The sequence below is a fragment of the Aegilops tauschii genome, chromosome 3 (assembly GCF_002575655.3).
Source record: "Aegilops tauschii subsp. strangulata cultivar AL8/78 chromosome 3, Aet v6.0, whole genome shotgun sequence".
Classification (NCBI taxonomy): domain Eukaryota; kingdom Viridiplantae; phylum Streptophyta; class Magnoliopsida; order Poales; family Poaceae; genus Aegilops; species Aegilops tauschii.
The window spans coordinates 139,503,878-139,575,966 of record NC_053037.3 but is presented as its reverse complement, the minus strand read 5'-3'; the positions used below and the strand labels follow the sequence as shown (position 1 = coordinate 139,575,966).

The window sequence follows — 72,089 nt, the reverse complement described above, 5'->3', positions numbered from 1 at the left end:
TGTCTGAACGTCATAATCGTACTTTATTAGAGATATGGTGCAATCTATGATGTCTCTTACCGAATTACCACTATTGTTTCAGGGTTATGCATTAGAGACAGCTACATTCACGTTAAATAGGGCACCATCTAACTCCGTTGAGATGACACCATATGAACTGTGGTTTGGCAAGAAACCTAAGATGTCATTTCTTAAAGTTTGGGGTGGTGATGCTTATGTGAAAAAGTTTCAACCTGATAAGCTCGAACCCAAATCGGAGAAGTGCGTCTTCATAGGATACCCAAAAAGAAACTGTTGGGTACACCTTCTATCACAGATCCGAAGGCAAGATCTTTATTGCTAAGAGTGGATCCTTTCTAGAGAAGGAGTTTCTCTCGAAAGAAGTGAGTGGGAGGAAAGTAGAACTTGATGAGGTAATTGTACCTTCTCTCGAATTGGAAAGTAGCTCATCACTGAAATCAGTTCCAGTGATGCCTACACCAATTAGTGAGGAAGTTAATGATGATGATCATGAAACTTCAGATCAAGTTACTACCGAACCTCGTAGGTCAACCAGAGTACGAACCGCACCAGAGTGGTACAGTAATCCTGTTCTGTAAGTCATGTTAATAGACCATGATGAACCTATGAACTATGAGTAAGCGATGATGAGCCTAGATTCCGCAAAATGGCTTCAGGCCATGAAATCTGAGATGGGATCCATGTATGAGAACAAAGTGTGGACTTTGATTGACTTGCCCTTTGGGTATTAGTCACATGGCGATGTGAACTAATCACATGGTGATGTGAACTATTGGTGTTAAATCACATGGCGATGTGAACTACATTATTGACTCTAGTGCAAGTGGGAGACTGGAGGAAATATGCCCTAGAGGCAATAATAAAGTTGTTATTTATATTTCCTTATATCATGATAAATGTTTATTATTCATGCTAGAATTGTATTAACCGGAAACTTGATACATGTGTGAATACATAGACAAAACAAAGTGTCCCTAGTATGCCTCTACTAGACTAGCTCGTTAATCAAAGATGGTTAAGTTTCCTGACCATAGACATGTGTTGTCATTTGATGAACGGGATCACATCATTAGGAGAATGATGTGATGGACAAGGCCCATCCGTTAGCTTGGCATAATGATCGTTTAGTTTATTGCTATTGCTTTCTTCATGACTTATACATGTTCCTCCAACTATGAGATTATGCAACTCTCGAATACTGGAGGAACACTTAGTGTGCTATCAAACGTCACAACGTAACTGGGTGATGATAAAGATGCTCTACAGGTGTCTCCGATGGTGTTTGTTGAGTTGGCATAGATCAAGATTAGGATCTGTCACTCCGATTGTCGGAGAGGTATCTCTGGGCCCTCTTGGTAATGCACATCACTATAAGCCTTGCAAGCAATGTGACTAATGAGTTAGTTACGGGATGATGCATTACAAAACGAGTAAAGGGACTTGCCGGTAACGAGATTGAAGTAGGTATGATGATACCGACGATGGAATCTCGGGCAAGTAACATACCGATGACAAAGGGAATAATGTATGTTGTTATGCGGTTTGGCCGATAAAGATCTTCGTAGAAAATGTAGGAGCCAATATGAGCATCCAGGTTCCGCTATTGGTTATTGACCGGAGATGAGTCTCGGTCATGTCTACATAGTTTTCGAACCCGTAGGGTCCGCACGCTTAATGTTTGATGACAATTTTGTATTATATGAGTTATGTGATTTGGTGACCGAATGTAGTTCAGAGTCCCGGATGAGATCACGGACATGACGAGGAGTCTCGAAATGGTCGAGAGGCAAAGATTCATATATAGTACGATAGTATTCGGACACCGGAAGTGTTCCGCGGGTACCGGGTACGTGTCGGGTCACCGGAAGGGGTTCCGGGCACCCCCGGCAAAGATATGGGCCTTATTGGGCCTAGGGCAGGACAGACCAGCCCCTTGTGGGCTGGTGCGCCCCCATATGGGCTGATCTAAGTGGAGAAAGGAAAAGGGGAGGAGGAAAGGAAATAGAGGGGATAGGATTCCCCCTTCCTTTCCCCTCTCCCCTCTTTCCTTCCCCCCTCCGAATAGGAATAGGAAAGGGGGGAGGCCGACTTGGGAGGCGCCCAAGTAGGATTCCTCCTACTTGGGGCGCCCCCTTGGCTGCCTCTGCTCCCCTCCAACCTATATATATGAAGGGGGCACCGCTAGAACACACAACAAACATTGTTAGCCGTGTGCGGCGCCCCCCCCCCCCCCTCCACAGTTTACGCCTCTGGTCATATTCACGTAGTGCTTAGGTGAAGCCCTGCGCGGATCACTTCACCATCACCGTCACCACACCGTCGTGCTGATGAAACTCTCCCTCGTCCTCAACTGGATCAAGAGTTCGAGGGACGTCACCGAGCTGAACGTGTGCAGATCGCGGAGGTGTCGTGCGTTCGGTACTTGGATCGGTTGGATCGTGAAGACGTTCGACTACATCAACCGCGTTACTAAACGCTTCTGCTTTCAGTCTATGAGGGTACATGGACACACTCTCCCATCTCGTTGCTATGCTTCTCCTAGATAGATCTTGCGTGATCATAGGTAATTTTTTTTAATACTACGTTCCCCAACAGGAACATGCTCTGTTCGACCTACGAGGTCCAGTAGTAACTTGATCTGAAGTTTCATGATCATCATCATTAGCTTCCTCTCTGGTTGGTGTAGGCATCACGGGAACGGATTTCTCTGATGTGCTACTTTCCAAATTGAGAGAGGGTACAATTACCTCATCAAGTTCTACTTTCCTCCCACTCACTTCTTTCGAGAGAAACTCCTTCTCTAGAAATGTTCCATTCTTGGCAACAAAGATCTTGCCTTTGGATCTGTGGTAGAAGGTGTACCCAATTATTTCCTTAGGGTATCCTATTGAAGACACACTTATCCGATTTGGGTTCGAGCTTATCAGGGTGAAGCCTTTTGACATAAGTGTCGCAACCCCAAACTTTAAGAAACGACAGCTTAGGTTTCTTGCCAACCCACAGTTCATACGGTGTCGTCTCAACGGATATAGACGGTGCCCTATTTAACGTGAATGCAGCTATCTCTAATGCATAACCCCAAAATTAGTGGTAAATCGGTAAGAGACATCATAGAATGCACCATATCTAATAAAGTACGGTTATGACGTTCGGACACACCATTATGCTGTGGTGTTCCAGTGGCGTGAGCTGTGAAACTATTCCACGTTGTTTTATGGAAGGCCAAACTCGTAACTCAAATATTCGCCTCCATGATCACATCGTAGAAACTTTATTTTCTTATTACGATGATTCTCCACTTCACTCTGAAATTCTTTGAACTTTTCAAATGTTTCAGACTTGTGTTTCATTAAGTAGATATACCCATATCTGCTCAAATCATCTGTGAAGGTCAGAAAATAACGATACCCGCCGCGTGCCTCAACACTCATTGGACCGCATACATCGGTATGTATTATTTCCAATAAGTCATTGGCTTGCTCCATTGTTATGGAGAACGGAGTTTTAGTCATCTTGCCCATGAGGCATGGTTCGCAAGTATGAAATAACTCATAATCAAGTGATTCCAAAAGTCCATCTGCATGGAGTTTCTTCATGCCCTTTACACCAATATGACTTAAACGGCAGTGCCACAAATATGTTGCACTATCATTATCAACTTTGCATCTTTTGGCATCAATATTATGAATATGTGTATCACTACGATCGAGATTCAATAAACCATTCACATTGGGTGTATGACCATAGAAGGTTTTATTCATGTAAACAGAACAACAATTTTTCTCTGACTTAAGTGAATAAATGTATTGCAATAAACATGATCTAATCATATTCATGCTCAACGCAAACACCAAATAACATTTATTTAGGTTCAACACTACTCCCGAAGGTATAGGGAGTGTGCGAACACACATTTCCAACACACATCGTCACCTCACTTTTAACTAGTCTGTGCAACTCCTGTTTCGAGTTACTAATCTTAGCAACTGAACCGGTATCAAATACCTAGGGGTTACTACTAACACTAGTAAAATACACATCAATAACATGTATATCAAATATACCTTTGTTCACTTTGCCATCCTTCTTATCCGCCAAGTATTTGGGGCAGTTCCACTTCCAGTGACCATTTCCTTCACAGTAGAAGCACTTAGTTTCAGGCTTGGTCCAGCTTTAGGCTTCCTAACGGGAGTGGCAACTTGCTTGCCATTCTTCTTGAAGTTCCCTTTCTTTCCCTCGCCCTTTTTCTTGAAACTAGTGGTCTTGTTAACCATCAACACTTGATGCTCTTTCTTGATTTCTACCTTCGACGATTTCAGCATTGCGAAGAGCTTGGGAATTATTTTTGTCATCCCTTGCATATTATAGTTCATCACAAAGTTCTAGTAGCTTGGTGATAGTGACTAGAGAACTCTGACAATCACTATCTTATCTGGAAGATTAACTCCCACTTGATTTAAGCGATTGTAGCGCCCAGACATTCTAGGTATATGCTCACTGGCTGAGCTATTCTCCTCCATCTTGTAGGCAAAGTACTTGTCAGAGGTCTCATACCTCTTGACACGAGCATGAGCCTGAAATACCAATTCCAGCTGTTGTAACATCTCATATGCTCTGTGGCGTTCAAAACATTTTTGAAGTCCCGGTTCTAAGCCGTAAAGCATGGCGTACTAAACTATTAAGTAGTCATCATATCGAGCTTGTCAAATGTTCATAACGTCTGCATCTGCTCATGCAATAGGTTTGTCACCTAGCGGTGCATTAAGGACATAATTCTTCTGTGCAGCAATGAGGATAATCCTCAGATCACGGACCCAGTCTGCATCATTCCTACTATCATCTTTCAACTTAGTTTTCTCTAGGAACATATCAAAAATAAAAGGGAGCTAAATCACGAGCTATTGATCTACAACATAGATAGGCAAAAACAATTAGGACTAAGTTCATGATAAATTAAGTTCAGTTAATCAAATTACTTAAGAAATCCCACTTAAGTAGACATCCCTCAATTCATCTAAGTGATACGTGATCCAAATCAACTAAACCATGTCCCATCATCACGTGAGATGGAGTAGTCATCAATGGTGAACATCTCTGTGTTGATCATATCTACTATATGATTCACGTTCGACCTTTCGGTCTCCAATGTTCAGAGGCCATGTCTATACATGCTAGGCTTGTCAAGTTTAACCCGAGTATTCCGCATGTGCACAACTATCTTGCACCCGTTGTATGTGAACATAGAGTCCATCACTCCCGATCATCACGTGGTGTCTCAACACATGAATTGTCGCAACGGTGCATACTCAGGGAGAACACTTATACCTTGAAATTTAGTTAAGGGATCATCTTATAATGCTATTGCCGTACTAAGCAAAATAAGATGCATATAAAAGATAAAAATCACATGCAATCAAAAATACGTGACATGATATGGCCATCATCATCTTGTGCTTTTGATCTCCATCTCCAAAGCATTGTCATGATATCCATTGTCACCGGCTCGACACCTTGATCTCCAACGCTGCATCGTGGTCATCTCGCCAACTATTGCTTCTACAATTATCGCTAACGCATAGTGATAAAGTAAAGCAATTACATGGCATTTGCATTTTATACAATAAAGAGACAACCATAAGGCTCCTGCCGGTTGCCGATGACTTTTACAAAACATGATCATCTCATACACTAATGTATATCACATCATGTCTTGACCATATCACATCACAACATGCCCTGCAAAAACAGGTTAGACGTCCTCTACTTTGTTGTTGCAAGTTTTACGTGGCTGCTACGGGCTTCTAGCAAGAACCGTTCTTACCTACGCATCAAAACCACAACGGTGATTTATCAAGTTTGCTATTTTAACCTTCAACAAGGACTGGCCGCAGTCAAATTCGATTCAACTAAAGTAGGAGAAACAGACACCCGCTAGCCACCTTTATGTAAAAGTTGCATGTAAGTTGGTGGAACCGGTCTCATGAACGTGGTCATGTAAGGTTGGTCCGGGCCGCTTCATCCAACAATACCACCGAATCAAAATAAGACATTGGTGATAAGCAGTATAATGATCACCGCCCACAACTCTTTGTGTTCTACTCGTGCATATCATCTACGCATAGACCTGGCTCGGATGCCACTGTTGGGAAACGTAGCATGCAATTTCAAAAAAATCCTATGCTCACGCAAGATCTATCTAGGAGATGCATAGCAACGGGGGGGTGTCTACGTACCCTCGTAGAATGAAAGCGGAAGCGTTTCACAATGCGGTTGATGTAGTCGAACTTTTTTTTCGAGCTCCACCGATCGAGTACCGAACGTACGGCACCTCCGACTTCTGCACACGTTCAGCGCGATGACGCCGTCTTCTTGATCCGGCAAGGTGTCGAGGTAGTAGATGAGTTCCGTCAGCACGACGGTGTGGTGAAAGTGATGGTGTAGTGATCCTCGCAGGGCTTCACCTAAGCACTTCAAAACTATGACCGGGGTGTAAAATGTGGAGGGGTGCGCCGCACACGGCTAACAGTTTATGTTATGTCTGCTAGGCGCCCCCTCCTCATATATATAGGTGGGAGGGAGAGGGGAGAGGCCAAGGGGCGCCCCAAGTGGGGCCGAATCCCACTTGGGCTCCTGCCCTGGTTCACCCCCTCCCCTTCCTTGTATAGGCACCAGGGGAAGGAAGGGGGAGGTGGCGCCCCCCTTTCCTTTCTCCCTTGAGGTGGGGAAGGAATGAGGGACTTGCCCTCCCCCATTTCCTTTCCCTAGGGCTGGCCGGCCTGGTGGAGGGGTGTGCCAGCCCCTTGTGGGCTGGTGTGTCCCTCCCTTGGCCCATTAAGCCCATATCTTTGCCAGGGGTGCCCGGAACCCCTTCCGGTGACCCTGCATGTACCCGGTACCCTCCGGAACACTTCCGATGTCTGAATACCATGTCCTATATATCAATCTTTACCTTTCGACCATTTCGAGACACCTCGTCATGTCCTTGATCTCATCCGGGACTCCGAACAATATTCGGACACCAAATCACATAACTCATATAATACTTTATCGTCATTGAACGTTAAGTGTGCAGACCCTACGGGTTCGAGAACTATGTAGACATGACCAAGACATCTCTCCGGTCAATAACCAATAGCGGAACCTGGATGCTCATATTGGCTCCTACATATTCTACGAAGATCTTTATCGGTCGAACCGTTATGACAACATACGTAATTCCCTTTGTCCATCTGAAAGTGCTGGTTATCGACTAGAGGGGGGTGAATAGGCGATTTTTATGAAAGTCTTCAAAACATGAGAGTTTCGAAGACAAACAATAGAAATGAACCTATTGATATTGTCGGAGTAAATGGCCACGGGTAGCCTAACCGACTCCCCTGGCTCTCTGAAAAATTATCAGGCCGATTGGGCCTTCAAGTATCCAAAACACAGGGCCGCCTTCCCCTGGTAGGCTATCTCACAGGCCGACTACCGGAAGGCGACCCGACCTCCAAAGAACCTTCGCGAAGATAACCATAAGATGGCCGACTCCTAGAAGCCGGCCATAAGTAGACCAACTCCCAGAAGCCGGCCATAAGTAGACCAACTCCCAGAAGCCGGCCACAAGAAGACCGACTCCCAGAAGCCGGCCACAAGAAGACCGACTCCCAGAAGCCGGCCACAAGAAGACCGACTCCCGGAAGCCGGCCAAGACTGCACCCACCAGGGCTGCGCCCACATAGCGGTGATGAGACGGGGCGTGGCCACAGTACAGCCTGCCACCCCCGAATCTCGGAGCATGCATGGCCACAGTGTGCCGTACGGGTCAGCCATCCCCCGTCCGGTGCAGCACTGTTGCCATGTTGACCGTGACGTCACGCACGACAGGCGCCAGTACGGCCCGCGGGTGGTGGGGCCCTTCAGCCAGAGAGACGCTCGAAGGCGGCCCGGCCTCCCCTAGTTGGCCTGAGGCGTAGCTGGCTCCCAATAGCCGGCTACCTCCCTCCCTCGAAGTATGTGCATTATTAAGGAGACAAGACGAGGTGAGGCTACAGTGAGAGCCCGTCAGGCGGCGGCACTGTAGCCATGCTTACCTCGACAAAGCCCTCGTCATCAGGGGAGAGGCAACAGTAACCAGCCGCCGACAAAGCCCTGGGCGGTGGGGCCGGCCTATCAACCAAGAGGCCGGCAGCCAGCGGGACCCACCAGTCGGCGGGCCCCAGCGGCCGGCGGAGAAGCCGGCGAGCACAGACACTGACGGCTGGGACCCGCATCCAGCCGTATTACCATTATATCCCTTGGGGTAGGCCTATATAAACCCCCCAAGACACCCATGCAAAGGGTTGATCTCTAAGATAGTTTTAGCCACCACGTAGAGGGAAGAGGAGAGCTAGCCTTGCCTTTCTTCCTCCTCTAGCCAAACAGCTCAAGGAGCACTTGTAGCTACTTGTGTTGATCTAGTGATCATGCGGAGACCCCGCAGAGCAGGACTAGGGGTGTTATCTCCACGGAGAGCCCCGAACCTGGGTAAGATTCGCCGGCGTGCATGTCTTCGCCTTATCCCGTTTCCAGGCACCGGCGATGTCTTACTGGCTCCCACAATGATAAGCCACCCGTTGGCATATGTCGCACCTACCACCCAACATTTGGCGCCCACCGTGGGGCCAGGTGCACCGTCGTCCGGAGACCTGTTCTGGACGGGAACCCTTTTCCTCCCCCGCGAGCGTAGCCAACCCGCTACACCCGATGGCGCTTGCCCTGACGCACTGCAAGGCGTCGACGACGCCTGCGCGGCGAGCTGCCTCGCCGATCTTCTTGGCGAGGCTCGCATCTCCGACGAGCCTGCGTCCGACGCGGGCACAAACTGCCCCGAGAGCCGCCTCGTCAGCCTCCTCGACCAGCTTCACATCTCTAGCGAGCTTGCTGTGGACTTGGAGTCGGTCGGCTCCACCGACCCGATGCTTGTCGACTCCGACACAGCATCGCTTGACGCCTTCCCCACCAACGCGGTGATCATCGACGACCCTCTCCCTCGAGCCGACAGTGGCAGCAGCGCTGTCACTGAGGTGCTGGTCATCAGCCACGGCGCCGTCTCGGGCGAGAACGCACACGACGCCCTACAAGCGGTGCTGCATGACTTGTCCGTCCCCATCCCGGCCGACACCGACGCCGAGACTCTGGAGGCACGCCGCCTCGCCCTCATCGCGGAGGGCCAGAAGATAGCATCCATGAGACGCCTCACTGAGGCTCACCAGCGCGAAGTCGACCGCGCCGCCTTTGGTACGCCGCCTCCTGGCGGGCCGAGCCGAGCCGGCCTCGTCAAGAAGCGCGGCGCGGCCATCGCCAGCATGCTGGGAGCAGACCGCCCAGTCTACGCCACGCCACTCGAGAACATGCGTGCCGCTCAGGCGGCCGTAGATGAGCTGAACGGGCTGGGGGCTGATGAGCTCCCCTACATGACTAGACGCATCCAGCAGCTGATCGACGCGGCCGCAGAACGGCATGAAGCCGGCGCCCGGGCTGAAAGTCCTCCCCCACGCCGAGAGCACGCCGCGACATCCCAGATGCCGACTGCAAGCGGCGCCCGCGCAAGAAAAGACAAGGAGCCGGCTGCTGGCCGCAGTCGGACTCGGGTCACCATTGAGCGCGACGCAGAAGGCCGCCCCCGAGCGGTGGAACGACAAGGCAATCTGCCTCGCCCCTGCCCCCACCTCATGGGGAGAGATATCCCACCCCGCCGCCTGTCACGCATCCGACTCTCGGCGGCCGACTAGGCCGCCGCGAAGGAGTCGGCGAGAATGATGCCCGCCACCGGATCGACCGCCTAGCGTGATCCCTGGCGCTAGAAGAAGATGATGATGTCGGCCCGCCTTGCTTTGGCCCCCGCATCCGCGACGAGCCCTTCCCCAAAGGGTTCTCACTCCCAAGAGACACGCCAAAATACAACGGCTCCGTAAAGCCGGAAGATTGGTTGATCGACTATTCTACCGCGGTCAGCATAGCAAACGGCAACAGGCACGTTGCCGTGAAGTATGTCCCTCTCATGCTTCAAGGCACGGCATGCACCTGGCTGAACAGCCTCAAGCCCTACAACGTCAACAGCTGGCTAGACTTCACGGAAGTCTTCGTCCGCAACTTCACCAGCACATACAAGCGGCCTCCCAAGCCCCGCCAGCTCTCCTTATGCGTCCAAGGGCCCAGCGAATCAACTCGCGACTACCTCACGCGTTGGCCCGAGCTCCGCAACACCTGCAAGGGGATGCACGAGGTTCAAGCCATAGAGTACTTCACCGCCGGGTGCCGAGAGGGCACCCTCCTCAAGCACCGAATCCTCTGCGACGAGCCGACTACCCTCGACGAGCTGCTGATCATAGCAGACAAGTACACCACGGCCAACTCCTCAATGAAGACCGAGCTCCGAGTGGACGCCTCTGGAAAGGTGCTCGCTCCGGCTCCCAAGACGCCGGCTGGTGACTCCAACCGACGCCCCTACCAGAACGACCACAAGTGCAAGGCCCCTATGCCGCCTTCCACCAGTCGGCAAGTAGCCACCGTCGAAGATGAACAGCCCGAAGAGCGGCCCGCGCCCAAGAAGAAGGGCGGCAGGCCGGCTTGGCAGCCGGCCTTCTCCTACGGGCAAACTCTTGATGCCCCCTGCAAGTTCCACAGCGGCGCGAAGTCATCCAACCACACGACCCGGAAGTGTCATTGGCTCACGCGGATCTCCAAGGGCGAGGGGCTGCTGCCGCCTCCACCTCCTGGCTCGCCGCCTCCAGCCCCTCAGCGGCCGGCTGTTCAACCAGCAGTCGGAGCCATTCAAGATGAGTTCCCAGATGAGCATGCCGCCTATGTCGTCTTCACGAGCCAAATTGAAGACAAGCGCAGTCGGCGCCGACAGCACCAAGAAGTCAACGCGGTCGCCTCCAGCAACCCCGAGTTCATGCATTGGTCTGAGAAGCCTATCAGCTGGAGCCGGGCCGATCACCCAGAGGTGATGCCATCTCCCGGCTCTTATGCATTGGGGTTGGGCGCCACCCTCGCGACAGAAAGGCGAGCTGCCCGTTTCTCCCATGTGCTGATTGATGGTGGAAGCAGCATCAACATACTGTATCGCGACACCATGGAGAAGTTGAACATCAACGTGAAGCAACTCATGCCAAGCCGGACTGTGTTCCATGGCATCGTACCCGGCTTGTCCTGTTCCCCAATCGGCAAGATCAAGATGGATGTTCTCTTTGGAGACAAGGATCACTTTCACCGAGAAGCGATCTGGTTTGAAGTAGTGGATCTAGAGAGCCCTTACCACGCCTTGCTTGGCCGACCTGCCCTGGCCAAGTTCATGGCTGTGCCCCACTACGCCTACCTCAAGATGAAGATGCCGAGTTCAAAGGGGATCATCACCATAGCCGGAGACTACAAGAAGTCCACCGAGTGCGCTGCGGCCAGCAGCCGACTGGCCGAGTCCCTCGTGATTGCTGAAGAGAAGAAGATGCTGGACCGAGTCGTGGCCATGGCCGGCAAGCAGCTGGCCCTGTCCCCCAACCCCAAGGAATATGATGCTCAGGGCTCCTTCCAGCCGGCCAAGGAAACAAAGAAGATACCTCTGGATCCAGAGAACCCAGAGAGGTTTGCTGTCATTGGTGCAAACCTGGACAGCAAATAGGAAGGCGAGCTCGTCGACTTCCTCCGTGAGAATCGGGACATCTTTGCATGGTCCCCAAAGGACATGCCGGGTGTTCCGAAGGATTTCGCCGAGCACAAGCTACACGTCCGAGCGGACGCAAAACCAGTCAAGCAGCCTCTCCGCCGACTGTCGGAGGAGAAGAGAAGGATCGTAGGAGAAGAGATAGCCCGGCTCCTGGCAGCCGGCTTCATTATGGAGGTGTTTTTTCCAGAGTGGCTTGCCAACCCGGTCTTGGTGTTGAAGAAGAACAATAAATTGCGTATGTGTATAGATTACACCAGCCTCAACAAAGCCTGCCCCAAAGATCCGTTTGCCCTACCACGGATCGATCAAGTGATAGACTCCACAGCCGGATGCGAGCTGTTGAGTTTCTTGGATGCTTACTCAGGCTACCACCAGATCAAGTTGGACCCAACCGACCGCCTGAAGACCGCCTTCATCACACCATTCGGAGCTTTCTGCTACCTGACTATGACATTCGGCTTGAGAAATGCCGGTGCCACTTTTCAGCGTTGCATGCAGAAATGCCTCCTCAAGCAACTCGGCAGAAATGCCCACGTCTATGTAGACGATATTGTGGTGAAGACGGAGAAGCGCGGCACCCTGCTGGAAGACCTCAGAGAAACATTTGCCAACTTCCGTCGATTTCAGATCAAGCTCAACCCTGAGAAATGCGTGTTCGAAGTACCAGCCGGCCAGCTTCTAGGCTTTTTGGTCTCCGAACGCGGCATTGAGTGCAACCCGGTGAGATCAAGGCCATAGAGAGAATGGAGATTCCTACCAAGCTGCAAGACGTTCAGAAGTTTACCGGGTGCCTGGCCTCCCTGGACCGCTTTATCAGCCGGCTAGGGGAGAAGGCTCTCCCCCTGTACCGACTCATGAAGAAATCCACCCACTTCGAGTGGAACGACCAAGCAGACCAAGCTTTCCACGAGTTGAAGAAGATGCTGACCACACCGCCTGTCCTGGCAGCGCCGACTGAGAAAGAGCCCATGCTCCTTTACATTGTTGCGACTAGCCGAGTGGTCAGTACAGTCATCGTGGTCCAACGCCCAGAAGAAGGCCGAGCTCAGATAGTCCAGAGGCCGGTATATTATTTGAGCGAAGTATTGTCCACCTCGAAGCAAAACTACCCGCATTACCAGAAGATGTGCTATGGAGTGTACTTCGCCGCTAAGAAGCTAAAGCCCTACTTTCAAGAGCATCCCATCACGGTCGTATGCACTGCCCCGCTTGCCGAGATCATAGGCAGCCGGGATGCATCCGGCCGGGTGGCTAAGTGGGCCATTGCGCGGCTCCTTACACGATCTTCTACCAGCCCCGCACCGCCATCAAGTCCCAAGCATTGGCCGACTTCCTTGTCGACTGGGCCGAGACCCAGTACCTACCGCCGGCTCCCGACTCCACTCATTGGTGGATGCACTTCGACGGATCCAAGATGCGCACCAGCTTGGGAGCCGGCATCGTCCTCACCTCTCCCAAGGGCGACAAGCTCAGATACACATTGCAAATTCATTTTGCCGCCTCCAACAATGTGGCCGAGTACGAGGCGCTCATACACGGGCTCCGGCTACCCAAAGAACTCGGCATACGCCGGATCCTGTGTTATGACGACTCGGATTTGGTGGTCCAGCAGTCATCTGGCGACTGGGACTCCAAGGACGCAAACATGGCGAGCTATCGATTCCTCGTCCAGCAAATCAGCGGATACTTTGAAGGGTGCGAGTTCCTCCACGTGCCACAGGCCGACAACGAGCAAGCAGATGCCCTGGCACGGATCGGCTCCACCCGACAAGCTATACCAGCCGGCGTCTCTCTCCAACGCCTCCTCAAACCGTCTGTCAAGCCGTCTCCAGAATCGGACTCCATCTTCGTACCGCATGCCCCTAATGCAGTCGGATCCGACTTGGGGAACCCAGCAGGCGGCTCGGGGACTTCGACAAGCGGCTCGGGGACTGCCGTAGTCGCTCTCGGCTCGGGGACTTCAGAACCGGGCCCGGGGACTGCAGCAGTCGGCCCGGGGACTGCAACGACACAATAGACGGTGGCCGACTCCACTATGAATGACAAGTGTCATACCCATGAATGTAGTATTACATTTGATTTTCTATCTGGCACCGGGTTCGACTAGTCGGCCCAGGGACTGGCCGCCTTGAGTTATATTAAAAGTTCTACCTGAAGTCAGACAAGTAGTGTGCCGGCACCCGAGCCCTCTCTTACTGAAAGTCGCAGCTCGAAGAACCGACTGTCCGACTGGCAAGAGCCAAAGGCAGGAAAGGATGCCCACACGAAAAACGGCTAAGGACTAACGAACCTATATAACACAAGCCGGCCTCCCACCACACCTACCAGCTGACAGAACAGCCGGCTAGCCGGCTTCCCAGTCACTTTGCTACAATCCAAGAAAGCTAGAGTACTTACCCTCCCAACCGGCCAAGCACTTCTCCAGCCACAGACTACAGAGCAGCTATCCGGCTGGGAAGGCGGCAACCAAGGGAGGGCGGCAAAGGAAACAGCCAAAGGATGAAAAGCAATGGGAAGCCAAACACATGCATGATTATATTTACACGTAAGGCCTTCAACAGGCCGGCAGTCAACATAATTTGAATACACCCCCAGTGGGTGGAACTGCGCAAACTTAACAAAATATTGTTCGAAGAGCAATAAACAGGAAAGCAAAGATGGCGGATCAGACTAAGGGCGCAATAGGCGAGCCGGGCTGGTCGGTGGAAACGGCAGTGCCGGCTAGAGGAGTGGCCGGCTGGCGAGTCTCGGCTTGATCATCGCCGGCTCCAGGCGGCGCGTTCGCACGTGCCTCGTTGCTGGAGGCACGATAAAGTTGAGGCTGGCCGGTTGCTCCACCATCTAGCACGGCGTCTTCACCATCCTCTCCCTCCTCCTCTTCGCCCTCATCGCTGGAGTCGATCTCCTCCGCCGAGTCCTCACCATCCGCCGGGTTCAGCCCGAACCACTCCTCCGGCTGAGCAATGCCATTATCATCCACCTCAGGAGCAAAGGCGCTGGTGTCGGTGTAGTCGGCGATTGCCGAAGCGCGCTGGATGATAGCCGGCCGCACCGCCTCCAACTCCTTGTCAGCCTCCTGCCGCCAGGTGGCCAGCTGGTCCAAGCTCAACTCGGGATACCAGGCTTTGATGAACTCCAGCGCCCGCCTGGCGCCTGACCGAGCTGCAGAAGCCTTCCAGGCCTCGAAGCGGCCAGCCGCTACCTCCAGCCAGTCGACAGTCCGACTGGGGGTACGGGGAACCGCCTCGCCAGGCCAGAGGGCGGCCAGCACTTGCGCCCCAACGTGCTGAAGACGGCGGAGCATGCGGTGAGCCGGCTGGAGGCGGGCTTGGATCGCCAGAAGATGCTCCTCAAGCGACCGACGAGCATTCGGCGTGATCTCCACACCGGCTTGCCTTCGTGCCTCGCAGTGGGCCTCGACAACCTGGTTGGCGGCGGTAGAGTAACCAGGGAAGTACTCTGCACAAGAAAGAAAGAGAAAAAACACAAAGTCAGAGAATGGACTAAATGGCAAGCAGCAAGCAAGAAACGAAGAAGAGGGCGGCCTACCATCGACCAAGTCTTCGATCTGGCCGTAGCCGATGATCAGCGACTGCCTTGCCTCAGCCCAGCTCGCCGCCTCGGTCTCGTACTCGACTTGAAGGGCGGCCTCGCTATCCTGCACCGCCTTCAGGGCCGCCTTGTGGCTCTCCTCCTGGTTGGCCAGCCTCTTGACTAGGCGGTCACGCTCCTGAACCAAGGCATCAAACTCGGCTTCCTTGGCGCGAAGGGCGGTCTGGGTCCCACCCAACTGCTCCCTCAAACTGGCATTGGCCTCTGCAGATATGGCAAAGAAGGAAAAAGCAATAAGAAAGAAGTCGTCAGGAAAGATCCGACCCGACTGCTCAGCAGTCGCCCCGAATCTCGGGGACTACACCCAGTGGGTGCGCTGACGCGCCCCCACGTGAGATAAAAGATGAAGCACTTACTCCGGCTCTCAGTTAGATCAGCAGTCTTCTGGGTCAGCTCCCGAGCCTGGGAGTTGAAGGCAGCCGCACGGAGGTTGTGGTAGTCCTGCAAGTCGGACAGAGAAGCGAACAAGAGCAAGATAAGCAATCAAAGTCTACTAAGAAGTTCCAAGCCGCCTGCTCAACAGTCGACTCGGAACTTGGGGACTACACCCAGTGGGTGCGCTGACGTGCCCCCACGGAAGAGAGCAAGATCAAGAAACAGAAAAGCGGGAAGGCTCACCCGAATGGCCGCCCGTGTCGCGAGGAACTCATCATTGTACTGCCTCAGCATGGCGGCCTGGGACTGAAGCCGGTTCCGGACTTCTTGCGCCGCCACGTTCACCACGGCCGTCCCGCCACCCGGCGTCCACCCCGAGCTGGCGCTGGCTATCTCCGGATCCAGGGTCGACGAGCTAGAGCCCGGCGCCGAAGTCGCCTTCCCCGCGCGCTGGCGTGATGACGATCTGACCACCAGGTCCGTCTTCGCAGCCGGCTCACCTCCAGCCGGCCGCACGGGCGGCGCGTCAAGTCGGCCGCCTCGGTCCGCCCCAGTCGGCGATGGCGGTGCCGCCTCCCTCTCCCAGACGACAACGTCGTCCTCCTCCCTCTCCATCCCCGGCAGGTCGCCGCCGGCTTCCTCCGGCGGGGGCTCCGGGATCTCGGGTGCCGCGACATGCAGGGGGTGACAAGCAGGGCCCCCTGCGCTGCCGCTGCGGTTGCAGCCTCCGCCTGGGCCTTGGCCGTCGCGTCGGCTTGTGCCTTCGCCGACTCCTCCGCCATCTCCTGCGCCGCCTTGGCAATGGCCGCCCTCAGCTCCTCCGCCTCCCGCTCCTCCCGCGCCTCCCGCGCATTTCGCTCCGTTGCCGCCTGAAGCTCGGCACGAGGGTCCACGCGGCGGGTATTTGCAGATCCTCCAGACGATCCAACCACGGAGGCAGCAGCGATCCGCTCAAGAGAGAGCGGAGCCCTGTTTGATGGGACAAGACAAGGATTCAGAAATCGACAAGAAAAGAAGAAGGAATATGCAAGAGAATCTACACTTATGCCAAAACCGTTTGCGGCTGCTTCACCAACTTGCGGAAGCGGGCCGCCTTCGCGGCTGCCTCATCCCGCCTGGTCCCCGCCGCCCCGCTCTTGGGCTTCTTCGGCCGACTGTCGAACAAGCCCGACGCGGCCCGGCGCTTCTGCGCGCCGCCTCAAGCAGGCGGCGCGGCGGAGGAACCCGCGCCATGGTCGGACGCCGGCTGGCGGCACAGGACGATTTTCGCCTCGTCGTCCTCTGGCCAGTCGTCGAAGCTGGCTCCAAGCCCGGAGCCGCCTGCTTTGCCGCCTCCTGCCTCGGTGTTATCGTCCATGGCGGCCGCCCCCAAGTCGGGGTCCTCCAAGTCATGCTCCGCCCGGTCGGGGAGAAATTGGCGATCCGCCCCCGCTGTCCCGGCCGCAGGTCGAAGGAGAGGGCTCTGCCAAGACGTGCCGACTGGTCAGAGTCGGCCAAGAAAAACTTGGTGACAAAACTAAAAGAAGAGAAGGTAAAGAAAGCATACCATAGGCGGGGGATTGGCACGGGAGTACGGCCCCTTGCCAAACTGCCACTCTGCGGAGAGCTTGCAGTTCGCGAGATAGTTCACCATATGAGCCACCTCGTCATGAGGCATCTCCTTGGTGCACATCCGACTCGGATCGAGTTGGCCGCTCATTTGACTGATCAAATGAGGGTAGCCTTGAAGTGGGAGCACCCGGCGCACCACGAAGGCGGCCAGCAGGTCGGACCCAGTCAGGCCCTCCGACTGGATCATTACCCGGAGTCGGGCAACGGCGGCGGCTCCAGTCGGCGACAGCGTCCTGGCCCGATAGGACCACTGGGGCCGCCTCCCAGCCGGCAGGCCGGCTACGTAAGCCGGCAAATTCACGTAGTTGCCTTGCCGGGCGACGTTCTTCACGTAGAAGTACGATTTCTGCCAGAGCTTCACCGACTGGATCAGCGTGATGGCAGGGAAGGGGTTGTCGGCTGCCGGCCTCCGCACCGCGATGAAGGCGCCGCTCTGAGCCGGCACGCCCTGCATTTGGGTGCCAAGCTTGGATTGGAAGAATTGCCCCCAGAGCTCGAGGGTGGCAAGGACGCCGAGGAAGCCCTCGCACAGAGTGACGAAGGCGGACAGCAGCACCACCGTGTTTGGAGTGAGGTGGTGCAGCTGGAGCTGATAAAATTCGAGGAAGGAGCGGAAGAAGGCGCTCGCGGGCAGGCCGAGGCCGCGCAGGAAGTGCGAGCGAAAGATTACCCGCTCGCCTTCCTCCGGCGCCGGCGTGATCTCCTTCTTCGGCGCAAGACGGACCCGCACTTGGTCCTCGCCGGGCATCCTCCGCGTCTTGCGGAGGAAGTCGATGTGGTCCAAGTGGACGTTCGAGCCATCCCAGTCTCCGCCGTGCTGCATGACGGCAAGAAGCTGGCGAGAAAGGGCGCGGTGAGGCGAAATCACGGCCCTGCGGCGGCGAAGCTGCGGGGTAGTGCGAAGACTAGAGGGACGGCGCGGCGGCAAAGGGCTGCTGCGGCGGAGAAGGAAAGGAAGAAAATGGCGGAGCGAGGGGAGCGTGCGAGCGCCTGCCGTTCCCCCTCCTCCCCCTACTTATAGCCTCGTGTGGCGAAGCCGAGGAGGCGAGGCGTGGGGGGGAACGTTGGATTAACTGCGTCCACTCCCCCACGTTCCGCGATTACTGCGCCCTAACGACGTGCAGAAACTGCCGCCGGAAGGCGTGCGGCCCGCTTTGGGCCACAGAGAATCCGCGCCTGGGCCTAGGCGTGGGAGTGATGGGCCCCCGGCCCGCGGCGACGTCCCGACGCGCGCGTGGGTTGGCAGGCTTTTTTCAGCCGGAGGGTGCCACGTGGTACGCGGGCGGCGAGCGGCCGGCCCGCAACCCGGCGTGCGCACCAACCGACTCCCGCCTTCAGACTTCAAAATCTCGCCAAGACGGCATACCCAACCGAAGCCGGCTCCTAGCTGCTGGCTCTTCAAGATAGGAAGCTGATCGAGCTTCTCGTCCTCTTCTCAGCCTCGAAGCCCAACCAGCTTCGAGGACTACTGTCGGAGTATAGCCACGGGTAGCCTAACCGACTCCCCTGGCTCTTTGAAAAATTATTAGGCCGATTGGGCCTTCAAGTATCCAAAACACAGGGCCGCCTTCCCCTGGTCGGCTATCTCACAGGCCGACTACCGGAAGGCGACCCGACCTCCAAAGAACCTTCCCGAAGATAACCATAAGATGGCCGACTCCCAGAAGCCGGCCATAAGTAGACCGACTCCCAGAAGCCGGCCACAAGAAGACCAACTCAAAGAAGCCGGCCACAAGAAGACCGACTCCCGGAAGCCGGCCAAGACTGCACCCACCAGGGCTGCGCCCACATAACGGTGATGAGACGGGGCGTGGCCACAGTACAGCCTGCCACCCCCGAATCCCGGAGCATGCACGGCCACAGTGCGCCGTACGGGTCAGCCATCCCTCATCCGGCGCGGCACTGTTGCCATGTTGACCGTGACGTCACCCACGACAGGCGCCAGTACGGCCTGCGGGCGGCGGGCCCCTTCAGCCAAAGAGACGCTCGAAGGCGGCCCGGCCTCCCCTAGTTGGCCTGAGGCGTAGCTGGCTCCCAATAGCCGGCTACCTCCCTCCCTCGAAGTATGTGCATTATTAAGGAGACAAGACGAGGTGAGGCTACAGTGAGAGCCCGTCAGGCGGCGGCACTGTAGCCATGCTTACCTCGACAAAGCCCTCGTCATCAGGGGAGAGGCAACAGTAACCAGCCGCCGACAAAGCCCTGGGCGGTGGGGCCGGCCTATCAACCAAGAGGCCGGCAGCCGGCGGGACCCACCAGTCGGCGGGCCCCAGCGGCCGGCGGAGAAGCCGGCGAGCACAGACACTGACGGCTGGGACCCGCATCCAGCCGTATTACCATTGTATCCCTTGGGGTAGGCCTATATAAACCCCCCAGGACACCCATGCAAAGGGTTGATCTCTAAGATAGTTTTAGCCACCGCGTAGAGGGAAGAGGAGAGCTAGCCTTGCCTTTCTTCCTCCTCTAGCCAAACAGCTCAAGGAGCACTTGTAGCTACTTGTGTTGATCTAGTGATCATGCGGAGACCCCGCAGAGCGGGACTAGGGGTGTTATCTCCACGGAGAGCCCCGAACCTAGGTAAGATTCGCCGGCGTGCATGTCTTCGCCTTATCCCGTTTCCAGGCACCGGCGATGTCTTACTGGCTCCCACAATGATAAGCCACCCATTGGCATATGTCGCACCTACCACCTGACAGATATGCAGCGGAAGGTAGACTACACTAGGCAAGCCATAGTCAGGTATTCAATGAAGTGAAAGTGTGAAGACTAATAGCAGCTAGGTAGTACGGATCAGGATGGAAGATGGTATGAAGCCAAACAACGATAGAAGTCACACAGTGAAGACAAATAGGTAAAGCAAACAAGCAATGACTTCACGAAGACAAACTGTAAGTAAAGAGAGGGAGAGGATAGAACCAGTCACTTGTTGAGGACACAGGATTTGTTGGACCAGTTCCAGTTGCTGTGACAACTGTACGTCTGGTTAGGGAGGCTGAGATTTAACTCAGAAGACCGCGTCTTCACCTTATTCCTCTTGAGCTAAGGACACCCAGTCCTCGCCCAATTACTCTGGTAAGTCTTCAAGGTAGACTTCCAAACCTTCACTGACTTCATTCACCGGCGATCCACAATGACCCTTGGATGCTCAGAACGCGACGCCTAACCGGCTGGAGGATTCAGAGTCCTCAAGTGTAATAAGTCTTCAGGTTACGCGGACAAAAAGACTTCAGTGATGCCTAACACTCTTTGGCTCTGGGTGTTTGGGCTTTGTCCTCGCAAGGATTTCTCTCTCTCAAAAACTTCGGAGGTGGGTTGCTCTCAAACGACAAAAGCCGTGCACTAACTCTGAGCAGCCACCAATTTATGGTGTACGGGGTGGGCTATTTATAGCCACTAGGCAACCCGACGTGATTTGTCCGAAATGACCCTGGGTCACTAAGGAACTGACACGTGTTCCAACGGTCAGATTTCAAACACACGCGGCAACTTTACTTGGACTACAAGTAAAGCTGACTCATCCAGCTCTGGATAAGATTTTCTCTCATTGTCTTCGCTCGAAGACATAGGATTTTGGTTGAGCATCACTTCAGTCACTCTGACTTTGTTCACTGGGACCCCACTTAACAGTACGGTGGTTCCTACGACTCAACAAAGAAGAAAAGGAAACAACGAAACAACTAGGTCTTCGCGCTCCATAGTCTTCACGCAATGCCTTCTCTTGTCATAGTCTTCAATGTGAATATCTTCACATACCACCATCGTCTTCAATGTCTTCATACATTTTTAGGGGTCATCTCCGGTAGGTAAACCGAATCAATGAGGGACTACTACCTGTGTTATCCTGCAATTCTCACAAACACATTAGTCCCTCAACCAAGTTTGTCGTCAATACTCCAAAACCAACTAGGGGTGGCACTAGATGCACTTACAATCTCCCCCTTTTTGGTGATTGATGAAAAACAGGTTGAAGTTTTCAACGGGGATAAAAGTATGTGAAATTGTAAAGGATAGAGGTATTGTCTTCATAAGTATCAAAAGGCTCCCCCTGAAGATGTGCATATAAGTAATTTGCTTTTGGAATGCAAATGCACATGGCAGGTTGTACTTGTGGAGATCCTCTTCAACTTATGAAGACAATTCATCATGCATGATTTGATATAACAAGGATAATGACATGCATAATGAGAAATGGGCGTCTGCAAAATGACTAAGTGCGGAATTTATCATCGCATCACAGAATAGCAAACAAGTAGCAGACGACCATCAAGTTTAAGTGTTACAACTCAAAGAACCAACTGTATCAAAAGCGAGAGTTGTAAACACTAGGCAAAATATAAAGCAACTGCCCATATGGACCCGCTTGAAGACTATCAACTCATATGCTTCTCCCCCTTTTGTCAGTAAGGACCAAAAAGGTTTGAAGACATAGAGCCTCTACTCGTTCCCAGAAGGAGTAGGAGAGGATGCAGGGTCGGCGTCGGGGTTTGGCGGTGCAGACGAACTTGGTGCAGTGTCGATACGCACTGAAGTTGGAGGAGGTGAAGTAGCATCATCTTGATCATCGATTACTCTGGCATTCACCGTTGCAGTGGAGGAGGAATAATCAGAGTCTTCAAGAGACGGAGTGCGACGCAAGACAACATTCCTTGGAGGAGTGGAGTCAAACTTGAATCTTTCAGTGAAGCCATCGTCTTGAAGATCTGCTTCAGCACTGAGCAATGTCAAACTCTTCCATGACCTCCGACAGGTTTCATGTGTAACAAAGGCATTCTTGGTGGCAAGATTGCGAGTGTGATTGACGTCCACCAAGAGGCTATGCATCTGCCGCTTCAGCCAGAAGTGATGCTTATCCTGTTTCTGATGCAGGGCAACGAGAAGTTCTCGGTCATTGAGAACACGAGATCGCTTCCGAGGCCTTTGAGCAATAGTGCTTTCAGTGGCTTCAGTTTGAGCACGGTGAGGTAAGAATGTATTGCCAGCCAAAGGATAAACACGAGTGACTGCCTGGACTCCTTCAATGGGTTGCGTGAAGCTTTGGTGATCAGCATTGTGAAGACAAACAGGCTCCTTGGCGGGCTCTGGGTATATGGCTTCAACTGACATATCAACCTCTAGCAGAAAGATCAGATGGTTGCGAGCAGAGGGCTGATAGTTGACAGCTGAGTGTAGCTTGATGAGGCGCATGACCCACGGAGCGTAGAACTTCAGTCCAAAGAGATCAGAGCCTGATGCAGCCAAATGCCTGATAAAGAAGTCTTGAGCATTGAAGCTGATGCCGTTGAAGATATAAAAGACCAAAGTCTTCATTGCTCCTTCAAGTTTTGCTGCTGAAGAATGTCCTTTGACAGGCCATAGAGTTCGCCTGATGATGTGATAAATAGTGCGTGGCAGATACTCTAGATCTTTGACAAAGAACTCCTTTGGGTAATCAGCATCCTGTGGTAGAGGCTTCATCATGCTCAGCATTTGGCTCATGTTGGGCTCTGGCTTGTGGAAGATACTCTCCAGAGCATTGCGGTGAAGCTGACAACCAGGTTCATATAATTCTCCTAGAGTGGGCAGGCCGGTTAGCTCAATGATGTCAAAAGCTTTGCCTTCATGATGGACATTGCCTGTCATCCACTCAAGGACCCAAGTCTTCGGATCCCTGTTGTATCCGCGAATGTGGAGGGTAACATAAAATTGAAGTAGAAGTTCTTCATTCCAATGCTCCTTATCAGTCACAAAGTTTAGCAAGCCAGCATCATGGAAGCAGTCAAGCGCTTCTTCAAGGCATGGCAATCCAGCAATGGCTTTGCAGTCAAGACGCATATGAGGAAAGATGCGCCCCTGATCATAAAGAACGCATGAATAATAACTGCGCTGCTGATAGCTCCAGAACCGATCTGATGAAATCCTTGGCTTGGAATAGGGGTTCTTGGCGCTATCAAAGGAAGTGTTGTGTGCAATGAAGCCATTTGCATTGAAGGACCTTGGTGAAGTGGCAGTACCTGGAAACCTGGGCAGTCTTGGCTTTGGCTTCTGGACCTATGGCCTGTGCGCGACATGATAGTCAAATTGCGGACCAGCAGCAGGAGGAGGAACCAGAATAGGCCATCTGACAATGACCAGCTGACCATAGTTTTATCTTGCTCAATAGTATGTGGCCTGGGAGGCGGTACAGGAGCAGTGGCAGTGGCAGTGACTTCAGGCTGCAGATTGGCATCAGGTGCAGCATTGACTTCAGGTGCTATCACTTCAGGCACCACATTGACTTAAGGCGCCACATTAGCTTCAGCCATGACAACATCATTGGCTTCAGTGTTGGTGTTGGTGGCCACCTCAATGTTGTTAACCTCCACTTGAGTAGCTGGAGGGTCAGACACGTTCTCCTTGAGAACAACTTGGTTGGTAGGGGGTGTAGCAACACGTGCTTCTTCTTCTCTTGGTTCTTCTTGGTCATCGACTGATGCAGCCGGAATATCTTCAGCCATATTGGCTTCAGTCTCGGGGTTGTTCACAGTTGGAGAGGCTTCAGGAAAGACTTGGCGTGAAACAGATTGGCGCTCTTCTCCTTCTGGAACACTTGACAGAGTGACCTATGGCCTTGGTCCTTTGCGAAGCCTGCGAAATGCTGGCGACGCTTGTGGAGATGGAGTTGGTTGGGCCACAAAGTCTTCATCTTCAATCACCGGAGTGGTGACTTGAGTTGTGGGAGTAACAGGTGTTTCTTCTTGACGGCGGGAGTCTTGTGGGTGATTAGCCCATGAGTCATCCTGAGCAGTTGGCGTCAATGGACGACCAATGCTGATGAGTTCGCTGTTCGTAAGAACAGACGATGATACCACGTTGTGCTCGATCTGAGGAAGGACTTCATCATCTCCAACATTGTCGTGATGACCAATGTCTTCAGCTGCGGTGGGGTCAACAGCTAGAATGTCTTCAGCTTCAGGAGCCTCTGTGGAAGCAGGCTCATGAACTATCATTCGACGTTCTTGTTGTGCAGATTTAGGATGAGCAACAGAAATCGGCTCGACTACAAGGGGCTCTGTGGGAGCAGCCCGATCTCTCTTCTTGGTCTTGCACTTCTTGGTGGGTGGAGCATCATCAGTGGTGTTCTTGGTCTTGCGCTTTCTGGCCTTGGCTTCAGCTGCCCTTGTCTTCTGAAGCTCTGAAGCCACTGTGGGGACCTTAGGCTTCACGCCTTTCATACTGGCTGGGAAGACAATGCGAGGTTCTTCCCGCCTGGATGGTTCGGCTTGGTCCACATATGGCTTCTTCTTCTGCTTGGCAGCCATCTTAGGGTCGATGCCAGGACGCCCAAGTGCCTTGCGCTTCTCAGCTTCATTGTAAGCTTGAACACACTTGGCAGCGAGAATCTTCATGCGCTCACGAGAACCTTTGGCTTCATCACGTTTCTTGTGAAACGCTTCCTTGAGCTCATGCAGCATGACCTTGAAGTTCTGGACGTCTGCCACGCTGAGCTTGGCCATGTGCTTCTTGAACTGGGCCTTTCCATAATCGATCTTGTGCTTCAGCTCAACAATTTTCTTAGCAAGAGCCAGCTCAGGAGCAATGGCGCCATGGAAGGAGACGCTCAGGCCAATGGGAAGTTGCAGATCGTCAAAGCTGAGATTGGGGGGTGTCAAACCACTCATCAATGAAGTTGTTCAATACTTCCACGAGAGGCAAATCATTAAAGATTTCCGCCTCTTTCTTGCTCTTTATCAGCTGCTCAGAGCGTCATCAGCAAGATCGTCGTCACTTGACAGATCAATGGCGTCATTCTCGTTCCTCAGAACAGCAGCAGGGGTCAGAGCTGGACCAGTGGAGTGCATAGGCTTCTTTTTCTTCTTCTCAGACTTGGAGATGCGTGAGAGATCTTCAGACTGCACACTTGGTGCAGGAGGAGCAGTGGCCAGAGGCTTCACTCGTGAAGCTGTTGGTGCAGGGGAGGGCTTCGAAGCTTTAGGTTTCTTCAGCTTCTTTGGCTTTAGTGGTGCAGGCGCTTCGTTAGAATCAGCGTCATCTGCAGGCTCATCCACGGTTGTCCCTTGAACCATAATATGAGTGATGAGACCTTCTAGGTTGTAGAAGGGCCCAACAAGATTGGGTTCAGCTTCACGTGTGCCATCGGCACGAGGAGCAGAGGGGCCTGGATTGAAGTCTAACCCCTGCGACTTCTTGTTTTCTTTGGCAAAGTTCTTGGCAAACTGGAAGTTGTGCTTGAACAAATTGTCGTCACGACACCATAGCAATGAAGATGGGTCGGCATCTGCAGGCTGTGGTCCACAGACCATGCAAGGGTAGAAGCCTTGTTCAATGGCTTCAGCTCTGGACCTGGGTGGAATATTTTTGTACAAAATGTCTCCCCATGGTCGCTTGATGGCATTCTTCTTAGCATATTCCTGGGTCACGAACCTGTACTTGTACCATTGTTCTGCCCAATATCTTCGAATCCATTGGATTTGGGTTTTTCGCTGATTGTAGTCCTCCTCTGGATCTGTCTTGTACAGCTCATAGAGGTCAGGAGGCAAATCTATTGAGGTGTTCCCACGGCGCTGTCTGCCGTCCTTCCTTGCAGACTTCTCTGTTGCCATGAAGTTCAGACTGAATGGCTTCAACACTGTCAAAGGCTTCCGTCTGCTGGTTAGACAGGAACTGGCTTCGGGAGAGTTGATGTGATGCTGTAAGAATTCTGCAAATGAATGCAGACTATGAGAACCAAGGGATTCTCCCATGGACATGTACCTGTGACAGCATTAGAGATGCGAGGGAAGGGGAAGAGGTCATATGCATTCTCAGAAGATTTTGAAGATAAATCAGTTTAGAAGACATTGACCTCATAGCGCGAAGACATTCACTTATATGTTGAGAGTTGGTTCCAGATTTGTACGAATCCAAGAATAAGTACAAGTGAGGAATCTAACTATGTGTGAAGCAAGTGAATATACTAGGCATTATATGAGATGCAGACAGGATAGATCCAAATTTGTGGAGGCAGAAACCACTTTTGGTAGAAAGGATGAATCTATAGGATCAAAAGGACGGTAAAAAGAGGGTTTTAATTTACCACACAATGAACTGCTAGACGGAGTAGAAGATGAGGCCGAGCAGTTCGATCTTCCGTGCCCTAACTTGGCGACGGAGGACACCTACGGCGGCGGCGGAGAAGACGATGTCCGCGGCCGGCGTGAAGACGGCGTCGGAGAGGTCGCGACAGCTAAGCGCTTCGTCGCCGGTGTCGTCGAGAGCTAGCGGTGGCGCTAGGGTTTGTCGAGGTGGAGAGGTGGAAGAAGGATTTTGACCGCGATTGGACGGGTATTTATAGGGAAAGGGACGGCACATCGCAATTACGCAGGTGCCCCTGGCGGTTCACATCTGAGGGACACGTGGCGAACATGCAACACATTGGGAGATGTCCCACGTTCCCACGCCCGCCTGGTCTGTCGGACGGTCGTTCCGGCTTCTCCGGGTTTCAGGTAATAAGAATTGAACATTTAAAACAGATTTAATGTTTGTCTCTGTATCTTCTGCTGACAAGGACGCAGAGAAGACATTCGACAGATTCAACATAATGCATATGATTTGGATAGATAGAGTTTGAGGTAGGAAGCATAGAGAGATTAGGGTCCGATCACATTCACTTAGTTCAAAAGATTCAAACGAGAAGACATAGCTATAAGTGAATGTTGTAGAGGACAGAACACTAATATGTGTATATATCAGAATAAGACCAAATCAACATTGTGAAGATAAACATGAAGACATGTTGAAATTGAAGACAAACCAAATGCAAAGACATAGCAAATGTAACGCCAAGAGAAAACCATTCCAAACAAAGTTTGGTGGTGGCGTTACCCACCGTATAGGAAGTATTAGACCCAGACACGGCGCACAATTATCGTGGCGCTCCGAAGTCAAATTCCGCGTTAATGTATTCACACTTAGAATGGAAGTCTTCATTGATTGAAGATATACTTTACTTCGTGTGTTGCACATCTAAGTCATCAACATGCATAAGTGTTAGGATGTGTGCCTGATCACTGGACATTTGAGGATTCCAAGATATTTAGCTCACACCGCAACTTGCAAAACCTTTTCTCATCCAAGGGCTTTGTGAAGATATCTGCCAATTGCTCTTCAGTGTTGACGTAAATGATGTCAATATCTTCCTTCATAACATGATCTCTGAGAAAGTGATGACGAATTTCAATGTGCTTTGTCTTCGAGTGCTGAACTGGATTGTTGGCAATCTTGATGGCACTTTCGTTGTCGCAGTAGATTAGAACTTGTTTCAGATGGATGTCATAGTCCTTGAGAGTTTGCTTCATCCATAGAAGTTGAGCGCAGCAAGATCCAGCAGCAATGTATTCAGATTCAGCAGTGGAGAGTGATACACAGTTCTACTTCTTTGAAGACCAACAGACAAGTGATCATCCCAGAAAGTGACATGTGCCTGATGTAGACTTGCGATCCACCTTGTCACCAGCATAATCAGCATCCGAGAATCCAACTAGATCTAACTCTGAGCCCTTTGGATACCATAATCCTAATGTTGGGTGTAAGCCAAATATTGAAGAATTCGCTTCACAGCTAAGTGATGCGATTCCTTTGGTGCCGCTTGGAATCGAGCACACATGCAAACACTAAGCATAATATTTGGCCTAGATGCACATAAATAAAGTAAAGAACCAATCATGGAGCGATATACCTTTTGATCAAACTCTTTACCATTGGCGTCAGGACCCAGATGACTCTTGGTTAGCATTGGCGTCGTGTAACCTTTGCAGTCTTGCATTCCAAACTTCTTCAGGCAATCTTTGAGATATTTCTCTTGAGATATGAAGATGCCATTTCTTTGTTGACGGATTTGAAGACCAAGGAAGAACTTCAGCTCACCCATCATTGACATTTGATATTGCTCTTGCTCATGTGTCCAAATTCATCACTGTATTTCTGGTTGGTGCAGCCGAAGATAATGTCATCCACGTATATTTGGCACACGAACAGTTCACCATCATATGTCTTCGTGAAGAGTGTGGGATCCAGGGAACCAGGTTTGAAGCCTTTGCTCTTTAGGAAGTATTTGAGTGTGTCATACCAAGCACGAGGGGCTTGTTTGAGGCCATACAGTTCCTTGTTTAGCTTGAACACCATTTCAGGTTGTTTTGGATCTTCAAAGCCAGGAGGTTGTGCAACATACACTTCTTCTTTAATCTTGCCGTTGAGAAATGCACTCTTCACATCCATTTGATACAGCAGGATGTTGTGCTGATTTGCATAGGCTAGTAATATGCGAATAGCTTCAAGCCTAGCCATGGGAGCAAACATTTCATCGAAGTCAATCCCCTCAACTTGAGTGTATCCTTGAGCAACGAGGCGAGCCTTGTTTCTGACAACTTGACCATGCTCATCTTGCTTGTTGCGATATATCCATTTTGTGCCTATTATGTTGTGCTTACGAGGGTCAGGACGCTTGACAAGTTCCCAGACATTGTTCAGCTTGAACTGTTGAAGCTCTTCTTGCATAGCTTGAATCCATTCAGGTTCCATGAAGACTTCAGCAACTTTCTTGGGTTCAGATATTGAGACAAATGCAAAGTGCCCACAGAAATTTGCTAGCTGTGTTGCTCTTGAACGAGTGAGTGGACCAGGCGCATTCATGCTATCAATTATCTTCTCAATCTGTACTTCATTTGCAACTCAAGGATGAACCGGACGAAGATTTTGCTCTTGCTGATCATTGTCATCGTTAGGAGGATTGTCTTCGGGCTGAGCACTGTCTTCAGGTTGATTGGGTGCAGAAATGATAAGTTCCTCTTCAGGTTGTGCTTCATTTGGTATGATTTCTCCTGTTCCCATTAGCTTGATGGATTCACTAGGTGGAACTTCATCTAGCACATTTGGCAGGTGCTCTCTTTGTGAGCCGTTAGTCTCATCGAACCGCACATCCACAATTTCAACCATAGTGAAAGAGGTTGAAGACTCTGTAGGAGTGCGAATCCTTTCCGTAACCAAGCATAAAACCTTCATGTGCTTTTGGTGCAAATTTTGAAGTGTGATGTGGATCCTTGATCCAGCACCTAGCACCAAATACTCTGAAGTAACTGACATTTGGCTTCTTACCAGTGAGGAGTTCATAAGATGTTTTCTTCAGAAGCTTGTGAAGATAAACACGATTGATGACATGGCATGCAGTATCAATAGCTTCAGGCCAGAACTTTCTTGGTGTCTTGTATTCAACAAGCATTGTTCGTGCCATCTCAATGAGCGTTCTGTTCTTACGCTCCACGACGCCATTCTGCTGAGGTGTGTATGGAGCTGAGAACTCATGAGTGATGCCCAATCTATCCAGGTAAAGATCGAGGCCGGTGTTCTTGAACTCTGTGCCGTTGTCACTTATGATATGCTTGATCTTGACGCCATAGTTGTTCATCGCACGGTTGGCGAAGCGTCTGAAGACATCCTGCACTTCAGTCTTGTAGAGAATTATGTGCACCCACGTATATCTTGAATAATCATCAACAATGACGAAGCCATAGAGACAAGCAGTAGTAGTGAGAGTAGAGTAGTGAGTAGGGCCAAATAAGTCCAGTGTAGCAGCTCGAAGGGTTGAGATGTTGTCATGATTGTCTTCGAGGGATGCTTGGCCCTAGTCATCTTTCCAGCTTCGCAGGCACCGCACAAGTGATCCTTCTTGAACTTGACGCCCTCGATGCCTATGGCATGCTTCTTCTTTGCGAGAGTGTGTAAGTTCCTCATGCCAGCATGCCCTAGCCTCCGATGCCAGAGCCAGCACTCTGACGCTTTTGCTAGAAGACATACTGCAAGTTGTGGTCTTGCTGAGAAATCTACCATGTACAGATCATCTTTCCGGTACCCTTCAAAGACTAGAGACTTTTCAGATTCCGTTAGTACAAGGCAACGATATTTTCCAAATATCACAATCATGTTCAAGTCACAAAGCATTAAGACAGACATTAAGTTGAAACCAAGGGATTCAACAAGCATCACTTTATCCATGTGCTGATCCTTTGAGATTGCAACTCTACCTAGACCCAATACCTTGCTTTTACCAGTGTCAACAAATGTGATGTGACTCTTGTCAGATGGACGTAAGGTTGAGTCCATGAGAAGACTTCGATCACCAGTCATATGATTAGTGCATCCGCTGTCCAGAATCCATTCTGAAGCATGAGGTGTCATACCCTACAGTACAGTTAGGGGGTAGGCTTCACCAAGAGTATTGTGAAGCATAAACATTTGACGCACAAGAGGATTATCAAAGCTCAGATCAAGATTAGGACTGATAGGATGATTGGCAAGCGATTCAGGAACAAAATACATAGTAAGACCATTTGGGCATTCGATCTTGTGCCCTACAAGATGTTTTAGGTCCCCAGCAATAGCATCAGACGCCTTTGATTTCCGGCTGGAGACCTTTCCCTGCAAAAGAAAGTTAATTCTTCTTAACCACCCACATCTTTAGGGGTGGCTTAGAAGCAATGAGTCTAAGTGCAGCATCTGAGAACTTCGGCTTTGGAGCCCTAGCAAATAGCCTTGCAGGAGATGAATGATACTCATATGAATAAGCAGAAAAGTTCTTAGTCTTATGAACATAGCGGTTTGAAGAAACACGCTCATATTCATAAGTCTGAGTATGGTTTCCCTGCAAAACATTGGCGTTAGGGTGACTCGGGTGAGTCCTCTGTCTGTATGAAGCCTTTGGGCCATATGAAGCCTTTGGTCTGGGATTTGTCTTCTTCCCAGGTGGTGTCATGATGGCATTCACAGGAAGATTCTCAAGACAACTTTTGGGAACCCAGATCTTCTTCATAGGTGGTCCATTCCTGCAGTTAGTACCAATATACCTGGCAAACACTTCACCATTCTGATTCTTAAACAGTTCATAGTTTGCATCAAAGGATTCATCAATAATAATAGGGTTAGCATAGGTGAAGCCAGATAAGGTGGATGGATCCACTGAAGGTCCCTTTGCAGCAACCCATGTGGTTTTGGGGTACTGCTCAGGCTTCCAGTAGGAGCCATCAACATTCATTTTCCTCTCGAACCCAACACCCTCTTTCTTAGGGTTTCGGTTCAGAATCTGCTTTTTGAGGATATCGCACAATGTCTGATGCCCTTTGAGACTTTTGTACATCCCTGTTTCAAGTAGTGTCTTCAACCTAGCATTTTCATCAGCAATAGTAGTGGTATCCTCAGCAGAGGGGTTAGTTACCACATCAGCAATTGAAGATATTGCAACAGTAGCAGCAGTAGAACATTCAGCAACAGAAGTAGCGTTATCACGCTCAAGACATTTTAGACATGGTGGTTCAAATCCTTCCTGAGCGGAACTGATCTGTCGAGCGTGAAGTGACTCATTCTCTTTTTGAAGATCTTCATGAGTCGCTCTCAATTTCTCAAGCTCTTGCTTCCTTTGAAGATAATCATAGGAGAGCTTTTCATGAGTTGTTGAGAGCGTTTCATGACGACTTTCAAGTTCCTGGTACTTAACATGAAGATTTTTTATGTCTTCAATGAAGGACTGAGAATGGGTCATTTCAGCGTCCAACAGGTCATCGCTTTTATCTAACAGTTTTTGAGTATGTTCCATAGCTTTCTGTTGTTCAGTTGCAATTTTAGCAAGTGTTTTGTAGCTGGGTTTGGATTCACAATCAGAGTCATCTTCACTAGATGTTTGAAAGTAAGCATCACGTGATTTTACCTTGGCACCACGTGCCATGAAGCAGTAGGTGGGAGCAGAGTCGTCCTTGTCATTAGCTTCAGCGTTGGTGACGGAGCCATTGTCTTCAGTGTTGAAGATGCACTTGGCAACGTAGGCTATAGCTAGAGCCAGACTTGCAACGCCAGGGTCGGACTCCTCCTCAGACTCCACCTCCGCCTCCTCAGAAGCAGACTCCTCCTCTGAATCCATCTCCTTGCCGACAAAAGCACGAGCCTTGCCAGATGAGCTCTTCTTATGAGATGAAGACTTGGATGAGGACTTGGAAGAAGACTTTGAGGATTTCTTCTTCTTCTTGTCATCAGAATCATATTCCTTGCTCTTCTTCTTCTTGTTGTTCTCATTGTCCCACTGTGGACACTCAGAGATGTAGTGTCCAGGTTTCTTGCACTTGTGACATGTTCTCTTCTTGTAGTCATGAGTGGAAGCTTCATCATTTCTTGAGCTGGATCGTGAAGACTTTCTGAAGCCCTTCTTCTTAGTGAACTTCTGGAACTTCTTCACAAGCATAGCAAGTTCCTTTCCAATGTCTTCAGGATCATCAGAACTGCAGTCAGATTCTTCTTCAGATGAGGAAACAGCTTTTGCCTTCAAAGCACGAGTTCGGCCGTAGTTCGGACAATAGATATCTCTTTTCTCAGATAGCTGGAACTCATGTGTGTTGAGCCTCTCAAGTATATCAGACTGTTCGAGTGTCTTGAAGTCAGGGCGTTCTTGTATTATGAGGGCAAGGGTGTCGAACAAGCTGTCAAGTGATCTTAGTAGTGTCTTGACGATTTCATGCTTGGTAATCTCAGTGGCGCCGAGAGCACGAAGCTCATTTGTGATGTCAGTGAGGCGATCAAACGTGAGCTGGACATTCTCATTGTCGTTTCTCTTGAAGTGGTTGAAGAGGTTGCGAAGAACACTGATCCTTTGATCTCTCTAGGTAGAGATGCCTTCGTTGACCTTGGAGAGCCAGTCCCAGACTAGCTTCGACGTTTCCAGAGCACTCACACGGCCATACTGTCCTTTGGTCAGATGACCACAGATGATGTTCTTGGCAGTAGAATCTAGTTGAATGAACTTCTTGACATCAGCAGGGGTGACACCTTCACCAGTCTTGGGAACGCCATTCTTGACGACATACCAGAGGTCGACATCAATGGCTTCAAGATGCATGCGCATCTTATTCTTCCAGTAGGGATATTCAGTTCCATCGAAGACGGGGCAAGCAGCGGAGACTTTGATTATCCCTGCAGTCGACATAGCTAAAACTCCAGGTGGTTAAACCGAATCACACAGAACAAGGGAGTACCTTGCTCTGATACCAATTGAAAGTGCTGGTTATCGACTAGAGGGGGGTGAATAGGCGATTTTTATGAAAGTCTTCAAAACATGAGAGTTTCGAAGACAAACAATAGAAATGAACCTATTGATATGCAGAGGAAGGTAGACTACACTAGGCAAGCCATAGTCAGGTATTCAATGAAGTGAAAGTGCGAAGACTAATAGCAGCTAGGTAGTACGGATCAGGATGGAAGATGGTATGAAGCCAAACAACGATAGAAGTCACACAATGAAGACAAATAGGTAAAGCAAACAAGCAATGACTTCACAAAGACAAACTGTAAGTAAAGAGAGGGAGAGGATAGAACCAGTCACTTGTTGAGGACACAGGATTTGTTGGACCAGTTCCAGTTGCTGTGACAACTGTACGTCTGGTTAGGGAGGCTGAGATTTAACTCAGAAGACCGCGTCTTCACCTTATTCCCCTTGAGCTAAGGACACCCAGTCCTCGCCCAATTACTCTGGTAAGTCTTCAAGGTAGACTTCCAAACCTTCACAGACTTCGTTCACCGGCGATCCACAATGACTCTTGGATGCTCAGAACGCGACGCCTAACCGGCTGGAGAATTCACAGTCCTCAAGTGTAACAAGTCTTCAGGTCACGCGGATAGAAAGACTTCAGTGATGCCTAACACTCTTTGGCTCTGGGTGTTTGGGTTTTGTCCTCGCAAGGATTTCTCTCTCAAAAGCTTCGGAGGTGGGTTGCTCTAAAATGACAAAAGCCGTGCACTAACTCTGAGAAGCCACCAATTTATGGTGTAGGGGGTGGGCTATTTATAGCCACTAGGCAACCCGACCTGATTTGTTCGAAATGACCCATGGTCACTAAGGAACTGACACGTGTTCCAACGGTCAGATTTCAAACACACGCGGCAAATTTACTTGGGCTACAAGTAAAGCTGACTCATCCAGCTCTGGATAAGATTTGCTCTCATTGTCTTTGCTCGAAGACATAGGATTTTGGTTGAGCATCACTTCAGTCACTGTGACTTTGTTCACTGAGACCCCACTTAACAGTACGGTGGTTCCTACGACTCAACAGAGAAGAAAAGGAAACAACGAAACAACTAGGTCTTCGCGCTCCATAGTCTTCACGCAATGCCTTCTCTTGTCATAGTCTTCAATGTGAATATCTTCACATACCACCATCGTCTTCAATGTCTTCATACATTTTTAGGGGTCATCTCCGGTAGGTAAACCGAATCAATGAGGGACTACTACCTGTGTTATCCTGAAATTCTCACAAACACATTAGTCCCTCAACTAGGTTTGTCGTCAATACTCCAAAACCAACTAGGGGTGGCACTAGATGCACTTACACCATCGGTATGTTACTTGCCCGAGATTCGATCGTCAGTATCTTCATACCTAGTTCAATCTCGTTACTGGCAAGTCTCTTTACTCATTCCGTAATACATCATCCCGTAACTAACTCATTTGTCACTTTGCTTGCAAGGCTTCTTATGATGTGTATTACCGAGAGGGCCCAGAGATACCTCTCCGAAACTCGGAGTGACAAATCCTAATCTCGATCAATGCCAACCCAACAAACACCTTCGGAGATACCTGTAGAGCATCTTTATAATCACCCAGTTACGTTGTGACATTTGATAGCACATAAGGCATTCCTCCAGTATCCGGGAGTTGCATAATCTCATAGTCAAAGGAATATGTATTTGACATGAAGAAAGCAATAGCAATAAAACTGAATGATCAAAATGCTAAGCTAACGGATGGGTCTTTTCCATCACATCATTCTTCTAATGATGTGATCCCGTTATCAAATGACAACTCATGTCCATGGTTAGGAAACCTTAACCATCTTTGATCAACGAGCTAGTCAAGTAGAGGCTCATTAGGGACACAATGTTTGTCTATGTATTCACACATGTATTTAGGTTTCTGATCAATACAATTCGAGCATGAATAATAAACATTTATCATGAATAAGGAAATATAAAATAACAACTTCATTATTGCCTCTAGGGCATATTTCCTTCAGTATCAGGTATGAACCATGGAAAAGTTGGAATATAGTAGATTTTACACCAATATAAATAAAGAATGAGTTCACAACAGTACCAAGAGTGGGGATTTATTTTCTTATACTAACGGAGCTTATGAGATTTTCTGTTGAGTTTTGTGTTGTGAAGTTCTCAAGTTTTGCGTAAAGATTTGATGGACTATGGAATAAGGAGTGGCAACAGCCTAAGCTTGGGGTGCCCAAGGCACCCCAAGGTAATATTCAAGGACAACCAAGAGCCTAAGCTTGGGGATGACCCGGAAGGCATCCCCTCGTTCGCCTTCGTCTATCGGTAACTTTACTTTAGGCTATATTTTTATTCACCACATGATATGTGTTTTGCTTGGAGCGTCTTGCATGATTTGAGTCTTTGATTTTTAGTTTGCCACAATCATCCTTTTTGTACACACCTTTTGAGAGAGACACGCTTGAATCATGATTTATTAGAATACTCTATATGATTCACTTATATCTTTTGAGCTAGGCAATTTTGCTCTAGTGATTCACTTATATCTTTTTAGAGCACGGCGGTGGTTTTATTTTATAGAAATTGATAAACTCTCATGCTTCACTTATACTATTTTGAGAGTCTTTAAACAACATGGTAATTTGGTTTGGTTATAAATTTAGTCCTAATATGATAGGCATCCAAGAGAGATATAATAAAAACTTTCATATAAAGTGCATTGAATACTATGAGAAGTTTGATTCCTTATGATTGTTTTGAGATATGAAGATGGTGATATTATAGTCGTGCTAGTGAGTAATTGTGAATTTGAGAAATACTTGTGTTAAGGTTTGTGAGTCCCGTAGCATGCACGTATGGTGAACCGTTGTGCAATGAAGTTGGAGCATGAGATATTTTTTTATTGTCTTCCTTATGAGTGGTTGTCGGGGACGAGAGATGGTCTTTTCCTACCAATCTATCCCCCTAGGAGCATGCGCGTAGTACTTTGTTTCGATGACTAATATATTTTTGCAATAAGTATGTGAGTTCTTTATGACTAATGTTGAGTCCATGGATTATACGCACTCTCACCCTTCCATCATTGCTAGCCTCTCTAGTGCCGCACAACTTTCACCGGTACCATAAACCCACCATATACCTTCCTCAAAACAACCACCATACCAACCTATTATGGCATTTCCATAGCCATTTTGAGATATATTGCCATGCAACTTTCCACCGCTCCGTTTATTATGACACACATCATCATTGTGATATTGCTTTGCATGCTCATGTAGTTGACATTGTATTTGTGGCAAAGCCACCATTCATCATTTTTTATACATGTCGCTCTTGAGTCATTGCACATCCCCGTACACCGCCGGAGGCATCCATATAGAGTCATATTTTGTTCTAGTATCGAGTTGTAACTTTTTAGTTGTAAGTAAATAAAAGTGTGATGATCTTCATTATTAGAGCATTGTCCCATGTGAGGAAATAAAAAAAGAGAGAAAAGGCCAAAAAAAGAAGGCCCAAAAAAGAGAGAAAGAGAGAGAAGGGGCAATGTTACTATCCTTTTACCACACTTGTGCTTCAAAGTAGCACCATGATCTTCATGATAGAGTCTCCTATATTGTCACTTTCATATACTAGTGGGAAATTTTCATTATAGATCTTGGCTTGTATATTCCAACGATGGGCTTCCTCAAATTGCCCTAGGTCTTCATGAGCAAGTGAAAGAACATGCAGTGCCCCCATGTTTGGTTTTGGTAATTGATGACAATCTCTATGGACTAATGGTTGCCTTGAGTTATATTTGAAGGATTTGTCCATAGGCATTTCTTGAAGTCCATGTGTTGGTTTCAAGGAGTTTATGTGGTGACCAAGGTGTTATTAAGGAATTATCCAAAGATTGGTCATGTGAGAGTTGAGCTTATTGCAAGCATGTCTTGGAGAAGAAGATTGTGTGATCATTCATGTATATCTTCAAGACATCATCCAAATGAAGAGAGTTGAAAAGATTCATGGTTGATCAAGACTAAGTCAAGAGTGAATCAACTTGATCAACTCACAAAGCGTAGAAGATGTACCGAGAGGGATCAAGCGATCCCATGGTGTGGTAAGCATTGTCAATTACGCTTTGTGTACTAACCCATGATCTTCGTGAGAGTTCTTTGTGGGGTTAGGTTGCGGTGTGCAAGTTCAAGTGAAGCATCATGAAGAGATCAAATGCTTGAAGCTTGCCGTCCATTGTGGTGACAATGGGCTTGTGAAGATGTTGCGGTGTGCAAGTTCAAGTGAAGCATCATGAAGAGATCAAATGCTTGAAGCTTGTCGTCCATTGTGGTGACAATGGACTTGTGAAGATGTTGCGGTGTGCAAGTTCAAGTGAAGCATCATGAAGAGATCAAATGCTTGAAGCTTGCCGTCCATTGTGGTGACAATGGACTTGTGAAGATGTGCGGAAGAGTGGCTCACCCATAGTGGAGTATGGGGGAGCAATCAACTAGTCTTCATCGAGCCAACGCAACCAAGAAAGGTGGTCCAACTTGAGGGAGTCAAGATCGTCATCATCTAGCTCAAGTGGACCATGTGCAAGGCAAAGGTTTTCCCTTGATAGGTTTTCTATTTTACCGGCCTCATGATGGTAGTTGGGAGACCGGGTTATAGGATCGATTGTCGTACTATCAAGGGGGGCTCTCGATGAGTAGCTTGATCGTATCATTCGTAGAGAGCTCAAACCATTGCATCCTTGCATCATCTTTATTGGTTCTTGTTTGGTTCTTCTCTTTGTGAGTTTTGGAGCTTATGTTCATCTTGATGACAAGCTCGAGTTCATCGAAAACGGAGTTCACTCACATCTTCTATGATGTTTTCGATGTTGGAGGTTATGCCGGTTCTTCTCGGTTGGAGGTTTCACTCCTCTATTTGTTGGCATACCTCCCCTGCCTCTTCTTACTATAACCAGTCGCTGTTTTGATGCTACTCGTCTTCCTCTATCCAACAAGCTTGAGTTTGCTCAATTCGGAGCTCATATGAAGAAGTTTTGGCAGTTCTATTTTTCTCCCTGCGGTAGTACCGCAGTGGCAGCGGTAGTACCGCTTGTAGCGTCAAGCGGTAGTACCGCGGTGGCAGCGGTAGTACCGCTTGTAGCGTCAAGCGGTAGTACCGCGGTGGCAGCGGTAGTACCGCTTGTAGCGTCAAGCGGTAGTACCGCTCTACTACCGCCTCGATTTTGGGTCTGCTCTTTTCATGTCGGGTTCAGCGGTAGTCGCGCGGCAGTAAGGCACGGTAGTTCCGCCTATAAGTGGTAGTACCGCTCCGGCCGAGTGGTAGTACCGTTGTGGTGAGCGGTAGTACCGCTGTGGTGAGCGGTAGTACCCCAAGGTTCATGTTTTGTTGATCCGTTTCCCTGCTTCTTCCGCCCGAGCGGTAGTACCGCTCGTGGAGCGGTAGTACCGCTCGTGTGCGGGCTGAGCACATAACGGTTGGATTTTCCCCCTCCTATAAAAGGGGGTCTTCTTCCCCAATGAACCTTATCCGTTGAGCTCGTGTTCTTCCCCCATTGTTGACCTTCTTCGAGCTTGCTAACTCTCAATCCCTCCATGGATTCTTGCTAGTTTTTGAGGGAAAAGAGAGAGGAGATCTAGATCCACATTTCCACCAATCATTTTCTCCTCTTTGTGAGGGGAACCCCTTGGACCTAGATCTTGGAGTTCTTGGTGTTCTCCTTCTTGTTCTTCCTCTCTTTTTCCTCCCTAGCATTAGTTGCTTCGGTGGGATTTGAGAGAGAAGGACTTGGGCACTCCGTGTGCCCTTACCATTGCATTTGGTGCATCGGTTTGAGTTCTCCACGGTGATACGTGGAAGTTACAAGTTGAGAAGCTTATTACTCTTGGGTGCTTGGTGTCCTTGAGCTTGTTCCTCTTGGGTGCTTGGGCGCCCTAGATGGTTGGTGGTGTTCGGAGCTCAATCATTGTGGTGTAAAGCTTCGGGCAAGCGTCGGCGTCTACAATTAGGTTGTGGAGATCGCCCCCAGCAATTTGACGGGTACCGGTGACCGCCCCCAAGGGTTGCCAAAGTGTACGGGTTCGGTGACCGCCCCCAAGGGTTGCCATTTGTACGGGTTCGGTGACCGCCCTCAAGGGTCCCTTAGTGGAATCACGGCATCTTGCATTGTGCGAGGGCGTGAGGAGATTACGGTGGCCCTAGTGGCTTCTTGGGGAGCATTGTGCCCTTCAAACGGAGATTAGCATCCGCAAGGGTGTGAACTTCGGGATACATCGTCGTCTCCACGTGCCTCGATTATCTCTTACCCGAACCCTTTACTTATGCACTTTACTTTGTGATAGCCATATTGTTTCTTGTCATATATCTTGCTATCACTTAGTTGTTTATCTTGCTTAGCATAAGTTGTTGGTGCACATAGGTGAGCCTAGTTGTTGTAGGTTTTGTGCTTGTCAAATTAACCGCTAGGTTTATTCCGCATTTGTTCAAGCCTAAACCGTAATTATTTTAAAGCACCTATTCACCCCCCCCCCTCTAGGCGACATCCATGATCTTTCAACAAGCAAGTTGGATGCACACCCACTTAGTTTTCTTTTGATCTTTCATAAACTTATAGCTCTAGTGCATCCGTTGCATGGCAATCCCTACTCACTCACATTGATATCTATTGATGGGCATCTCCATAGCCCGTTGATACGCCTAGTTGATGTGAGACTATCTCCTTATTTTTGTCTTCTCCACAACCACCATATTCTATTCCACCTATAGTGCTATGTCCATGGATCACGCTCATGTATTGCGTGAAAGTTGAAAAAGTTTGAGAACATCAAAAGTATGAAACAATTACTTGGCTTGTCAACGGGGTTGTGCATGATTTGAATATTTTGTGTGATGAAGATGGAGCATAGCCAGACTATATGATTTTGTAGGGATAAGCTTTCTTTCACCATGTTATTTTGAGAAGACATAATTTCCATGTTAGTATGCTTGAACTATTATTGTTTTTATGTCAATATTAAACTTTCGTTTTGAATCTTACGGATCTGAACATTCATGCCACAATAAATAAATTACATGGATAAATATGTTAGGTAGCATTCCACATCAAAAATTCTGTTTTTATCATTTACCTACTCGAGGACGAGCAGGAATTAAGCTTGGTGATGCTTTATACATCTCCAACGTATCTATAATTTTTTATTGTTCCATGCTATTATATTATCTATTTTGGATGTTTTATATGCATTAATATGTTATTTTATATTATTTTTGGGACTAACCTAGAGCCTAGTGACAGTTCCTGTTTTTCCCTGTTTTTGAGTTTCGCAGAAAAGGAATACTAAATGGAGTCCAAACGGAATAAAACCTTCACGATAATTTTTCTTGGACCAGAAGACAACCAGGAGACTTGGAGATGAAGTCGGAGGAGCCACGAGGCGGCCACAAGGACGGAGGGCGCCCCCCCCCCACCCTTGTGGGCCCCTCGTGCATCTCCTGACCTAATTCTTTCACCTATATATTCCCATATATCCCCAAACCACCAGAGGCATCCACGAAAACACTTTTCCACCGCCGCAACCTTCTCTACCCGTGAGATTCCATCTAGGGACCTTTTCCGGCACCCTGCCGGAGGTGGATTCGATCACGGAGGGCTATTTCCCTTCCGATGAAGCGTGACTAGAATACCACAGACCTACGGGTCCATGGCTAGTAGCTAGATGGCTTCTTATCTCTCTTTGATTCTCAATACCACGTTCTCCTCGATGTTCTTGGAGATCTATTCGATGTAATACTTTTTTGCGGTGTGTTTGCCGAGATCTGATGAATTGTGGATTTATGATCAACTTATCTATGAATATTATTTGAATCTTCTCTGAATTCTTATATGCATGATTTGATATCTTTGTAATTCTCTTCGAACTATCGGTTTGGTTTTGCCAACTAGATTGGTTTTTCTTGCAATTGGAGAAGTGCTTAGCTTTGGGTTCAATCTTGTGGAGTCCTTTCCCAGTGACAGTAGGGGCATCAAGGCACGTATTGTATTGTTGCCATCCAGGATAAAAAGATGGGGTTTTCATCATATTGATTGAGTTAATTCCTCTACATCATGTCATCTTGCTTAATGCATTACTCTGTTCTTTACGAACTTAATACTCTAGATGCATGCTGGATAGCGGTCGATGTGTGGAGTAATAGTAGTAGATGCAGAATCATTTCGGTCTACTTGACACGGACGTGATGCCTATATTCATGATCATTGCCTTAGATGTCGTCCTAACTTTGCGCTTTTCTATCAATTGCTCGACAGTAATTTGTTCACCCACCATATTATTTGCTATCTTGAGAGAAGCCTCTAGTGAAACCTATGCCCCCTGAGTCTATTTTCCATCATATAAGTTTCTATTTTCCATCATATTAGTTTCCGATCTACTATTTTGCAATATTTTACTTTCTGATCTATAAACCAAAAATACCAAAAATATTTACCTTGTCGTTTATCTATCTCTATCAGATCTCACTTTTGCAAGTAAACGTGAAGGGATTGACAACCCCTTTATCGCGTTGGGTACAAGTTGTTTGATTGTTTGTGCATGTATTCGGTGATTTGTGCATTGTCTCCTACTGGATTGATACCTTGGTTCTCAAACTGAGGAAAATACTTATCTCTACTTTGCTGCATCACCCTTTCCTCTTCAAGGGAAAAACAACGCAAGCTCAAGAATTAGCAACCATCTCATCGAAAGACGGGACACCTCCGCCTCTATCAATTTGTTTACATGTGGGGCAGGGCCGATCAGTTGACATGATCAATGCCATCTACATCCAACACGGTGAGGAGGAAAAGGAAATAAAATACTCAGATACAATCAGTTCAAAATTTGTGCATATGAAAAGAAAAACAGTACATGGGTTGATCGGGGGAGGTGGCTTACGGTTTAAAAAAAATCGATGGTGGGGATGATGCTTCTATCGATGGGAGACCGGGTACTGATGAAACGAAGTGCGGACTCCCTCTTTAGGAGTACAGATGTTGAGTACAGAACAATAAGTTGGTCATAAAAAATGAAACAGAAAAAAGGAAACCAAAAAATGAAATATAGAAATAAAGAAAAATGTGCACACGTGTTAAATGGGCCAGCCAACTTTGATTATTGTTGATGCTTTGGTAAGACCTGATTTGATTTGGGTATACGTAGTAGAAAGCAAAGAAAGTTTGGATTTAGTTGGGCCTTGGATTTTCTTAAGATTTAATTTAAATGAGTTAATGCATGATTGTTTTGAGAAAGTCCCGATTTGGTTGAGTTAATGCACGCGTCAGATGGGCCGGCCGAAATTTTCCACGCTTGACCGAAAGGTTGTCTGTAAGACGCTCGTGCGCATAATATAGAGTTTGCCGAGGGGTTGGTGGGAGTGAGGCGAGACTACCAAATCTTCCTTTAGGAATAGAGATTCTTTCGTCGTTCTTTTTCCATCCGTGCCGGAAGAGTTGGGGGAAACTTTGGATTTGTTGACATGTGAGGTGGTAAGGAAAGCTTTGGTTTACTCTAATTTGTTTCGGGAAGTTGGATTGTTTACATGTGGGGCAGGTCCGGATCGGTTGACATGATCAATGTCATCTACATCCAACATAGTGAGGAGGAAAAGGAAATAAAACAGTCGAATTCAATCGATTCAAGATTTGTACGTGTGAAAAGAAAACCAGTACATGGGTTGATCGGGGGAGGTGGCTTATAGGTGGTGGGGACGACACTTCTATTGATGGGAGAAGTATGGACCCCTCTTAAGGAGTAGAGATGTCGAGCACAAAACAATAGGTTGGTCATAGAAAAATGAAATAGAAAAAAAGCAAACCAAAAAACAAAACATAGAAATAAAGAAAAACACGCAAATGTGTTAAATGGGCCGGCCAACTTTGATTACTGTCGATGTTTTGATAGACCTGTTTTGATTTGGGTATGAGTAGTGAAAAGCAAAGAAAGTTTGGATTTAGTTGAGATTTTCTTAAGATATAATTTAAATGAGTTAATGCATGACGTTGTTTTTGAGAAAGTCTCGATTTGATTGAGTTAGTGCACGCGTCAGATGGGCTGGCCGAAATTGGCCGAGCTTGAGCGAAAGTTCATTTGTAAAACGCTTGCGAGCGTAATACACAGTTTGCCAATGGGTTGGCTGGAGTGAGGCGAGACTACCAAGTCCCCTTTTGGAGTAGAGATAAGTTGTTCATTTGATGGAGACCAATTGCCTCTCAACCAAGACAATAAGTTTGGCTACACTCACGTGACGTCCCTACTGTCCATCCTTCTCCACATCAGCCAAACAACAATAGGCAAAGTGCGAAAAGGATAGAGATAGACAGATAGTAGTGATCATTTGTCGGACCAAGAGAGGCTGGCCACATAATCCCATCTGCGCCTTGTGCTTGCAGGCTCCTAAAAGTGCCTCCCATCTTTGCTAGGGAAATTTGGCACTTAACCATTAGTAAACTAGGTCTCCCGCAACAACTTTGTAACACTGGCAATGAGGACAAGATGGACTGGTGGCAATGTTCTTCTATGGGTATGCACAAGGAAATGTCGAAGTCTTGGAGATTTATGATGGCTCTTGTTTGCTGGATGCTATGGAAGGAGAGAAATGATTTTTTTCTTCAAAAACATGTCATGTACCTCTACGCGGTTGTTCAAAAAAATTGAGGATAAATACTGGGTGGACGTGGCCAGCGGCGAGTCTCTGCAATAGTAGAGAGACCTCTAGAACCAGACTAATGTTCTGACTTGAATTTTCTCCTACAAACAATACCCCTCCCCCCTCTGATCTTACTTTGTAACCCTGTTTACGTCTATACGCAATGAAAAGCAGTGGCCCTGCCTTTTCGTAAAAATTGTTGGACCATGTCCAACGAGCCATGGGCCATGGCCAAAATCACAGTTTTAACCATTTGAAGAAAGTTTAGCGCAATTTCATCTTTGTTTCAAAATTTAGCTTGATTTGACCCTTTTTGTTATCGTCATACACACCGGCAGTAGGTTTTACTCGGGCTACCACCCTAGTCAACGACGGTAGATACGGGTCCATGCCTTCTGGTCGTGCCTACGTGGCAAAGGGACTTCCGCCAATGACCTTAGCGATAGCCTTCTTACCGTACCGCCAGGGCCGATGATGGTAGACCCCTGAAGGGGGTAAGTTGCCAGCAGGGCCACAGGTGAGCCACCCAACCCACACACGCAGCCCTCAGGCGGTTGTGCAATGAACGGAGCATGAGTGCTCTATGCCTCTGTCACTCGTCCCCTTCAACCCCCCATCAAATCCCTCCCTAAGCTTTGGATATATTTTTTCGTGGATCTTGCCTTCCGACGTAGATCAAGGTAATCTCCACTGATTCTTACAATTATTTTGGTCAAATCTTGTTCCGTTTGGTGCATTCTATAACACTAGGTGAAACTATAGTTCATGTTGGATCATTATATTCTGGCCATGTTATTCGTAGGTGAAACCTTAGTTAATTTTAGATGCAAATGATTAACATTGTGTGGTTGAATCACATATATCCATTGACTTGGATTTGAGATGATTCTTTTATTTGACTAAACATATGAATAATTTAAATCTATGTTGAAGTTCTAGTTATTTCGGCTATGATATATGTTGATTGTAGCTATCCCTATGCTTGCTTTTTAAGTGATATAGGTTAAAAATGCTATTGTTAGTCATGTACATGGGTTGTTGTGATATTTTTATCTAGGGATAATTGGTTTTCTACTTTTATACCCTTAATTGTGTCCCCCTCGTCAGGATTGCCCCTGGTTTCTGAAAACACGTGGTCTTGCCCAACCCACTTTGGCATCTTGTGCTTTTGCCCTTTAACCGTTTGAACGTCACTTTGGAAACTTCATAACTAATTCATACTAAATCAGAAAAATGCAAATAAGATACCAAAATGTTCGGAAAAACATCACTTGTATGTCAATGTCACTTGCATTCTTGACAAAAGTGTTGGTAAGTGCCCATCCGAGTTTTACCTCTTATCATACCACCATGAACAGTAAAATCTAAAAAAAACATTGGTGGCAAAGAATGACAAATGTTTCAAGTGCTTGCCAAGTTTCATTAGGGAATGACATTCGTGGAAGTCGTGGCAAAAAAAATTTGCCACGACTTCCACGAATGTCATTCCTTGATGAAAATTGGCAAGCACTTAAAACATTTGTCATTCTTTTGCACCAACTTCTTTTTTGAATTTTTTTTTAGATTTTACTGTTCATGGTGGTATGATAAGAGCTAAAACTCAGATGGGCACTTACCAACACTTTTGTCATGAATGCAAGTGACATTGACATACAGGTGATGTTTTTCTGAACATTTTGGTATCTTATTTTCATTTTTCTGATTTAGTATGAATTAGTTATGAAGTTTTCAAAGTGACGGACAAAGGGCAAAAGCACAAGACACCAAAGTGGGTTGGGCAAGACCACGTGTTTTCAGAAACTAGGGTCAATCCTGACGAGAGGGGGACACAACTAAGGGTATAAAACCAGTTATCCCTTTTATCTATGGATGTGAGTGAAGCCATGTATAATGTGAAAAATATTTTGATCTTGTTGGCATTGAGCAAAGTTTTCATATGTGTTGTTGTCATGTACTTATGAGATTGAGCTTTTGCTTATAGTGAATGTCATGTATATGGGTGTATTTTTTAATGTACATGGGTGTTTTTTTAATGTGCATGGGTGTATTTTTGGTCATGTACATGGGTGTATTTTTAATGACAAAATTGTGGCCATTTTGATCGTCCATCTGGTGTTGTTGGCAAACCGTGTATACCATGAAACAAGGTGCATTTTGATCGTTTGTGCTTTGATCACATTGGATGAACCATTCATTGCCCTCATTCATGCTCTGAATGTGGAGATAGCTCAACTAAGTCTTTGTATATTGCACTGAGGTGTGTCTTCCTTTTGATGAATATAGTCCAATGTTCAGAGGCTTCTTAGGATGTGCTTATCGGCCATAGATTTTGCCTTTGCACCTGTTCGTAGTAGCAGAAAAGACCGCCTAAAATACAACTCGCGTCTGTCCAGTGTTGCTGAAAAAGCGTGTATACCATGAATTCAAGTTCAGTTTGATCGTCGTGCTTCAATTGGACAAACCGTTCATTCCCCTCGCTTGTGTTTTGAACTTGCAAATAAAGTAGAGGAGCAAGCTAAAAAACAACAAGCAACTAGAAATGAACTAAAATGAATGAAACTAACGAAGGAAACACCACATATGCTATACAATTTATGGAATTGATACACCAGTTAATTGATATCCTTCAGCAAACTGAAACACAACATATGCATCCTTCTTTTGGAGCGGTTATATTTCCCTACCCGTATAATGCAATGAGGTATGTTTTTCTTTTGACGAGTGCATTCCAATGTTCAAACGTTGCTTTGAATGAACCTGTTGACCGCAAGCCACGGCTTCTCCTCTGTAGCTGTTCGTAGCAGCACAAAAGACTGACTAAAGTGCTTTGAACACGTAGATATACTCCCTCAATTGAGTCAAGTATAATGTAATGAGGTATTGTTTCCTTTTAGTGAGTACACTTCAATGTCCTAAGGCTACTTTAGATGTGTCTGTCGGCCACAGGTCACAACTCTGCCACTATATCTATTTGCAACACCAGAAAAGACTGCCTAAAGTATAGCCCGCACTCATCTAGTGTTACTGGCAAGTACGGCTCGCACTCGTCTAGTGTTGCTGACAACCCATGTATACCACGAAACCAAGTGCACTTTGATCACTCGTGCTTTGACCACATTTGACAAACCATTCACTCCCCTTGTCGGTGCTTTGAACACATAGATATATTCCCCTCAAGGCCTCAACCGAGTCTTGTTTATTACAATGAAGTAAGTTTTTCTTTCAAAAATGTTGTATCACAACTTTGGCGTCAGTTGATGCATTTAACCATTTTTATTGGTAAATTTAATTCAAGTAGAAAAAATAAGAATGTTATGACTTTGGCAAACATAGATTACATAAAACACTTTCATTACTAATTATATTGCTTGATCATCATCTAAAATAATTAAAAAATTGTACAGCAATTTTCAAATGGTTACACCTTGAGTTCAAAAACTCAAAACTTCCACACGTTGGGTTAAGGATCACATACAGATCTAGTGAGCAGCCAAGCAAATAACCTACCAAAATTAAGAGACTCTAACAATATTATAACAATGGCATTACGACAGTTCCAAATTGTTCAACAAATCTGATACTCCCACCATGATTTTTTCCAGGTTGCTTACCACATGGGCCATGTGGTTACTCCTACCATGTTTTGAATCTTCAATTTTTTATTCACCCTACCAAACCAATTTACAAATATATTAGAAGTGCTAGTTGATGAGTTAGGTTATAAAACACATGGATTTTTCTCCATAATAGGCGCACACAAAGGGCATGACATGAGTAAGTGCTAGATAGCTTCATCTTTGTTACAAAAGTAGCACTTATTGTTACCATTCCAGTTGCAAAGGTAATCCTTTGTTAAAAACAATCTTACAAAGGTATCAAACTAATATACTGTGTGACAGGGATAATACCTCACTTGGTTTTGTTCTTTCCGTCGAATTTTGGCCCACCGGGTTAGTCCATTTTCTTATACGAGATCAACACAAAACGACAATCATCTTTTCGATAGCCACTTGATGTTCGACAAAAATACAACTAGCGGTAGTGGTACATTAAAAATGTGCACACATTTTAAGTGATGTATAATAAAAATTGACCAAATTCCCAGTGATTGACCATGGGAACTTTTCGGTGATGAATATAGTGGCCGGAATATCCACATTTGTTTTCTTTTTTCCTTCTTTTGAAACATATTTTCTTGCACCTAGAGGGCACACATTTGAATTACACGGATACGAACATTTATTCTCTGTTCTTTTTTTTTAACCGAGGCCTCTCTGTGTTTCATGTGAAAAATCCAGATTCCAACATTTGCAATTTTTGAAACCGAGATCACCCCTCGGCGTGTTTCACTTGCCTCCAGAGCGAAGATAATGCTGAACACATACTTAATCAGTGTGTCTACGCGCGTGAAGTATGGTACAAATGTCTGGATAACCTTTAGCTACCGATCCCATGGCCGACGGTTACGGACACCATCTTGGACTGGTGGCTTCGACAAAGAGCTAACTTTCGATCGACTGCAAAAGAGGATTTGACAGTCTTGTCATTTGCATGGCTTGGGCATTGTGGAAACAGGGAAACGTCATAATCTTCAACAGAGAGGATCAACAAGTGGATGCAGCTGCCCTTGCTCGCATGATTCTAGATGATCTTAGAGAGTGGAATTTAGCACTTCAGGTGTAGGAGGACTACAACGTTTCGTGAAACAATAGGATAGATTGAGCGTGTAGAGTGGGTGTTCCCACGTTGATGTTTGCATTAGCGTGTGGATTTTTATAAATCTATTTCTTCCTTCTATAAAATTAGGGAAAAGCTAGTGGTCAACCGGCGGATCTTTTCTCTCACATCTGCCATGTTCTACGCTTGACACGTGTCTTGATGGGCCAGCGCACCGCTTCTCTCCTTCATCCCTATCTCCACTGAAATGGCCGCATATATTTATCTCTCCACTCCATGTGTTGAATCCAACCTTCACCCGCAACCTCTTTATGGATCTCATCTCACCATGCAGAGCACTCTGTACTCCAGTTCTTGCAACTAGACACCTGTTTCGAAAAGGCATACCACAACAGCCACACATTCTCATGTTGACTCTCCCACCCCCTACCTTTATCTCTCAATCCCCTGCCTCTTTCCATGGATCTCATCCCCACCTCTTCTCAAACAAACACGTTGATGCAACCCCACAACATTGGCGGCGGCCACGGGAGTCCTTCCTCCGCCGTAAAAATGCGGGTGCTGCAGTGACCACGGGGTGCTCTCTCCGTTGCCGTGGTCGGCGTCCCTGCAAGTTTTCGCAACAATAGTCTTGTTGCAGGAATACATAGAAGAGGCTGGAGATGTTGGGTCCTATTGCAATGGAGATTTTGCAACAAGGGCCTTTTTACACAAAACAGCGAAGAAGTTTCGCATTAATGGTCTTGTTGCAGAAAAATAGAGAAGAAAAAGTTTTGCAACAAAGGTCTTGTTGCAGAAAATTAGAGAAGGGAAGATTTTGCAATGAAGGTCTTGTTACAGAAAATCAGAGAAAAAGAATTTTTGTAGCATGGCTCTTGTCGCAAAAAGTTAGTGGAGAAGAGAGTTTGCAACAAGAGCATTGTCACACGAAATTAGAGAAGAAGAAAGAACGGTCCTCATACAATCGGGCGGCTCGCGAGACGGCGGATCTTTTAAAATTATCATAAACAATTGCGTACTCTGGAAAGAGAAAACATTTGCAATTCTTTCTTTCAAGCATTGTTCCAGTTGGACAGCTGTGCACGGACAGGCTCTCAAGCACAACAGACCGAGCGAGCCGAGATGGCATCCGCTTGGCCGCCGTGGGTCATCCTTGGTAGCGTGCCGCGGGTGGCGGCCGACCTCTCCCTCGCGCTCCCGGCCCGGCGCCCTCTCGCGTGGCGCTCCTCGCCATCCCCCCGCGCGTCTTCCCGGGCCTCTCCTAGTGCCTGCTCACCTGCGAGTCTCTGGTGGGTCGCACTCGGGGAGACTCTGGTGGGTCGGCCTCTCCTGGTCCCTGCTCACCTGCGACACCTTCGACGACGCGCCGGTGCTGAGCGTCGTCCAGCCACCGCCGGGCAAGGCGCTCAAGAGCAATCAGGTTCAGGGCCTCGGAGGCTTGGGGGTTGCTCGACAAGTACCGCTGCGTGGGTGTCAGCGCCGGCAGGCTACGGTTCTTGGACATATGTACAGGAACCGTAGCAGCGGCGCCGCTGCACAGATCAGCGTGTGGACGACGCTCGGCGGTCCGGACTCCGCGGAGTGGACGCTGGAGCACGAGGCCACCTTTGCGGAAATCTGCAAGATCCCCGTGCTTGCGCTCAGCCATGAGCCTACTGTAAGTTAAGAGGATCCACTTCCCTCCTTAATTTCCACCAAACTTAAACTCATAAAACGAGCCTAACAAGTAAGTAACGATATGTCCTTTCTATGATCTGATCTGATATCCAGAATAAGTTCCTGCATTCGAATCTCTATCCCTTTAGGTTCACTCTGCTCCGCTCCACCGGATGGAGCTGCGGATAACCGAATCGGTCCATACTACATACATTGATGGGACGTCCACTAATCATGCACCAGTCCATCTCTACCGAGTATGTCTGAGAAACAATTCCACATTCTTGCAAAGAAAATCAAAATCAAAATTTCACAAGCATTCGTGTCCATTCCAACATAGCAGGAATCAATTCCATATGCATTTCTGTCTATTTGTTTTCCTTTGGATCTTTTAACTGAACCCCCGCTCTATCATCTCATAGTGTTCTAGAAGCGTCCTTTCCCGATGCCAAGAATATGGTTCTCCAATTAAAAACGAGATAGAGCAATCTAGATTTAGAGATTTGGGCACTGTCTAATATGATTCGCATGGACGGAGAATGCATTCCCCCCCTGCTCTATATATAAAGGGGGCAGTCCCCTTGGGACTGAGACACAACCCACAGGAACATCTCTCCCCCCAAGCTGCCCAATCCAGTAAGGCACAGCAACCCACAAGAAGCGCTCTCCAGGACGATCCAGCATCTTCCTTGAGCACACCCGAGTCCAGCTCAGGTTGTTCCATGACAGGTTGAGCACACCTGAGTCCAGTTCTGAGCACATCTTCTACCTCCAGACTTCAACAACCTGAACTCAGGTGTGCTCAACTTGTCTGCAACAACCTTAACCTGTGCTCGATCTAGTAGGATCCCTGTGCTTGCACTCAGCCATGAGCCTACTGTATGTTAGAGGACCCACTTACCGACCATAGCACATACAAGTTTGGCACTCGGTTCAGGTTGTTGCTCCTCGTTCTCTCTTGGAACAACCTCACTGGTGCCATCCCTGGTGCTACACTCTATGCCTACACCGAGCTCTGATTTCTCAACCTCTCCCACAACGCCTTTGATTGAGTCCTTCCAGACAACATCAATGGGTTATTACCATTGATGACACACCCCAAAACGTCGACCAACAACTTCAGTGGTGTTGTTGCCGAAGCTCGGCTGACGCCGTCGGCACAACACCACTAAAGTTGTTGGTCAACAGGTTGAGATGCGTCATCAATGGTGATAGCCCATTGACGTCGCCTGGAAGGACTCCATCGAAGGAGTTGTGTGAGAGATCGAGAAATTGGAGCTCGGTGCAGGCATATAGCGTAGCACCAGGGAAGGCACCAGTGAGGTTGTTCCAAGAGAGATCGAGGAGCGTCATACTCCTGAGGTTGCTCACCGATGCCGGCATGCTGGTGAATTGTCATGAGGTACTCCTTCGATGGGTATGCAGCTCCCACAATAATATTTGTACATCAATACATGCAAATTTCCAATAGAAATTGTCTCCTGGAATTCAAACAGATGTTTTTTGGGACGGTAATCCATTCAGAAGTCATTTTTGTAACCATAACTAGCATCTTTCTCTCTTGTACTACATACGTAGTGCTAGTTATTATTATGATCAAGTGCTATATTTTTTTTGTTTTTGAGACTTGTAATGGTCTGAGAAAATATGCACAGTGAATCTGAATAAGCTGTTACATATGAGTAGTTCATGGAGTGATCATATTGAAGTGAATTTCATAAGAGAATCCTTTTCTGGATTTCATGCATTTCCTTGAACACAGATTTGTTTCTAAACATTATCTGTTATGCTTCATTTTAATGTATGCAAATTTTTAATTTAATTTTGTTAGGGAGCTAGTGTTTCTAAGTTCTAACTGCAACTGTCCCTGGATGAGTAGGCTTGTTCGAATCTAGTATCCTTCTCTCTTTGTTGTAGTACACTACTTATGGAATATTTGTTATTAGAATAATTTTGTTTCCTAATAATTATCAAAATGCTTGTACCAGTTCCTTCGTCCCCCCTCCCCCCCCCCCCCATTCAGTCTATTGTTGTATCCCGCAAAAAAAAAGTCTATATTGGCGTGACAAATACTGGTAAGTTACTATATTCATCTAGTTTTTGTTACCCACAAGAGAATTAGATGATCCGATGGGCTGAAGCTTCTATGCGTTGGCTAGTACTGTATAATACTAATGTTCTGCAAAGGAGACTGCCAATGGCGTGAAGGAAGAGCTGCAGCAACTGCATCTGTGAGACAAAAATGAGGAATGAGAAGTTGGGTTAACTTCTTCACAGGTTACGTCAATTAAGTCGTATCTGTACATACAACAAATTAAGTGTCTCTTCCACTACACACTGAAGTTTTCTTTGTAATTATCCTTTCCTTGGTTTCAGGTAGGGGAAGCAATAGATCAAGTTCACTGGCCACCGGCTGGCAATGGCTAAACCGTGTTTGCTTGCTTTTCTTGTCACTGAAGTTGAGACTTCAGTAGTGCTGGTATTTACAGTTTAGCCCTATGCTTGATCCACCCTATTGGCTCAGAACTGAACTCAGCACTGCAAGTGCTTCATAGGATTAGGGCTGACACCGTGGCAGTAATTGATGCAGTATGCTCTTGTTATTGTGTTTCTATCTCTTGTTAACTTTGTCGATCCAACGAGTACTTGGAAGTTGGACGCAAGTGAGGCTGTGCCGTTCTGTTCCAGAATTTAGATGTCGTGTCTTCAAAATTTCATCGTCTTTGTTTCAACTCCATCGGCAATCCGGTGGGATGTCAGAGCCAATTACCAATTTCCCGCGACTTAGTTGTTGTGAAAAGTTTTGACTTGGGAGTTGTTGAAAGCCATGCTTGTTCGCCGTGTCTTCTTATCTTGGATGACATATGTCAAAAAGGGACTCACATCTGAGATCTTTCTAGAAGATTTAATTTACAAAATCTATAGTTTTTGTATACTCTTTGATAGGGTGGAAACTCTCGGACGAGGAAAATGATCCATGTGAAAGAATCCACTAAGAGGCGGAGAAAATTCGAGACATATGCAAGCACAACACTGGAAAGGACCTTGAGAGAGAAAAACAATACAAACAGGTCCCGTAGAACTTCACCATGAGACCTTGTCATCGCCTGACGCCTTCCTCCATAGTCGATGGAGTGCTCATCAGAGGGGAAACCGAGCATCCTTTACATCAGGCAGGTGAGGAGGATCTTCACTTGTCCGCTCTTGGAGGCCTCAACAGTGGGTCAAAGGGTTTCTGCTTTGTGGAATGCGGTAGCAGTACTCTATCACCGCCCAAGAAACCAAAAATGAGCTAGAGTTGTAGATGCAGAATATAATATCAGCAAGTAGTATTGGTAGTTGGTGCATCGACAACCGTTGAAGAATAAAAAAGTAGTTGTAGAAATGGTACTCCTTGGTATTGTCTATTTCAGTTGTAGCAGAGCTTACATTCCTCTTGAGAGGAAGACGTCCTTTGTACATTCGTGGCTTATAATACAGAGTTTGTAATTTTGGATATGCAATGTTTTTGTTTCTGTTGTACTACTCCGCGGGATTGTAATATTTTTTTTAATGTGTTTTATGGCTTCACTGCCAGACCTAAGCAAGATCCTTTGCAAATATGAATGTTTGAGGGCCACAAGACTATTTTCCTAATCAACACTCAAAAAAAAAGTTATTCAGATATTTTATGCAGGCTGGGGTCATGGCTCCTGCTGGACTCAATATAGCTCCGTCCTCAAGACGGGGGTGGGAAGCAGATGCACTTTCCACATGCTAGTATGGAACAATATCTTTTGAGAGTAGAAACAATATTAAGGCTCAGCTATGCAAGGTTGCCAAACAGCACAAAGGATGGACAGAATAGCTGACTTGATAGCCCTGTTTTTTTTAGGAAAAAAATGAAAGAAAGCTCCCGCCTTCCACAAAAATATGATTATTCATCTACCATTTCACCTTTCTTAAATTAACAAACTTTACAATTCCCATGAAAAGAACAAAAATGTATTTGTAAAGTAACAAAAGATAGAATCCCGCAGCATATTTGAATATACAATGTCTGACTCTTTCAGGAGGACAAGAAATTGGGGAAAAAAGGAAAAGAAAATGGAACTCACAATTTATTTTTTAACTTAAACCAGCCTTCTTCTAAATACACAATACAACACAATACCCAGTCTGGGAACCTTGAGCGAGAGTCTTCAACATCCGCTGAAGCATGCCAAGCAGAAAAAAGCCGTGTGACCCAGGCAGCTATCAGTCAATCCTCGACGATATGTACGCCAATCCCATGAAGCCTGACATTTCTGTTCTTGTCAAAATTCTGAACATGTTGTTCCTTTTAGGGTCTACTTCTTTGAACCACGAGCTGCTGCAAGGTGATCCTGAAAAAACAGCGAAGTTGTTAAACAACAACAGAGGCAGATGCTTTGATTGTCAGAACAGCAACAATACATTCTTATGCAATAATGCCAGGCACTAAATATTGAGGTCCCAAATTAGTCGATTAAACTTAACATCTACTGTATTAGGTTTCGAAGTGGAGTAAATCATTTAACATGGGCACTGGAATATGATGCAGCACCCATCCATCTAAAAAAAAGGAATATGATGCAGCTAACATGCATGGGCAGAAGCTGCAAGCACCCTTATGACTATGAACAGAATCAAAATGAGTGTCGCAGTTTTGAACTAAGGTTAGTTCAACCTTAGTTCAAAACTGTGACACTTATTATGGATCGGAGTACATAATCACAATTCAACAATGAATACCCAAGACATGTTCTTGTTAGCTCAATCAGATGTTCCTTATCACCTCATTAGCAACTTACAGTTCAACATAAATTAAATATCCTATTTACTTTACTTTCATTATTCTGTGCACACACTTGTAGCTCTGTGTAATTGCAATATCCCAAGGCATAAGAGCTTCTGAAGGACAAAGTTCAATATTTATATAGGCAAGGCTAAATCAAGTACTCCAATTCTGTAAAATGTTAAGGTGGTTCACTGAGAAACTAGCTGAATACAAAATGAGGCACATGAGAATGACACACCATCATATCCTCTCTGTACCATATTGCAATCTCACCAACATAAATGCAGGCATAAAAACACTCAAATCAATGATGCAATCTGGAGCATACTAAATACCATTAAATTCATACAAGCTACAGAAACAACATACCAAAATTGCAAGTACATTTGAGATCCTAATTTTCAAACTATATTGCAAAAAGAGAAGAAATACCTCAACAACGTGCACGTCCAATTTAAGTTTATTACTTAGATAGAATGTGCAACAAAAACTAAATAAATATTGAATATTCTCCCTAAGGGTAAAGGTAAAATCCTAGAATGTGTCCAATCTATTACTTCAACTCAACTTAACAGTTAGATAAACCATTTGAAAATTATGTGAGTAGATGTATCATAAGATAATTACATTTGATTTTATAAACATGCTATCCATATCCATATCAATATACCAATATACCAATATAAAAACATGAGTTGATTGGGATACTTTTGATCTAAGCCGTCCAAATATTTAATCCAATTTCATAAATTCCCATCCAACTGTTTTGCATATACCTTCCTTAATAGCTCCTATAGTAATAGCTTCTTAAATGTACTTAGTGACTCATAATTAGTTACTCCCTAACTACATTTGTATTAATAAAAAAGTCTGTACATTTTTTATGCAATATTTCTTTAAGAAAATATTAGCTATTTACTTTCTTCTACATCAATGATACTGAGGGTAAAAAACATGCCACGAGAACTGTATTTTCTTGCATGTTTTAATTATTTTAAGCCGAACATGGTTCGCAAATGCACTACTACTATTTTTACTAACTGCTCACAATTTAAGTTGGATAAAATGATCCCTTAATTATTCCCACATGGCTTATTCAATTTCTACTGACCATCATTTCATTGCGTGCTAATGTCCATCATGTTTTCCTTAAGGTATTCTTGCGAGGGAAACACTTCTAACGAGTAAATTTACAGATATGCTTTTCTACATATATTGGTACATAAGTTCCTCATGCAATCAAGCAACGTGCATTGCGCGTGTACAATTGTTAGTGATAAAAAATGCTGGTCAAAGCTATGTTTGGGAGTTGGAACTCGGAGGATGTCCATGTCTAAAATATTGCTTTTTTTACCAGACTGCAAACAGCAACTAATGTCTGCAAGAAATGAAGCATGACAAATAGGCACTAGATGGAAATGCATACCGAGACAAAATCAAAAGCTTTAGTTTCATCTTTCTTAGAATTGCTCATCACAGCTACTTGATGTGGAGGTTGATTACTTGAATTGAAAATATCTGGCATCCCAGATGCATTTCCGCCACTCATTGAATTGAAAGCAGGATGCCCAAGTCCAGCATTGAAATTTCCCAAGTTCTGTAGTAACTGCTGCTGCTGAGCAAGAAGAGCTTCCATAGCACCATAGTTTAATTGCTGCCCAGCAAATGATTGACCAAACATTTGTGGTGACAAGTTGTACTGCATAGGAACCTGTTGATAGAAGGAGCTTTGACCAAGGATACCATTTAGTGCTGCACCACTTGCCACATGGCTAGTCTGACTGTTCATGTCAAAGAACTGTGAACCATTGAGATTACTGTTAGTTTCTGCTTTTACTCCAGGCTGAGCTTGGGCAGTGCCATTAAGGTTCAAACCAGCCATTAAATCATTGACAGTTCCTTTGTCATCAACTCTTTCTTGGAACAATGGCTCCGGGCTGCTGCCAAATATATCTTGCTCGATCAGAGAGTTATCATGCATGGAGGCTGAGGATTTTTCTTCTACTGTCATGCCTGAGAATAGGTCATTAGTCTCCTTAATCTCTTCCTCATGGAATGATACATCTGCAAACAGATCACTTCCATTACCATTGCTAGTGGCACTGGTATTACCAATAGTTTCACCACCAAGCAAATCATCAACTGAAGAAACATAATTACTGTTCCCCATTATCTGCTCGCTGCTTTCTTGAGCTGAAAGCTGAGTTACTAGATCATCCCGATCCCCTGTATCAATCAAATCAGGCATCTGAACAGGAGTGGGTCTTGATTCTGAAAGATGTTTGCTTCCGGTAGGTTGTTCCCCAACCAGCAGATTTAATACCTAAGAAAATCGATACAACTTATTACATCTTTGGCAATGGCTGGTACAAAAAGGCTTTGGTCATTCAAGATTAGAGAAAGATACACATACTGCAGATAGTGATTTACAGAAAACAGAGCATGACTTATTTCAAAATTCTCTTTCATCGATGGAATATCTACAATTTTTTGTTTTAAGAGACTCGGCTTTGTAAGTTGACTCACTTTTGAAGCCTTTTCTCTGAGAGAAACTTGTGGCAATTCACAACATCTGACAACAGAAGCACTGTTCTCACTGAAATATGAAGCAACAATGGAATAAGGATCAGTATCCTGTTTCCTTACAACCGCTTCCAGTACACAGATAGCCTTCATGCGAACCTGAGTAGTAAACAAACATATTCAGTATTTATCAGAACTAAACGAAAAGCATCAAAATGCTGCGATCAATCAAGCTAAAAGATACACCCATGTGACCTAACCAATAGAATTAACGATGTGAACAGATGATGTACCAAATTTATTCAAATAAGATCAACAAACGTCCAAAAACAAGAATGCTCACCATCACTAACCCCTGCCAGATATAAATCCGTTTTCATTCAACAAAAGTGGGTATATATAGAAAAAGAAGGCTAAACATCACAAATCCAGATGCTTGGGAGACTGCTGCTAGCTGCTTGACAGTAGTATCAGGACCAGTGTGGCCTGCTGGGTACACATGCTCAAGCATATCATGGACTGCAATATCACTGATACTTGTATGTGTTCCTTGGGCAAAGCCTTTTTCATGCAACTTATGTACAGCTTATGTGAATTTTTAATATACTGTATTCCTCTATATCCACAAAAGGAAATGATCTAAAGTCCAAAGGTTAAAATAGACCCAAAAAGGGGTTATCCTAAACTCACCTGCCACAATGGAGAGTTCAGTTTGCTCTCAAGGGCACGGCTCAAAGCAACTGCATCCAGTTTGGAGGCTTCTGTTAGAAATATCTGCAGAGCATCTCGAGTGGGTTGCAACCGCACACCGCTTGCAGTAACAATTGTTTCCAAAAGTCTCTCCTCACGAGTCTTAATTCCAGGTTGACTTGATTCAGTATCACCGGCTGATGTTGAACTTGAGGGACTTGGACCCCAAGAACCAGAACTCACATTCTTTGAAGCACCAGATGTAGCACGGCTCTCACCTTGAATTTCACTTGGATCGTACCTACCATATCTATCAGTTTCTGTGGTCAGAGACCTGCGAATTGGGTTCTTGTACATACCACCATTATCATTTGGCATCATTGAATGTGTGGCAGCAAAGTTGCTCAAACCCTGTTTAATGGAAGCACCACCAATGCCCACTACTTCACTTAGTTCACTGAGGAAAGACTTCTTGTCATCTCTTGATGGCTCATAATTAGTGTTTCCAAAGCCCTGTATGCGCTTGCCTAGACCTTCTGTCACAACAACTGCTTTAGGGTCCTCAGTGGAGAAAATAGCAGCAATGGCCTCGTTTGCAGTTTCGCGGACAGCCTTATTAAGGGCATCCCCTTTTAAGGGGTCAGGGTGTCCTTTGTAGTGAACAAGCTGACGCATAGCCGCTGAGTGTCGTTGCATTTCCCGCTTGAAATCAGTGCCAGATTTTCCAACAGCATATTTAATCAACCGCAAAGCCTGGAAAGCAGGAAAGGAGGTAAAAGATTATGTTACTGAATCGGAGAAACTCAAGCCTACAGCTCCAGCAGATTATTAAACAAACTAATGTATTTGAACTTGGACATAAGGTAATGTAATCACCAAAATTACACCACAGGTGCTAAGCATTTCCTCTGAAAATATACAGCAGGTCACTCATGATTGAAAGGTGACATTTTGGGTAGAGGATTACAGAAAACCTAATTTCATACTCCCTCCGTCCCAAAATAAGTGTCTTGACCTTAGTACAACTTTACACTAGAGTTAGTACAAAGTTGAGACACTTAATTTGGGACGGAGGGAGTACAATTCAATAAATACACTGGAGCATTCGGTACAAACGCTCAGCAAAGCAATACTACATCCTTGAGCAAAATTTGGTTCACCTGGAGAGGACCTACTCATAAGTTTATTATATTTTAGAAATCTTGATAAATATTTGATTTATCACTGGGATTGGAGTTGATCACTACCCCATGGCTAAAAAGTACTCCCTCCGTCCCATAATATAAGAGCGTATTTTACACTAGTGTAGTGTCAAAAACGCTCTTATATTATGGGATGGAGGGAGTATGTTCTAAATGCCATTAGCAATCACAGTTCTAGTGTACAATACCGTTTTCACATCCTACTTCACTGTGTGACCTAAAAATATATAGGGTTACATACACCTTCTATTTTGTCATTGCAATAATATTTGCTTAAGTCCAACATTAATCGTTGACAGGTTTCTCCTAGAAACAACAGGGTGCAACAAAACACTCATATAACCCACTAGTGTCAAACATTGTAACTAAGCATGCATAATTCTTCAGGAAAACCAACGTAATCGGCAAGTGTTACTCTAAAACCCAGTATCTAGGGCGGATACGAGCAAGCAAGTTGGATGGACGGAACATTGTCAGGTTTTTTAAGAAGCAGAGAAGGACGGTGATATCCATCATTAGGAGCTATACACTTGTATAAATCCAGTCAAGATAATTTGCACAGAAGGTAACAGTTCATCCGGTTTGGGGGCAGAGAGAGTTAGAAGGTATGCAGGGTGGCAGTAGCTACATACAGGTTCTTAGCCTTCAGGCCCACCTGCCATGAACTCATGCGTAGTCAAGAAACACATATGGAACGGCAACCAATTTTTTGGCCAGACATAGTGCGGATTGCCACACCTCACTACAAGTAGGTACGATAGCCATCCATACGTATGGCTTGGTATACACTAGCCAAATTTCCTATGTCCATTCTTTCAACACTTGAAATCGCCTATTTCCCTGCAACCCACAGTGACAAATAAACAGTGTTGGACACTGGAAAATCCCTGTAACTACTAGAACATTCAGATCAGAATGCGCTAGGAATCACAAATTCATAACCACGACCGCGAAACTAATCAGCAGGAACACTAAAACAGTGTCCACTGCCAGTCCTATACTGAGCATGAATACTTGGACGATCATCGTCGTCGTCGCCACCGGCCAACCAACCCTCGTCCCCCCGCCGTCAGGTCAACACGACATGATCCCAAATCATCAGAGGCCATAAGTAACGGACCTTCTGCTTGACGAGGGGGCTCTTGTTGTCGAGGCGCTTGAGGACGAAGTCGGCGACCTCCTTGACGATGCCGGCGTCGGAGGCGCGCAGCAGCTCGCAGATCTCCTCGAGCTTGTAGACGGGGGCGACCTTGTCGTCCTCCGCCGTGACGCCGTCCACCATCCGCGACCGCCAGTAGGACTCGACCGCCCGCCGGCTCTGATCCATGGCGCCCCTCGTCGACCGAAACCCTAAGGGAGGGCGGGAGGGAGGGAGGCTACCGCCACGGCAGCGCGGCACCACCGGGGAGGTCGAGATCTGGGAGGGGGCGGTGGACCGGGTGTACGGGGGAGGAGGAGAGCGGGGGTTGGGGGTCGGGCGGCACGTGCGGCCGGAGGGGAGGAGGGCGAGGAGGCGTGACCCACGCGGCGTGTGTGGAAGCTTCGAGTGGCGGGTCAGGTCGGGGAGTTTTAAGGCTTTAACCGTTTTGCTTTCTTCTCTGTCGCGGGAGGAAGAAGCACCAGCCACAGCCAGGAGAGATGAAGTGGAAAGTGTCCCCAAAAGTTTCAGTATATCACGTGGTTGGGATGAGATGCTACGCCGCTCCAGTAGGACAGGGGCGACATTCCAGCAGGAAGCACTTGGGCCTTCTTTGGTTCATAGGATAGAGATATTGTAGGAATAGAAACTTCATAGAAAGTGAGATGACATGCATCTTCATTCCTATAAAAAAGGAGATGTCATTTAATGCATAGGATAGGAATTTTTTTATTGAGTCTAGGCTAATGTTTTTTCCTTTAAAATGTAAAGGATTGGATCTTATCCTACATAGGAATAAAAATCCATTCCTACAAAACAAAGGGTTCCATAGAAATTTTATCTTTGAAAATCATATCCTATGAAATTCCTACAAGAATCCTACAAACCAAAGGAGGCCTTACATATAACCAGTCTACTCGAATTCTAGCTCATACCTATAGTATCTTTCTATAAAGAAAATCTTCATGTCAGGAACGAAAATAACTCTGAAAAATAATGAGTTTAAGTTTGGTATACTAATATATCACAGATTTGCAGTACTTCGGATGACATATATCTCGCAGGAGGCGTGTCAAAAACTTAAGGTATGACAGCGAGAGCCGAACTGTATTCTATTCTATCTGACCTCACGGTCGGTGGCAATGTATCAGGTCTACAAGGGGCTACAGCTGAGAATCCTCGGGTTAAAATCATATGCCAATCGCCGAGCGAGAAAAGAAATACAATGTGCATTGTTGTGTCTACTACTATCTCCCTCGCTACACCACGGCCTCCAGGACCTCATCAGACTCTTCGACGACCATCTCATCCTTGAAGAGGAGCTTCAGGTGAGGCAGGACCTTCGGCAGCACGGGCAAATCGGCGAGGTTTACGCTCATGAGGTCGAAAGCGATGCAGGTCTTGTGCATGTCCTCCTCGTCAAAGACCGGGATTTTAGGATACCTCTGGCTAAAGTGGGTCAGGATTATGCGGTACGCTCCAGCCGATGTGCCTACTGCTATGGCTTCCTTCGTTGTGCTGTGGTTCCGCGCGATCGCTTCGTCCTTCATGCTGTCCTCAAACGTCGCCTGAAGCAAAACAAGAATCAAGACAGTTTATTAGACAGGCAACATGGTCACAACCTAACGCCTTTTAGCATGCTAAAATAATTGGAAGAGAACAGTACTCAGTTAACAGTATTATACAATTTTTGCAAGATCTAATTTAGTGCTGTTGCTAGCGGTCCACATTAATTAAACGTGAAGAATGCCAGACACTATGGACAGAGGTCAAGAGAAATAGGAGGAAAATGGGTAATTATTGTGCGCACTCAAGTCGATATATGCAATTGAATAAATAAAAAATCAGCGTACCTCATGTATCAGCACGGTGGCATCTCTGGACGCATCTACAAGAGCTGGGCACGGCCGCGTGTCGCCTGAATATACAACTTTCCATCCTGGAATTGCCTTCCCAGCACTACTCACCTTCTCCTTGGCTCTCAAAACAACTCCAAACGCCTGTGCACAATGTACGACAGGGACACTGTACAGAATCTCCAAACCTGATTCATGTAGAACTTCTTTCAAATTAGCGAGAGCTGTAGTATCCTTCGGACTTGAAGGCTTCTTGTTGTAGTTCTCCATTCTGCTTCCAGGGGCAAACATGGTATTTTCAAGTTGAGTTGTTGCCGATTCGGTGGCATTATCACCAAGAAGTTCCTCAACACTAGGCTTCAAAGTTTGTCTGCAGTCTAGGAACTGCATATCAAGATCTTCAAGTGTTGAATATGCATTTAGAAATCTCAGGAGTTGTTTTGGTCCAATCACGAGCAAGGGTTTGTGAGGAACACCGTTTAGCAATTTTGACCTCAAGGCAAGAACTCTAGCGAGACCCGTGTGGTGATCAGCGTGAATATGGGAAATCCAGATGCACCTCAAGTTTTTTACAGCTTCATCAGCACCACTTACACCAAACCTGTTACACACAAAAAAAGTATTATGAATATAACTGGCATGAAGTGTTCTGCAATCTTCTAATGAAGTCTTGTTGGAACAAACCTCCTTTTCAGCTGTCCTAACGTTCCTTCACCACAATCAAGAAGCATACCTCCTCGTGCAAACAGGTTAATATATATGGAACTAACATTTCGATATTTTGAAGGCTGGGAAGAACCCGTACCCAAAAACGTAATTTCCATATCTTCTCTCGTAGCATTCTCCACGCAGCAGGGGGTCTCTGAATTGCCCTTTGGGCGCTTTCTCCAGACACTTTCTCTCAAACTACTGTCATCTTGAAACTTAGCCAAATTCCCCTGTTCATCTAAAATATCAGGAAGACAGGAGTCTTTACTAATCCATGGCTCTTCAACCATCAGCATATGTTTCCCAGCTGGTGCCAATGCATTTTTTTGGTCTACACTACTTTGCCAGAACTTGCTAATCTGCTCAGGAACTTCTTTAATCTCAGGAATCTCAGAAATAAGTTCATCTACAATTTCTTCATAACTAAACAAGCTTGGAATAGAAGCTCTATCCAACCCCAGTTGAGCATATGGACGCAGACGAAACTGCAGGACAACAAAAGACAAACATTGATACTCCTATTTTGCACTAACAAAAATAAGTCGAACCTGCAAAATAAATAGTACTCCCTCCAATCCAAATTAAGTGACGATTGTTTAGTATGAAGTTAGTACAACTTTGTACTACACCAGCGTCAATTAATATGGATCGGAGGGAGTACTTATTTTGCAGTTAACCAACCAAGTTTTCCTTTCCAGGAAATAGATCATCAATTATTACATCCATACATGGAACAATATTTTTATGCATGCAAGAACTTAGTGTATCTCATCGCAACAACAACCAAAAATAGGACATCTACAATGTTGTGATGCCAACCTTCTCTTAGAGGTACCACATAGGATTTTTGCCTGAGTTCGAGGATAAAATAAAAGAGCGAAGGTTGTCTTCTCTTGGCAAGGGGATAAACCCTTCACGCCTAAGTGATCACTATTTTTTCCATTGTACATGATGTTTTCACTTCACCATGTGTTTTCCCATCTAATACTAAATTCTTAATCACAACATATTTTTATATTAACTCAAGCATTAAATTGCCAGAGAAGACACTAAGGGATAACCTGTTGTAAAACTAGTTTTTATAGTCTTCTACAGACAGCCTTATTTACCATTGGAGATGCCTTAGAATATAGAAATTGTCAAATATCAAGTAATTAGCACATTGATACAACATAGACTCTACTTGGACATACCTTCAGCAAGTTTGCTGCTGCCACACTTTCACAGGCTTGGAATGAAGTACTCTGAAAGGACAATAAGATGGTTTCTGTTAACAAGAAGGAAGTATTTCAACATTCAACCTCTGGTGTTTCGTATATCACTGAGGTTTACCTTATTCTTCTCCAAATCAATACCATTTGCAGGTTCCACAGGCCAAAACCCAGAGGATGGGAAGAGCTGGGGGCATACAAAATTAAGACGTGAAGATATCCTTGCACTACCTTTCAGGATAGGAACTTCCATGTTTTTACTGCAAGTGTCACAAAGGAGGGAAATCGTCACCATAAAGTATGGCACTGCCACTGATTTATATCTCTAGCTACTTGAGTCTGAGAGTGAAAATAAAGTTCAAGATCATACATATCCGTACAAGAATGTTACTCAGGTAATAAGAGTGTAAGACGCAGTTAATGCTGAGTTAATGACACTAAACGTCACAAATTTTAGAGAATACAAAAAGTGGATAGCATGAGATGAATGAACATCCACAAGATGTCAGTCACCAAAAGAGTCATGTACGACATAAGGAATTTGGAGAAAAAAATCACTAAATAGAAACAAATTATAAAAGAATGTTATGATAGAAATAAACAAGAGGATAGCATGGATGAATAAACATTCACAGGATGCAGTCATTGGAAAAATGTAACACATCTACACCATCTGAATCTAACATTTCAACCTTGAGAAACTCGTTGCTTTTATCGTTAAGTATAACTAACTTCTGATTTTTCTAGTGGGATCAATGAAGTTCAAACCTAAATAGTAAAATATATTTATTTTAAATGCATGAGAACAAATTAAACCATAGATGAAAAAGGTAAATGAAACTGAAACTTACTTTTCATGCCCTGCCATGATATGCTGTGTGGTGCCAAAAGATTTCATCCAGTTCTGATAATCAACAGTGTTTGTCACAGAAGATGGACCTAAGTGGATTATGCAATTTACTTTCTTGGCATTCTCTGTTTGGCAGGAAGAATCTTCATAAAAGCGGCTAAGTGATTGCAGCAAAAACAGTTCATGCATGTGATATTGTGTAGGGCAATCCACTAGAAGTACGATTGGTCCAGGAATTGGTGGGTCGAGAACCTCACTTGGATGAACCTATGAATGAAATGTCCAAAGAAACTTAAAAAACAAAATTTATGAGATATGACAAAAAAATGAAAATGTTTTTTGCAACCAGAGATAGGTTGTGAGTGGATGGAGACCCATTAAGCAACATATGTGCTACTCCCTCCGTTCCTAAATATTTGTCTTTCTAAAGATTTCAAGGAGTGACTACATACAGAGCAAAATGAGTGAATCTACACTCTAAAATATGTCTATATACATCCATATGTGGTAGTCCATTTAAAATCTCTAAAAAGACAAATATTTAGGAACGGAGGGAGTAGTAAGGAAACGCCATGAGCCTGTGAAAGTTCATGTTGAGAAAATTATGTTCAATAGTTTAGCAATCAGCACGAACCATTCTACCAGCTACAGTCTTCACAGAGTTCCCAAGTTGAAGTTCACGATACTTTGGCCCACGCTCAAGACCAAGGGCCTGAGCTTTACCAGGGTCAAATTTTCCTTTAATTTCTGCCAATTCACATGAGTAGACTATAGCAGTATCACCAGGCTTTGAGTTGATATCTGTTGAATTCCTGGCTTCATTGTTGTACCTCGGTTTGACAAACATTGCTGATATACGAACTACTTCATCATCAATAGTAACAGTAGCTTCTGTAGATTGTGAAGAAGATGCACTGTGTTCCACACCAAAGCTGTGTGTATGAAGCATTGCCCTATTTGGGATAAAAGATTTCATCGCGCCTGCTAGAAAATCAAGGTCCGAAGGGCCCCATATGTTCACCTGTATTAAGGTTAAGAAGAATAACATTATAATCAATTGTTCAAAATAGATTAACTGAACACATGAGCATCAACAACAAGACAGTACTAGAAAGAATGCAAGCAACAATTATTTCCATCTCACCGACATGCCCTCATCTCCCATCCCAGCAAGAGTTAGCACGAGACCTACATTAAGAAAAGCAAAATCAAAATAGCATCAGTGCATCAAACGAACCTACTAATTCAGTACATGGACAATCGCGTGAAAGGACCAAATTTTAATACCTGGAAGGCCCCCTGCAGTTTCTGAGCACACGCGAGTGAAAAAGATGTGGTCAATCTGGTAAAGTAGAATATAGCATGTTACTAATTTACATTGCCCATACCAAGACATAAGAAACGAGAGTGGGTGCACGTGGAGTTGCAAAGCTGATGATGATTGATGAGGGCATCACATACCTTTGACAACTTTATCTTGTGTTCAGTGCAGAAACGCTGAAGACCCTGTTAGATTGCAAGAAATCGGTGTGGTAAGCTCAAAAGCAAGTTAAGAATTATATTTGCTAATGATAGCAAAGAAATAACACGATTCTAGTCACCTACATATTCAGTCCTACGTGGGGAAACCATAGCTCATGCATTTAAGGGTTTAAGCGTCCCAATCAACCACTTAAGCACATTAGGCACAAATGATTGTACCGCTCAGAGAAGAAGGGTGCATCTGATATACTCCATCGAGTGTATGCATCTATCAACAGATAAAACTTAAAATTAACCTATTCGGATACTACATTTTAGCGATGAAGGATTAAAACTGCATAAAGTTTTCTGAAGTTTGACGATGCAACATGCCCAACGGATGCAGTGATTATTAAACATACACCTTTGTTAAGCCTCAGAATACAGAAGGAAGTAAAAGTCAATTCGAGCTTCTTGTGTAAGCTGTTTAGCATGTTAAATAGACACAAGGATATCTTGATACAGAAGATCATACCTCGCCAGCATTAAATATAAATCTTTGTTTGTCAAAGAATAGTAAAATTGAAGGAGCGGTATCTTGAGTGTCCATTCCTGTACCGAGTATCTGCACAAAAAGAATGAAAAAGGTCAAATCACTAATAAGATAACACGATAATGTTGCTGCTTTCAAGTTCTAAATCAAATGTTGTGATGGTTTAGTGGTTGAAGCTTGAAAACATTGACATTGTGTCCTTGCGGAATTGGCAACATTCAACAACACGGCTAAAAGAATGAGACCAGCAACACTTTGTTCCTAAAAAATACAGATAGACCAAGTGTGTAAAGTTTGGCGAGTGATCCACCTACAGGGATGGCAGGAAAAATATGGCATAATCTATTAGTACACTTGTTGCATAAAACAGATAAAATGCTCCGTTTTCTCCAAAAGAACATCGTGATTTTTGCATGATTATTACTATCGCCCATTACAACCAGTTGGGAACAACAAAAGATGTTTCTTAAACCAAAGGCAGATCCCCAAACTCCTAAAGCAAGCATGTTACGATCTCCCAACAAACAAATTCACTGATACCACGCTCGTAATATACAAGGAATGTATAAATTCCGCCAAAATTAGTGATCTCAGTTGAGCACTACATGTTCCCTGACACCGACATTACATCATGCAGCCAGTATCCCAACTGCGCTCGACTTACACGGAGCAGTATATGGTACACAGTGCATGAAATGGATTGCACCCTGCTACAATAATGTGCATTATTCATCTCGACTTCTTAGGCAGAATGCCGAAGCACCACCGGGGGGTGGGGGGGGGGGGGGGGGGGGGGGGGGGGGGGGGCACACATCTACTGAATCCGTCGAAGTATATAAGGCAATAATTTCGCACACCTGCACGTAGGAGGTTGTGCTGATGGGGTTGGCCCTGCGGTTCTTGAGTTCCATGCTCCTGTCCTTCCTGACGTCCCTCCCCTCCGCACGCATCTTATTGAACGCCACTCCCGCGTCTTTGCCACCGCCACCGCCGCCGCTAGCCATCCCCTCGGGTTCCTTCCTGGCCGTGCTGTTCCCGCGGCGGAGGTGATGGCGGCTGGCCTGGCCGCGGCACACGAGGGGGCGGATGCCGGCGGCGCGGGTGAAGGGGGGGCGGGGAGCGGAGACGGAAGAGAAGAAGAGGCGGCGCGAGAGGTAGAGGAGCGGGGCCGGAGCTAGGGTTTGGGAGAGAGGGAGCAGGCGGCGGAGAGGGGAAGGCACTTGCGGCGGCATGACGGAGGACTTTTATTGGGTCGGGTTTTATCCCGGTCTCGGGGGTTTTAGAGCGGATAGCCGATCACCGGAGCCGGGTGCTCGTCTTTTTTTTTTTAGACCGCCATTTAGGCATTTTATTAACGAAAACACTAACGCCCAGCGCCTTTTCTCTCCGCGGTCAACGTTTCGCCAGTCGGGGCGTGCGATGAAACTGCTGTCGCGCCTGCACGCCGCGCACCACTTCTGTTCCCCATCTTCTACGACTGCCCATTCTTTCACTCTCCCACACCCAAGCTGTCATTTGCCATGTTTTTGAATGGTACATGGCAACTGCCCTATTTTGTGAGCATGAGCAGATGGCAACTCTCTTTTTACTCCGAACATGTTATTTGTTGCCACGTCTGTTTGTAGCGCTACATGGCAAATGTCTAGTGTTAGTAGGTGGCAACTCCTAAAGATACCACCATCGCCCACATGCACGTCTCCTCTCCCACACACCAAAAGCTATCAGTCGCCATGTGTTTTGCAGGGTACATGGCAACTGCCCTAGCGTGCTTGTAAGCAGATGGCAACTCTCTTTTTACCGAAACATGTTTTTTGCCATGTTTTTAGTGCTACATGGCAACTGTCCAGTGTTAGTAGGTGGCAACTCCTAAAGTTTTTCAAATCATGGTAACTGTAGTAGACCGGACCATACATGGCAACAGCTGCAGTTGCCCAAAAATGGCATCCGGCACTTGACCTAAGAGGGCAACTGCAGTTGAGCAACCATGGCAACTGTAGTTCAGCAACATGGCAACTGCAGTTCAGCAACATGGCAACATGGCAACCAAAAAGGTCCGGACCATGGCAATCGCGGGGGGACGCGTGGTTACTGACACGCGAGGCGTGTGGCTCGCAGGCGGGGAGGGGCGACGGCCGAGACGGGTCGTGCGGGACGCGCGCTCGCTCGCTCGCACCGGACGTGCGGGCTGTGGCTGCGCGCGCCCGTACGCGGCCGTGCGGGCGGGGTCGTCTCCGTGCCACACAGGACGTGCGGCACAACCACCCGATACACCACACGTGTGGCAGTTAACGGCGTCCAAAAACTAACGCCCACACGTGTGGCATCTTGCACATCGCCCACACGCCTCCTTTACCGCTCATTTTGCCACATGTGAACAGATGACATCAGCAGGAATTTTTTCGGTTTTCGGCTTAAAAATGTTTTATCTCCTAATTAAAAAGTCAAATTAAAAATCCGTTTTCACCATTAAATTCTTCTCGGCGAGATCTTCAAAACTAGACCTCATGTTGATATGTTTCGACGAAAAAAAATTGGCCTAGAAGTTGCCATCATGTTTACACTGTACTTGCCATAGTGCTTAAACTAAAGTTGCCGTGTGGCAATTTCAGTTTGAAGAGCATGTCAATTTTAGTATTTTAATGATGGCAACTGCAATACTTTGACCATAAAAATTATTTTTTTATGAACCATGACAATTTTAAGTGCATGTATCATGGCAATTTTAGTCTATCGTTCATGGCAAGTCTACTTTCTTAATTTCCTGTTTTATAAATGTCAAAATTTACTTTTAAATATAGAAGAAAATAGCTGAAATATATCATGGCAACTTCAGTATAAACACCATTGCAATTCATGTGCAATAGACATAGCAACTTTTAACAAAAAAAATCATCGAAATATATTGATATGGGATCTAGTTTCGAAAATCTCGTCGCGAGGGATTTAATGGTGAAAACGGATCTTCAGTCGGATTTTTTATTTAAGAGATAAAACATTTTAAAAACTGGAAATCTAAAAAGATTCCCACATGCATGCATGCGGTGACATGGCGCAGTTTGTGTATTATAGGGCGTGTGGTCTGGTTTCGCTCCCACCACACGTGTGGGCGTTAGCATTGTCCTTTATTAATTTTGGCCGGTCACTTCTGATTGCAGGATGTCAATCAGAAAATCAGGGATTATGAAGGAGATAGATTGACTCTAAAACCTCTTTTAGCACATGAATGAGCGACAAAATTAGATTCTCGTTCCGTCCATCTTAGAACAAAGTGCTGAAAGTGCCGGAGATAGGTGGACATCTCCAAAATAATGTGGCCTCCTATCGAGCGATCAGTGCCCTGCTCCCACGCCATGACAACAGCTTGACAGTTTGTTTCTGCCATAATGTGTGTGTGGCCATTCTTCACAGCAAGAACCATTGCATCTCGATGCGTATTAAGTTCCAGAACAAAAGGCTCGTAGTTGATCATATATTCCTGCATTGTCCGACCAGGAACTTTCTCTCATGGTCTCTTGCCACCACTCATGTTCTTGTGCACCCCGTCTCAAATTCTAAAGCTCCATCAGTATTTAGTTTGAGCCGTCCAACAGCCGATGGTTGCCAAACATGCTTCACCGCCGGTTGGGCCTGCCTTTGTACATGTATATTCATAGCCATGATGAACTCCCTTATCAGATCCATAAATCGTAGCGGTTGGTACTGTACTTCGCCATGCGTATACTTGTTATGACTCGTTCAGATTGCCCACATAACCGAGAAAATAGTAGTTGCTTGATCTCTCCTCCTAAAGCTTGGGTCAGCAATATCCTCGCCCATGTACTAGGATGCATCCATGAAAGTTTGACATAAAAAAATATTTAGCTGCATACCAGAACTTATCATTGTCACAATCACACATCGGGCTAATTGCATCTTCACATATATGGCGTCGAATTGTCTCACCGTGTGCTGGCAGTAAGTTTTTAAGGACTCGCCACCAGAAAACACGAATTTTAGGTTAGACCTGGAGCTTCCACGACGTTTTTCAGGTGTGTGGACCTAGTTGATTTGCAATTTTGTGATCCATTAAGGCCATATACGCTGACCGAACTGAGTAGACACCAGATTGCTCCGACTCTCAATCCCAAAAGTCATCAGGTCGCACTCTCGGCCTAGGCATTATGAGATTTGCATAAGCATCTCTGGCAAATAAAGATTTTGTAAATAAGCTCCTCGTCGCATGTCACCTGATCAATCAAGTCTGCCACCAACTATGCCGGTTCATCAGTCTCAACCTGCACATCGGTTTCATTGATAACATACCAGAAATCCATTTATCATGCCAGATTTCAGTGGTGCATCCATCTCCAATTCTACGAATTAGTCCTTTCTCTAGTACTGATCTTCCTTGAATGATGGCCCGCCACGTATTAGAAGCTCCATTGGGACACCGAGCCTGCAAGAAATTACCATCTGGATAGTAATGCCCTCTCGGTACCCAAGCACATAGACTCTCCTGCTTGTCCAATAATCTCCGAGCTTGTTTCGCTAACACAGCGTCATTAAATAACTCCATATCTCGGAAACCCGTGTCGCCTCTAAATTTAGATACCGACATGCTATCCCATGATTGCTAGTGTAGACTATAGACTTTTTTTATCGAGTGATCCTACCCATCAATACTTGGACATTATTGTCATAATTTTTTTGCACAAACCTTTTGTGAGCTTAAAACGTCTCTCATTGGACACGCGGATTCGGACA

General features: G+C 46.4%; 1 protein-coding gene and 1 long non-coding RNA gene across 5 annotated transcripts; one reads left to right on the top strand and one right to left on the bottom strand.

The window, feature by feature from the left end:
* The first annotated feature begins 51,699 nt into the window (after nt 1-51,699).
* Nucleotides 51,700-53,184, top strand: LOC120976557 (uncharacterized). 2 transcript variants are annotated; one of them, XR_012204472.1, is made up of 3 exons: nt 51,700-52,431; nt 52,516-52,633; nt 52,733-53,184. It is a non-coding gene; the product is annotated as an uncharacterized lncRNA (long non-coding RNA). The 2 variants fall into 2 exon arrangements; XR_006671888.2 differs by lacking the exon at nt 51,700-52,431 and having other exon boundaries at nt 52,438-52,633; nt 52,733-53,050.
* Nucleotides 53,185-54,256: 1,072 nt separating this feature from the next.
* LOC109776895 (tRNase Z TRZ3, mitochondrial) lies at nt 54,257-68,597 on the bottom strand. Of its 3 annotated transcripts, XM_020335559.4 has the most exons (16): nt 68,204-68,597; nt 67,329-67,418; nt 66,794-66,838; nt 66,620-66,674; nt 66,477-66,520; nt 65,967-66,353; nt 65,334-65,599; nt 64,604-64,742; nt 64,465-64,515; nt 63,248-63,756; nt 62,561-63,164; nt 61,988-62,275; nt 58,368-59,120; nt 57,681-57,836; nt 56,581-57,477; nt 54,257-54,720 (listed from the first exon to the last, which is right to left on the bottom strand). In XM_020335559.4, exons 1-16 carry the CDS (start codon nt 68,576-68,578, stop codon nt 54,685-54,687), a joined length of 4,695 nt encoding a protein of 1,564 aa, XP_020191148.2. In that variant the 5' UTR covers nt 68,579-68,597; the 3' UTR covers nt 54,257-54,684. The 3 variants fall into 3 exon arrangements, 2 of the variants coding, with proteins under 2 accessions (XP_020191148.2, XP_020191147.1); XR_012204471.1 differs by lacking the exons at nt 61,988-62,275; nt 62,561-63,164; nt 63,248-63,756; ... (7 more) ...; nt 67,329-67,418; nt 68,204-68,597 and adding an exon at nt 60,690-61,222 and having other exon boundaries at nt 54,257-55,027; nt 55,065-57,477; XM_020335558.4 differs by lacking the exons at nt 61,988-62,275; nt 62,561-63,164; nt 63,248-63,756; ... (7 more) ...; nt 67,329-67,418; nt 68,204-68,597 and adding an exon at nt 60,690-61,222.
* Between the last annotated feature and the right edge of the window lie 3,492 nt (nt 68,598-72,089).

Excerpts from the sequence above, each read along its gene's own strand:
- LOC109776895 (XM_020335559.4), bottom strand. The coding sequence starts at position 68,578 with ATGCCGCCGCAAGTGCCTTCCCCTCTCCGCCGCCTGCTCCCTCTCTCC. Across the intron at positions 66,839-67,328 it reads TTATATTTAATGCTGGCGAG|GGTCTTCAGCGTTTCTGCAC; the intron begins GTATGATCTTCT and ends GCAATCTAACAG. Across the intron at positions 64,743-65,333 it reads ATCATGGCAGGGCATGAAAA|TAAAAACATGGAAGTTCCTA; the intron begins GTAAGTTTCAGT and ends TGACACTTGCAG.